At 35.9% G+C, this 72089-nt stretch overlaps 4 protein-coding genes across 4 annotated transcripts; 1 reads left to right on the top strand and 3 right to left on the bottom strand.

Moving 5' to 3' along the window:
• Positions 1 to 31493: 31493 nt before the first annotated feature.
• Positions 31494 to 32659, bottom strand: LOC140873959 (protein FAR-RED IMPAIRED RESPONSE 1-like). Its single transcript, XM_073277242.1, has 4 exons — positions 32345 to 32659; positions 31967 to 32144; positions 31692 to 31849; positions 31494 to 31616 (listed from the first exon to the last, which is right to left on the bottom strand). The coding sequence occupies exons 1-4, from the start codon at positions 32657 to 32659 to the stop codon at positions 31494 to 31496; spliced, it is 774 nt and encodes a 257-aa protein (XP_073133343.1).
• A 1310-nt stretch (positions 32660 to 33969) lies between these two features.
• Positions 33970 to 38009, bottom strand: LOC140889881 (uncharacterized). Its single transcript, XM_073297622.1, has 8 exons — positions 37571 to 38009; positions 37132 to 37241; positions 36949 to 37005; positions 36549 to 36848; positions 35919 to 36166; positions 35257 to 35563; positions 34896 to 35169; positions 33970 to 34541 (listed from the first exon to the last, which is right to left on the bottom strand). The coding sequence occupies exons 1-8, from the start codon at positions 37964 to 37966 to the stop codon at positions 34287 to 34289; spliced, it is 1947 nt and encodes a 648-aa protein (XP_073153723.1). The 5' UTR covers positions 37967 to 38009; the 3' UTR covers positions 33970 to 34286.
• A 3037-nt stretch (positions 38010 to 41046) lies between these two features.
• Positions 41047 to 43386, bottom strand: LOC140875529 (uncharacterized). Its single transcript, XM_073279236.1, has 2 exons — positions 42916 to 43386; positions 41047 to 41814 (listed from the first exon to the last, which is right to left on the bottom strand). Exons 1-2 carry the CDS (start codon positions 43274 to 43276, stop codon positions 41492 to 41494), a joined length of 684 nt encoding a protein of 227 aa, XP_073135337.1. The 5' UTR covers positions 43277 to 43386; the 3' UTR covers positions 41047 to 41491.
• Positions 43387 to 55518: 12132 nt separating this feature from the next.
• On the top strand, positions 55519 to 59197 carry LOC140881283 (uncharacterized). The gene is made up of 5 exons (XM_073286471.1): positions 55519 to 55577; positions 56493 to 56577; positions 56699 to 56796; positions 57842 to 58158; positions 58554 to 59197. Exons 2-5 carry the CDS (start codon positions 56569 to 56571, stop codon positions 58991 to 58993), a joined length of 864 nt encoding a protein of 287 aa, XP_073142572.1. The 5' UTR covers positions 55519 to 55577; positions 56493 to 56568; the 3' UTR covers positions 58994 to 59197.
• Positions 59198 to 72089: the final 12892 nt, after the last annotated feature.

Here is a 72089-nt window from a genome sequence, read left to right as displayed (position 1 = left end):
ATCATCTTACATGAGTCTTGTGTCAAGTTCGAATTGATGAAATGGGAGCCTATGATGATATTAAGAATGAAAATTAATTGTGCTACATATTTTTGCCCTTACATTGATTTAAAAAACCTCTGATTATACTGTGAACGATTTTTATGCACAACTGTTAAACCGGTGAAGTGTACCAAAAGTGATGAAGTTGTGACTTCTTGACCATTGCACGGCACTAGGTGTCTAGGGAACTTAAAATGTAATCTTGTGAATTTTTTCTATATTATAGTGTTGCATTTATGATCTCGGCATAACCTTTTCTTATTCTATAATTGTTCCACCCCATTAAAAAATATTTTGAGGCCACTTCTTTGCCTTTGCATGATTAGTATTCCTATGAAACCTTAAAAAAAAGATGATTCATATGCGCACCAGAGAAAAATAATTTCTTGCAAAAATAAATCCTGAAAAAAAGAGAAAAATAAGGAGATTGTAAGGTGAGAGGAGGCCTTGGAAATGAGGATTGAAATCTTAATGCAACCAAATCCAAAAGCTAAGTATGGGGGGAATGTATGAAGTTGAAGTAAACCGGGTGCAAAATCCGGCGGTGCGTTAATAATATGAATCATCCTTATTTTTTTTCATGCCAATCTTTATCCTTTATACACAATAAGACATTCTTCTATTGATAAGTCCGAGGGATGTGTGAGTGCTAGGTGTAGCTAGATAGAATGGGTTTATGAGAGAGAAACTTGCACCAATGTTTAATGAGGTCAATGAGCAGTCGTGAAAACTAATTCTACTTGAAATGCATAACACCGGAATAACATCACACACACACATTCACGATAAATATTAGAGATATATTGTGAGATTATCAAAGGTTTTTATAGCTACTGAGTGTTGGATTTGACTGAGGCTCGATTATTATCCATGGAATCGTCCGTAACTTGATGTTGCATCATTTTTTGTCTTTGTGTTTATGTTTTTGTCACTTATCTTGCTCAAGGGTGAGCAAGAGTTAAGTATGAGGGAATTGATAAGTGCCATTTTTTTTTTATTATCTTGTGTTATTTTCAAGTCTATTTTGCATGCATTTGTTATGTCTTTAGGGTCATTTATGTTTTATTTATTTAATATTTATGCATGCGGTCTACTTCTCGTTTTTTCGGGTTTAATTGTAGGTAAAATAAGGAAAACAAGAATTTTGGGCAGAGAGTTATGCGCTCGAGCGGTAGTTTTTACCCGCTCGAGCACGTGATGACATAAAGTGAAGAATGTGGAGAAGTTTATGCGCTCGAGCGAGTGCTTTTGGCCGCTTGAGCGCATCTGCCGAAATTTGAAGGAGCTGTATAGAATTTTATGCGCTCGAGCAGTAACTTTTTAATGCTAGAGCGCAGCCGATGAAAACTGACGCAGCGAAACAGGAACTTATGCGCTCGAGCGGGTACTTTCTACCGCTAGAGCACGATTGTAACGGCGCCCCGAATTTATCTTAATTGACTTTATTTGAGATAATCAGAGATTATAGAAGTTGAGGGCCGATTTGATTTTGATGAGGGACTATTTTGCAATTTTTGGAAATTTCAGGGACTAAAGTGCAAAAATGGGATTTGTCAGATATTTAAGAGAACTTTGACTTCTTCAAATTCATTTCCTTCCCCCTCCAAGCTGTCTCCCTCCATTGAAGATGCCTCCAAAGCTTTTCAAGCTTTGTGATTTCGGTTTCTGCTCGATCCATCCGTTAGAAATTAAATCTGAAGGTGGTTTAGCGATCACAACATTGAGATCTTCGTTCTATCGTAAGTATTTCTCCGATCAATTGTACTTCAATTTTTGGATGTTGTTAGAATCGAATGAATTTTGGTTATGTTGTTCTTGAGCTAGCTCTTATCGTTTATTCTCAGTCAGACCGAAATTTGAGCGTCGTTTGGATTTGTTACGAATTTATAGATGATTTTCAAGAATTTGGGTTTTGAGATTTGTTGGTTTTGAATTGTTATTGATGATTTGATATTGTTTTGAGTATATTCGATATATATACTGTTGTCAGTGATTTCGGATTGATCAGAATATAGCCGTTATGCCGCCGGTTTGAGTTGTGGGCTATAGTTTGGTTTGAGTTGATTTGAGCCATATTCACTCGAGTTTGAATGTCGATATTGATCTTGAGACTTTATTACTTCTTTTACTGATTTGTTTGAAGGTCGTTGAGTTGCGAGGCTGCAAAAGTTGTATCTTTTTGGAGATTGTAGCCGGTATAGTATCGATATCTTGTTTATCGATTGAGGAAGTTTGAATGAGTTTTGAATGAGTAATTTGTTGTTTTATAGAGTTGAAGCTTGTGAAGAATCAAAAGAGGTATAAGACGACTTAGACTGGAATGGAACGAGCGACTCAAATCCGACTTGATTCGAGTGTTTCGAAGAAATCACATACTTGCATGTTAATTGATTTACTTGAATTTATTGAATGAGTTATGATTTCCATTGCATTCATATTGAGCCAAACGATTTATTTCATTTTGATTTATATGTTCTGAGAATTATAGTAGAGGGCATTGGTAGGCGAATTACTACAATGACCGACTTAACTCTCTATAGTTGCTTCAGAGTCTAAAGGATTGAAATATGCACTATACACCTCGAGGGGAGAGTCGGTGTGATTTGTGTGATATTTCATCCTCGGGATCCCAATAGAGGAAGAGAATAATCAGAGTAACTTTTGATTATCCAGACTTGATAATCCCGGATTTTAAAGACATGCATTTCATTTTAGATTCTTCTTTGAATTGTATTGTTGATAATTGTATATCATTAGTTGATGTATTGAATGATATTACATGTTTGTTGCTTATACTGGAAATGTTATTCTCACCGGATTATCCGGCTGTTGTCTTGTTTTTGTATGTGTTCTTGGCGACAGGTGGGGCAGGACCGAGTCAGAGATCGCATGGCTAGATGGTGGAGTGATAAAAGTGAGGACTTGGCGTTTTAGAATTCGATTATGTAACCGAACTTAGATTGTATTCGAACTCGTTATGTATTGTATTGAATAAACTAGACTGAAGCATGTTCTACTAGTTTGGGATTTGTATAACTCTAGAACTACCTTGTATTGGATTATGCATGTCGATTGGAGTGATGTATGCATGTTGTAGGTTGAGATTTGTGGTGTTGTGTTGCATGATGAGGAGAGCATTTCTGTTTTTTTTTCTGCAGAACTGTGCCGCTCGATCGGTTAATTGTTACCGATCGAGCGAGCATACCTGTACTGAAACAGGAGCTGAGCATTTTTTTGGCCGCTCAATCGGTAAGATATTACAGAAAGAGCGAAGGGCCTTTAAATTTTTTTTGGCAGAAACTTGAGTTATTTTTTACCCGCTCGATCGGTAAGATTTTACCGATCGAGCGAGCACTGTTCTTCAAAAAAAAAATTATTTCGTTATCTCTTGGCTAACTGTTTTGTTTATCGATAGGATTAATTCTTAATTAGATGATTAGGATCGAGGCCTCACAGCACTGTTCTACAATTTATCACATCCAATAGAATAATGCCACATCATTGGTGGACATGGTGGTGAGCATGATAGGTGGGCAACATAGTAAAACTATATATATATATATATATATATATATATATATATATATATCAGATTTTCGGGATTCATTCATATTTTCATTGATGACGGCAGCTAAGGCTTGGAGGATTGAAGGCTTTTGAAGAAGGCTTCATCTTTTTCTTCTCTATTCTTCTTCTTGTTTATGATTAAAACTAATTTTTGAATTATGCTTTTGTTTATGGAGTAGTTTTTCCTTTCGATTAAGACCGTGAGATTGGGCCGAGACTGTTTTAAGTTAGACACGTGGATTTATGTTTAGGGTTTTTTACTTATTTCAATTATTAATTATTGGATTTTTCATGTTGTTCTTGTGAATGATTTGGCCAATTATTTGCTTGATTTTTTGATTGATTCTAATTCAAAAGATTAGAATTGATTTTTGCTTCACTTCAATAATTAACACAAGGTTAAATAGAATAAAAATAGTATTCGATTTCATTGGCGGTTTTAGGTGAAAAACTGAATTTTCATAACTATTTAATGTGTTTGAGTTTGATTTGAATTAATTAGAAATAATTAATTCGTCCACCTTGAATATATTTGACAAAGTTTAGAAATAGCTTGTTGAATAAAATAGAAAAATTTACCGTAATTTGGAATAAACTTGAGTCTTAGATTGTGCCACGTGTATGCATGAATTAGCTCGGTACCTTCATGTAACTTGATCGATTTATTTGAATTGAATTTATTCTCCAAATTTTAGTTGCAAGTTGTTTTCCATCTATTTACTGTTAATTTATTTATTAGTTCAAGTTTTAATTGAATAAACTCAATCTCCTATTATTATTTAGTCTAGATGAAGTAGAATAATTATATTTTGGTAATTATCTATTAGTCTCTGTGGGATAGATAATTGGGTTCGTCGTCCATTTACTATTACTTGACCTAGTCCGCTAGCTAGATTTATTCATAACCAAAATTGTCGTTCATCCGAATTTGAACCGGTCCGACCGGTTCGTCTATTTTAAAAAAAATAATTAAAATTTTTTAATTTGATTTTTTCATGAATTTATTCCAAAAAAAATTATTTTCTCTATTTTAAATTTAAAAATTTTATTTTTCGATATATATATATATATATATGATTATTTGGTTTTGAATTTTGTTTAAAATATTATTTTAGTAGTTTGAGCTTATTTTGATCTTTTTAAAACTAGATTTATATTTGATATTTTGATTTTAAAATTTATTAAATATATATATTTATATATACACATATTTTAAAGTTTTTAAAATTTAAATATAACAATTTATATTATATGATTATTTTATATAATGTAATAGTATTTTAGTCCAACTGTTCGGTTGAATTGTGATACCCGTGACCATATTAATGATATAAAACAAAAAAATATAAATATAAACTTATTTTATTTACTTATTGAAACTAAATTTAAGTTTCTAATTTTATATTTTACTAAATTTCGGTTTTTATTTTTAGTGTTACCAAAGTCGGTTAACATGTTTTTTTTAAAAGAAATGTCGGTTAACATATTTTATTAGTTTTATGAATCATATTTTACAAGTTTTATGAATCTATACTATTGCTAAAGGTGAGGTAATAGTAACTAATTTTGGTGATAATTTTTTTTAATATTATAAAGGTATCCTTAATTTTTATTGGTTTTTTATTTTTTTATTTTACTTTGATTTACTTTTTAAATTTTCTTTAAACATTATTTTTTAAGTGAAATTGTTGGGATCGGTTCTGGGGTCAACTGATCAGGTCCAACCCAATTTTTTCGAACTCAAAATCCCCAACCTTAATCCGATATTTTTTTAGTAAAATAGAGCGAGTCAGGTTCGCGAGTTGGGTTCATCTTTACACTCTTATGTTTTCAAGATCTCAATTTGTTTCATTTCTATATTTATCACATTGGTGAAAGTTTTAGAAAACTAAAACATATAAAACAAGTCTGAGAAGCAAAACTGGCAAGCCCCATTGAAATTGATAGCTCCGGCAAAGCTGCACGCTATCATCACTTAGTATAGGGCCTGCCTGATATGAATCCTCTTGAGAATGATAAGCAAACACGATTATAAATTAAATCGCACCCTCAAATCAATAAACAAAAGATTCAAAGTGTTTCTTAATCTTTAAAATAAGTAAAACTGACTGACAAATATCGAAGACAAACAAAAGATAAAATTTGGATTTCCACCTTTAATCAACAAAACGATTAACAACAAAAATCACGAACAATCAAAACCAAAGAAAACCTTCAGATAACTCGTATCTGATAATCTTCAATGAGAAATCAATTGACAAACGTTTCCAAGTAATTAAACTGTAGTGACCCCTACCGAGATCACCTACTAATCAGAACTTAAGCATGAAATTAACTTAATAAAATGATAAATCAGAAATAAACTACGGAAGCAATAAACATTATACAATTCCAAGAAAAAAAATCTGTAAATACCCAAATAGTTTATACAACCAAATCGAATACTGTATTATCCAAATACATCATAAAATATCCAAGGAGAAATCCCAACTAGCCGTCCACTGCCTAGCCCTTCCTGGGTCCACCGCCTCATCCAATCGCAAACCTTCCCCAAGGAATAGGGTATCCAGATACACAAAGTACGAGACGTGAGCATAAACTCTCAGCACGAAAATATGAGTATACCGTATTATATAAATACATGAATGCAAGTGTACCGCCTACTGACTAGAGGCCAAGAATCAGATAACAAAGACAGACCGGGCTCTGGTATGTCGCACGTTGTGCCATCACTTCAGGAGGTGGCTCACATACCGAAAACCAGTGGATACTCCGGACCCAAATCGATGGAAGTCCATCCACTAACCAGATAGGGTAAAACCCTACTACCAAACATCTCAAAAGAGATAGCTCAATATGCAAATGCATGCAGCTTAAAATCATGTCATATAAATCATGCAGTCACATAATACATAATACTCAGTCAAGATATCTCAAACAGTACTTTCGTACCTCAAATACTAGGCAAGCTTTATCGGAGCTAAGTCCACGCCTAAACTCCGCACTACACTATGAAATGATACTAATATCATTATAGTGCTCTAAAAATTAAGCTATTGCATACTCCTAAATATTTTTAGAAAGCAAAAGCTATACCTACATCCGTCATCAGCCCGTTGTTGTCGCTTGCCTCAAAACTAGGCCACAGCTCCGCTACGACGCCTGGATCGCTATGCCACTTTCGGATTCCCAATGGGACGCATAGAATTCCCTAGATCTAAGCTAGAAGACTAAGGAATCGAGAGAAGAGAGGTGATTGGTACGTCTGAAAGTGAATCTCGGCACCCATATTTATAAACAGAGAACGAAACGTACGTTCCTCCATCGTTGCGTCTGTTCTCCATCGTTGCGTCCGTTCGACGAACGTTGCATCCGTTGGTCACTTCATGTGCATAAGCAATGACGTATTCTTGCTGGCACGAACATTGCGTCCGATCCTAGGACGTTGCGTCCGTTTCACCTGACCCTCCGGACTATTTCTGATCATTCTAGGTCTATTTTCGGACTCTTTTAATCCATTAAGAGTTCCCTTAATCACGTTTAACTTAAACTAACATGATTTATTGGATTAATTAACAATTAATCACTAATTTTGGGTAAGGGCTACTACATTCTCCCCCACTTAAGATATTTCGTCCTCGAAATCAGATCTTAAGTACTGAATGTAAAACAACATGAAAAAAAATTCTTTATTCAAATTAAATGTTTACAAAGTTCACAACTGGATACAACAGGGAAATAAAGTCAAAATAACTCAGGATGTTCCGAACGCATCCTGCTCTCGAGTTTCCAAGTGGTTTCTTCAGTGCCTCGACGCTGTCACTAAACTAAAACTAGAGGAATGACTTTATTCCGCAACACCTTATCCTTATGATCCAGAATACAAATAGGACTCTCTACATAGGTCAAATCAGTATCAACTTGGACCTCAAACGGTTGTAGAATGTGAGACTGATCCACCACATACCATCGCAATAGAGATACGTGAAACACGTCATGAATACTAGAAAGAAACGGTGGCAAGGCCAAATGATAAGCCAGATCGCCAATGCTCTCCAAGATCTCAAACGGACCGATAAATCTGGGAGACAACTTGCCCTTGAGGAAAAATCTGAGAATCCTGCGGAAAAGTGAAACTCTCAGAAACACTTTCTCCCCAAAATCGAACTGCAAAGGCCTACGCATGGTATTAGCATAGCTGGCCTGATGATCCTGTGCAGTTTTAATCCGTTTCTTGATCTGATCAACAATATCTGCTTCCTGCTGGACTAATTCTTGTCCCTCAGCCTGTCTCTCCCCCACTTTTTCCCAGAAAAAAAGAGTACGACAACGTCGTCCATACAACGCCTCAAAAGGTGTCATCCCAATGCTACGATGGTAGTTGTTGTTGTACGCGAACTCAATCAATGGAAAATGATCCTGTCAGGCTGAACCAAAATCCATAACGCACGCTCGAAGCATATCCTCCAAAGTACGGATAGTGCGCTCTGTCTGACCATGTGTTTCTGGATGATAGGCAGTACTCAAACTGAGAGTATTGCTCATCGCACGCTGAACACTCCCCCAGAATCTGGAAGTAAACCTGAGGTCTTGATCCCTAACAATGCTCACAGGCACTCCACGAAGTCGAACGATCTCCTGGATGTACAACCGAGCCATACGATCCACAGTGTACTCTCGGCTATAGGAAATGAAATGAGCTGACTTGGTGAGTCGGTCCACTACAACCCAATTAGCGTCACAATTCCTTGAGTACGTAGGTCCTTGTACATCTTGTTGCTTTCCGGATGAATACTCAACTTAGTGCGATGTGCCTGAGACAAGATCTCCTCTCGCAACTCTTCATCCTCCGAAATCACAAACCTACCAGAAAAACACAGAAAACCATCTGAATGATAATGAAATCCAGTCGTGCTACCCTCGTTTGCTAGACGAGCCAAACGCTGGGTCTTCGGATCAGACATCTGAGCTTCCCGAATCCACGAATACAAGGCCGGCTCAAATAATATCGCAAATATCTAGATACCCTGCATACCTTTCTTGTGCTTGAAGGTATACCCTGAAGAACAACAATCCTCGATCGCACGAGATATCGAACAAATCTGAAGTGCGGACAATCGCACCTTGCGACTCAAGGCATCAGCAGTAAGATTAGCAGCTCCCGGATGGTACTTAATCTCGCAATCATAGTCCTTAAGCATGTCCATCCAACGCCTTTGTCTCATGTTGAACTCCGCCTGAGTGAACAAATACTTGAGACTCTTGTGGTCGGTGAAGATCTCAAACCTCTCGTCATACAGATAATGACGCCAGATCTTCAAAGCGAACACAATAGCTTCCAACTCCAAATCATGAAGATCTCAAACCTCTCGTCATACAGATAATGACGCCAGATCTCAAACCTCGTGGAACTTCAACTATCTAGAAGCGTATGCGATCACATGCCCATTCTAAGCCAGAACACAACCTAACCCCTGAAGAGAAGCATATGTGTACACTACATACCCTCCAGATCCTGACGGTAATGCCAACACCGGCGCAGAAATCAACCGCCATCGAAGCTCACAAAAATTCTCCTCAGACTCGGAGGACCACTCGAAATCAACACCCTTGAGGGTAAGCTGCGTCAACGGTCGAGCTAGCTGTGAGAAGTTAAAAATTAAGTGACGATAATATCCTGCTAGACCCAGAAAACTACGGATCTCAGCAACCGTCGTCGGACGCGACCAATTAAGCATAGCCTCGATCTTGCTCGGATCAACAGAAATCCCCTCCATGGATATGATATGGCCAAAAAAGACCACTCGATCCATCCAAAACTCACACTTACTCAGTTTGGCATACAATTGCTCACTCCGAAGAGTCTGCAGTACCAACCGCAAGTGAGAAACGTGCTCGTCCATATCGCACGGATATACCAAAATGTCGTCGATGAAAACCACGACAAATTTATCCAAAAACTCCCTGAAGACACGGTTCTTCAGATCCATAAATATATCTAGCGCATTAGTCAACCCAAATGGCATCACTAGAAACTCGTAATGCCCATAGCGAGTACGGAATGCGGTCTTGGCTATGTCCTGATCTCGGACTCTCATCTGATGATACCCAGATCTCAAGTCAATCTTGGAGTAAACCGAAGTACCCTGCAACTGATCAAACAAGTCATCAATACGAGGAAAAGGATACTTGTTCTTCACAATAACCCGATTCAGCTGCCGATAGTCAATGCATAGCCGCATAGACCCATCCTTCTTCTTCACAAAAAAAACAGGAGCTCTCCAAGGAGATACACTAGGACGAATGTACCCCTTGTCCAAAAGATCCTGTAACTGATTCTTCAAATCTCGCATCTCTGACGGAGCCAGATGATACGGTGCTCAGGAAATAGGTGAAGTGCCTGGCATCAACTCTATGTCAAACTCGACTTTCCTAACAGGAGAAAAACCCGGAATCTCATCTGAAAATACATGTGAAAATTCATTCACAACCGGAATACTTTCTATCCCAACTCTTTCAGCGAACAGATCAAATGCATAGATGAGGTAACCTTCCCCTCCAGACTCTAGAGCTCGACAGACTCTCAAAGCTGATACCAACGGCATCAAGGGTCGCGCTCCCTCACCATAGAAAAACCAACTATCACTCCCATCTGGATGAAAGCGTACTAATCTCTGATAGCAGTCCACTAAAACTCGATAGGTAGTCAGCATGTCTATCCCCAGAATACAATCGAAGTCATCCATCGAAAGAACCATGAGATTCGTTATCGGAATGTTCCCTCCGAACTCTAAAGGGTAACCCATCACTAGACGCTTAGCCAAAGCAGATTGGCCCGTAGGAGTAGAAACAGAAACCACTACATCTACTGCAATGCATGGTAACTTATGCCTCTTAAAAAAACGTGCAGAAATAAAGGAATGAGATTCACCAGTGTCAATGAGTACAATAGCAGGTATGCCATATAACAGAAATATACCTGCGATGACCTTCTCATTCTTCTCCATGAACGAGTGGGTGCCCAGTGAGCCAACTTGTGGCTATGGGCTTTGATGACTCTTTGTACAAACGATCTTTTGTTTAATGTAATTTACACTTTTATTAATGGCAATGACTTTATATTTCTTCATATTGTTATATTATGATATACTATTGTTGTTTTGATAAAGACCTTGAATATACTATAGTGTATGTAAGATGTGGTAGAACATGGGGATGTCTATCATGAAATACATCTTATAGTCACTGTATATTCTAAACTGTTCCTAGTCGATTGAGCCGTCCGATAATAAGGATAAGGATCGCTCGAGTTTGAGACTAGCATTTGCGATGCGGAGTACCACGTTTCATTGGTAGGGAACATGGAGATGTTCGAAGCATGCAAATGGATATTCATAGGATGAATAATCGAACTACCCTATCCGGACTTTCCAAGTGGTTATCACTTATCGAGTGGATAAAGTCCGCGGTTTTGGTTGTACACCATTAGTCCTTACTACTTGAAACATCATGGAGACTCTATATGCTAGTACTGTGCTTTGACTCGTTTACCGACTCTATGGGGGTCATCAGGTGTCGGGATTGGGTACAGTTACAACACATATAGGAGTCGATGCATTTTTGTCAAGGATTCACCACATACTTGCGAGTGTGGATATCCTATGCGATCTGAGGAGACATTAGTGTGACGAATCTCTGGCCAGAGTACTTGATGTGATTTAAGAAATGGTTTCTTAGTAGCACATGCGATGTCACTAATTTGATCTTCAAGATGTATTGCATAGTTATCGAATCTTGAGCGACTCTCGATATACCAATGGTTGTTGATTCGATCGGGATATATGGATGAAGGGACCGTACTGTACGCTAACCAAAATCTACTGGTTCTTGTAGGCACTATCAGTGATACCTAGGGAATCATGGGGCGATGTTGCTAGGCGCTTTACCATGATTCGTTGGGCAAGTCGGAAATCGTTGTTCCGAGTCACAAGGAGTTGTGAGCCCACGGCTAGCTGTATCCCTGAACCATTGAGGGTCACACAGTGTAATGGAGTTTTAATCCCCGTTGAGATAGTTAAATTTAAAGAGTTAAATTTAATGAATAAAGAAGTTGGACTTCTTAAATAAGAGTAAGGGAGTAGGATTTCCTAAAATGACATAGGGATGGACATTTTTGGAAACCACTGAATTCGGATTCAGGAAAATTTATCTTGACTTTATAATGTGCAGAAATGGTTTCTGTGCACATTGGTGAAATCGGTTCATCAATCGGAGTCACGATGAATTTTATATTAATTTCTGAACGTGCGGGCTTTGCTTGTCGGGCCTCAACTTATGACTAATGGGCCCTAAGCTGTTAGTGGCCTGCATTATAAATAAGTTATTGCAGTACAGAAATTAAAAACAACTGGTCATAATTTTGAGAGCAAAATTTCGAAACCCTAGCCTCCTCTCAAGAATATTTCGGCCGACCCCTCCCTCTCTCTGTCAGAGAAATTCCGGTCTGTGATTTTGAATTGCAGTCTGGAATAAGCGAATCAAATTCGTTATTCTCTTCGCAGAAAACTTCTGATAGATTTTCTAGTGCAATCTATCAGAGGGATTAAACCTCCATTCGTGGACCTGATTGAAGGAGTTCATCGGTTCCAGGAGAGACAACAAGAGCAGAGAAATCTGTTGGAGTCCAATAATCTCGATTCGAGATTGAAGGTAAAATTTAATAATTGTTATTTAAATTTTACACACACTTATAATTTAATCGTTGAACGGTTGATACCCACAATATGGAATTGTTCCATAATAAAATTTTTAAACTTCCGCTGCACCGGGTATCAATCGTGATTGATCTGAACGCCAGTTTTCCAACAGTGGTATCAGAGCCAGGTTGCTCAGATCAAACGATTAAATTAATCGATTGTACAAAAATTTTTGAGTCTCGGTTTTTGAAACAAAATAAATATTTTTAAATAAAAAAAAAAAAAAAAATTCGGGGCAAAACCCGGGCAGCGATTGGCCGCTGCCCGGTGGGGCAGCAATTGTTGCTGCCCCGGGCGGCGCACGGCGCCGCCCAAAGGGGGCGCACGGCGTCGCCCAGGGCAGCAACTGTTGCTGCCCTAAAGGGGCAGCCGGGCTGCCCCGGCCCGCGCCCACGGGTGCGGGCCGGCCCGGGAGTGTCCCGGGCGGCCCGCGGGAAAAATTATTTTTATTTAAATTAATTTTAATGTGTTAAAATTTTAGTTTTGGTCCGGTCAAAAATTGTTTTTGATTGGTTCACGAGGCATCGGATCGAATTGTTCGAGTCCGAAAATTTTAAAATTGATTTTTGGATAAATTTGAATTTTTGGAAAATTTTAATATTTTATCCTTAAATTGAATTTTGAAATCAATTATTTTTGGTACAATTGATGATAAGATTTGATCTTATGTATATATTAAGTAAAATATGATTTTATCTATAAAATTAGATTCTGTAGATAAAATATGATTTTATTTAATAAAAGGTAAAATATGATTTTATATGTAAAATATGATTTTATATATAAAATATGATTTTATCCTGTTTAAATTTAAATTGCCATATGCATGATATCCAATAAATTAATTTTGAATTAAATGTTATTGGATAAGGATGATCGATTGCCATGACCAATTTTGTAGGTGTATGTTAGGAATTTACATTTGTTTTATTGTTGTTGGTTTTATTAATGGGCCTGGTTTATGGCCCAATATGAATGTCATATGTAATAAAAGTGGGTTTGGTTTATGGCCCGTTCCCACCCCTAAAATGTATCCCCTACTTGTCATTGCTATTTATTGTAAATACATTAGATTTAGTGGGAGATCAAGATTTGAAGATGGTGGGCCCAGCAGACAATAAAGACGAAGAAATGTAAATTGGAAGCTAATGTAATAGGATTGCATTGCATACTGCATATTACCTAGGATTGGACTAAGACTCGTGATTGGCAACCACGAGTCAATTAGAAATGGAATCGATCATCCTATATATAATATATGATATTATGATTGTATGCATGTTTTAGACATAATTGCGTGAATCCGGCAAGCATGCAATAATTTGAAATTGATGAGACAAATTTTTATAATTAAAAATCCCTCATTTTAAATATGATTTAAAATTGATATCAAGATAAATAAAAGAAATTTAAATTTGTTTAAATGTTCCTACCTTCCATCAACGGTCAATGTATGTGATGCTACCCGCGGATACGGTCCGGCTCATATTATTGGGGGGGCCCGTCCGTCGGAAAGCTGTACATTGGATCGACACATGTTGTAAGTTGGGTGGAACTCCCATGGGATCGGCTCATATTATTGGGGGATCCACATGGCGACCGTCCATCACAACTTAATATTGATGGGTCATCTTGACATGTCACTATAAACGGCGTCATATTATTGGGCCCTTATTGGACATGAGGTAAAAACATGGGGGTTGCTTTGGAAGCAATTGGGCTCTACCTTTTGAGAATTATGGTTGGCTGATATTATTCGGGACCATAAGTTTGTCAATTGGACTCCATGTTCTCACTAAGGAAAAAGTTTCCCGTTTTCACTAGAGGGTAGTGAAATCGTTAAAATAGTGGGAGTGAGATTCATAAAATTAAATTCGCCTATTTTATGTCTTAGTAAATTGCTTAAGCAATCATTGATATATGTCTGTTTTTCTTTTCAGTATTTCATACAATGAATTCGCGTAATCCATTATTCTCGATCCTCGAACAAAACAAGTTAACTGGCGCAAACTATACGGAATGGTTCCGGAAGTTGAAGATTGTCTTGACTTCGGAGAAGATGCTCTACGTGTTAGAGAAATCACCTCCGAAGAAAGCACCAGCTGACGTAAGTCCGGAGGAATTGGCCAAACTTGATGCATGGTGGGACCATGACATCAAGACCAAATGCTATATGCAAGCCTCGATGTCTGATGAACTCCAGAGGCGATTTGAGGACACCGTGAATGCTGCTGACATTCACGCTCAACTCAAGGAACTTTTTGGGGCTCAATCGAGGGCTGAAAGGTTCGCTACTGTTAAGGAGCTGATGACGTGTCGCATGCGTGAAGGGACTTCGGTCCGTGATCATGGGGTACGAGTGATTTGGCTCATACAAAAGTTAGCGACCCTTGATTTGGTGTTGGAGCATGAACTCAACGTGGATTTACTGCTTCTGTCTCTTCCTTCTTCGTTTGACGGATTTGTGGTAAATTTTAATATGAACAAGATAGAGGCCACCCTTGAAGAGATGGTCAATATGCTTGTGACATATGAATCCACACTTAAGAAGGATAAGCCAGCTTTCTTGGTGGGCTCCTCATCTTCTGCTAAGAAGGGGCCAAGTACGAAGGGTAAGAAACGTTCTGCCCCACCCAAGAAAGTCGAACCCGAGAAGAAGCACAAGACAAAGGCTTCAAACAATGGAAAATCCAAGGATGTTTGCCATTACTGCAAGAAGCCCGGTCATTGGAAGCGCAACTGCAAGGAATATCTAGAGCAGTTGGGAACTGCAAAGGGTATGTTCTATATTGAAATAAACATTTCACTTAATACTACTTCTTGGGTATTGGATATCGGATGTGGATCTCACATTTGCAATGATTTGCAGGTGATGACAAGAAGTCGCAGGCTTAGAATGGGTGAGACCCAGCTGAGGCTCGGGAATGGTTCCAGAGTTGAAGCTATAGCCATTGGAGATGTTTGTTTAATTTTGCAGAACGGTTTTAAGTTATTTTTAAGAGATGTTTTATTTGTTCCGGATTTAATTAAAAACATTATTTCTGTTTCTATGCTAGATAGAGATGGTTATTCTTGCAATTTTGTGAATGGGATTTGCAATATTTACAAGAATGAATGTTTGATTGGAAATGGACAACTTGAAAACGATCTATACAACTTAAAACTAAAAGACGTTCCAATAAATTATATTGATAAACCGGCGACAACAAACAAAAGGAAAATCGATAGTCAAAACCCGGCAAACCTTTGGCACGCTAGACTAGGTCATATTTCCTCAAGGAGGATGAACAAGCTAGTGGGAGAGGGCATGTTTGATATGTCTGATATTAACTCTCTACCTACTTGTGAATCCTGCCTAAAAGGGAAAATGACTAAATCTCCTTTTAAGGGGAAACCTGAGCGTAGTCAAAATCTGTTGGATTTGATCCATACAGATGTTTGTGGTCCATTTAGAGTTGGGACTCAACATGGCCACACCTACTTCATTACCTTTACTGATGATTATTCAAGGTATGGGTATTTATATTTAATGAAATATAAGTTTGAAGCATTTGAAAAGTTCAAAGAATTCAAGGCTGAAGTAGAAAACAAGCTAGGTAAAAGTATTAAAGCACTTCGATCGGATCGAGGTGGAGAATACTTGAGTACCGAGTTTTTGGACTATCTGAAAGAGAATGGGATTCTCTCTCCGTGGACTCCTCCTATGACACCACAGCTGAATGGTGTATCGGAGCGTCGTAATCGAACTTTGTTGGACATGGTTCGATCCATGATGAGCTTCACTGAGCTTCCACCTTCGTTTTGGGGCTATGCGCTTGAAACGGCGGTATTGTTGTTGAACAACGTCCACACTAAAGCAGTGGACAAAACACCATACGAGTTATGGAATGGCAAAGCTCCTAAGTATTCGTACTTGAGGATTTGGGGATGTCCTGCTTACGTGAAGCGGAAAATGGGAGATAAGTTGGATAGTCGATCCAGCTTATGTTATTTTGTAGGGTATCCGAAGAATTCAATCGGATATTATTTCTATTATCCTGCTGAAACAAAGGTGTTTGTTTCTAGGAATGCCACCTTCTTGGAGAAGGAGTTCTTATTGGATAAGAAAGGCGAGATGATGGAACTCGAAGAAGTTCGAGAAGAACCCGAAATACAAAATAACGATCCTACGCCTCAGAAACCATTACTGAACACGCCTGAACCTAGAAGATCCGAGAGGACTTCTAGAACTCCTGTTCGATATGGTCTTCTTCTTGAAGGGGATCAAGATGAACCCGACATTGGATGTGATCCAAGAAACTTCAAGGAAGCAATTTCTGATGCGGATTCAAATTTATGGCTTGAAGCTATGCAGTCTGAATTGGATTCAATGCATACAAACCAAGTTTGGTCTTTAGTAGATCCTCCTGATGGAATTGTTCCAATAGGGTGTAAATGGATCTACAAGAGAAAGCTTGGGCCTGATGGTAAGGTATTGACCTACAAGGCGCGATTGGTGGCGAAAGGTTACACTCAAAGACAAGGAGTTGACTATGATGAAACTTTTTCACCAGTTGCAATGTTCAAGTCCATAAGAATCCTTATTGCCATAGCTGCATGGTATGACTATGAGATATGGCAAATGGATGTGAAGACTGCTTTTCTTAATGGAGACATTAAGGAAGAAATCTATATGAAGCAGCCAGAGGGGTTCACATCCATGGGAAGCGAGCATAAGGTATGCAAGCTTCAGAGATCAATTTATGGTCTAAAACAAGCATCAAGAAGTTGGAACCAGAAATTTGATGAAACAATAAAAGATTTTGGTTTCATCAAGAACCCGGAGGAACCGTGCGTGTACAAGAAAGTAGTTAAGGATGCTGTGACATTCTTAGTACTTTATGTTGATGACATCCTACTCATTGGGAATGATGTAGGGATGTTGCAGTCAACAAAGATATGGTTATCAGGTAGATTCTCGATGAAGGATTTGGGTGAGGCATCCTACATTCTTGGGATACAGATCTATAGAGATAGATCTAAGAGAATGATAGGACTCACTCAATCAACCTACATCGACACCATATTGAAACGGTTTTCAATGGATGGGTCCAAGAGAGGACATCTACCCATGTGTCATGGAGTTTCTTTATCCAAGTCTATGTGTCCCAAGACTGATGCAGAGATAGAGAATATGACACATGTACCATATGCGTCAGCTATAGGTAGTATCATGTATGGGATGATATCTACCAGACCGGATGTAGCATTTGCTCTGAGTGTCACGAGCAGATATCAGGCTAATCCTGGTCAAATGCATTGGAAAGCCGTGAAGGACATTCTTAAGTACTTACGAAGGACTAAGAATATGTTCATGGTATATGGAGGGCGAGATCTGAAATTGGAAGGCTATACCGACTCTAGCTTCCAAAGTGACGTGGATGACTCGAAGTCAACCTCTGGATTTGTGTTCATGCTCAATGGCGGTGCTGTCTCTTGGAAGAGTTCCAAGCAGGACACCACAACGGATTCCACCACTGAGGCTGAATACATTGCAGCATCAGCTGCTGCTAAAGAGGCCGTTTGGATGAGGAAGTTCGTCCAAGAGTTGGGCGTCATTCCTGAATTTGTTGGTCCAGTCCCGGTGTACTGTGACAACACGGGTGCCGTTGCTCAAGCAAAGGAACCAAGGTCTCATCAAAGATCCAAACACGTACTGAGGAAATACCACATCATCCGGGAGATTGTGGAAAGAGGAGACATCACTGTCGAACGAGTGGCCTCTGCAGACAATATCGCTGATCCGCTTACTAAGCCCTTGCCAGGACCATTGTTTGACAAACATCGCGAAGCAATGGGTCTACGTAGTATGACTAGTTGGCTATAGGGCAAGTGGGAGATTGAAAGAGTGGGTGCCCAGTGAGCCAACTTGTGGCTATGGGCTTTGATGACTCTTTGTACAAACGATCTTTTGTTTAATGTAATTTACACTTTTATTAATGGCAATGACTTTATCTTTCTTCATATTGTTATATTATGATATACTATTGTTGTTTTGATAAAGACCTTGAATATACTATAGTGTATGTAAGATGTGGTAGAACATGGGGATGTCTATCATGAAATACATCTTATAGTCACTGTATATTCTAAACTGTTCCTAGTCGATTGAGCCGTCCGATAATAAGGATAAGGATCGCTCGAGTTTGAGACTAGCATTTGCGATGCGGAGTACCACGTTTCATTGGTAGGGAACATGGAGATGTTCGAAGCATGCAAATGGATATTCATAGGATGAATAATCGAACTACCCTATCCGGACTTTCCAAGTGGTTATCACTTATCGAGTGGATAAAGTCCGCGGTTTTGGTTGTACACCATTAGTCCTTACTACTTGAAACATCATGGAGACTCTATATGCTAGTACTGTGCTTTGACTCGTTTACCGACTCTATGGGGGTCATCAGGTGTCGGGATTGGGTACAGTTACAACACATATAGGAGTCGATGCATTGTTGTCAAGGATTCACCACATACTTGCGAGTGTGGATATCCTATGCGATCTGAGGAGATATTAGTGTGACGAATCTCTGGCCAGAGTACTTGATGTGATTTAAGAAATGGTTTCTTAGTAGCACATGCGATGTCACTAATTTGATCTTCAAGATGTATTGCATAGTTATCGAATCTTGAGCGACTCTCGATATACCAATGGTTGTTGATTCGATCGGGATATATGGATGAAGGGACCGTACTGTACGCTAACCAAAATCTACTGGTTCTTGTAGGCACTATCAGTGATACCTAGGGAATCATGGGGCGATGTTGCTAGGCGCTTTACCATGATTCGTTGGGCAAGTCGGAAATCGTTGTTCCGAGTCACAAGGAGTTGTGAGCCCACGGCTAGCTGTATCCCTGAACCATTGAGGGTCACACAGTGTAATGGAGTTTTAATCCCCGTTGAGATAGTTAAATTTAAAGAGTTAAATTTAATGAATAAAGAAGTTGGACTTCTTAAATAAGAGTAAGGGAGTAGGATTTCCTAAAATGACATAGGGATGGACATTTTTGGAAACCACTGAATTCGGATTCAGGAAAATTTATCTTTACTTTATAATGTGCAGAAATGGTTTCTGTGCACATTGAAATCGTTTCATCAATCGGAGTCACGATGAATTTTATATTAATTTCTGAACGTGCGGGCTTTGCTTGTCGGGCCTCAACTTATGACTAATGGGCCCTAAGCTGTTAGTGGCCTGCATTATAAATAAGTTATTGCAGTACAGAAATTAAAAACAACTGGTCATAATTTTGAGAGCAAAATTTCGAAACCCTAGCCTCCTCTCAAGAATATTTCGGCCGACCCCTCCCTCTCTCTGTCAGAGAAATTCCGGTCTGTGATTTTGAATTGCAGTCTGGAATAAGCGAATCAAATTCGTTATTCTCTTCGCAGAAAACTTCTGATAGATTTTCTAGTGCAATCTATCAGAGGGATTAAACCTCCATTCGTGGACCTGATTGAAGGAGTTCATCGGTTCCAGGGAGAGACAACAAGAGCAGAGAAATCTGTTGGAGTCCAATAATCTCGATTCGAGATTGAAGGTAAAATTTAATAATTGTTATTTAAATTTTACACACACTTATAATTTAATCGTTGAACGGTTGATACCCACAATATGGAATTGTTCCATAATAAAATTTTTAAACTTCCGCTGCACCGGGTATCAATCGTGATTGATCTGAACGCCAGTTTTCCAACACTCCACTGCCTGATCGTGCCTCAAGGCAAACACCTGGCCAGAAGTCCACGGCTTCAAATGAGAACTCCTAGCAGACTATCCCTGCGATCTCTACTGAACGGTAGCCTGAGAACCCGATCCTGAACCAGAACCAAAACCGCCTCCCCCAGCTAATGGAAAATCCCTTCGGAGATGACCAACCTCTCCACATCAAAAACATGGCCCAGAAGCTTTACGGCATCTGTCTGTCGGATGGTTCTTCCCGCAATGGTCGCACTTTTCCTTTTTCCCAAAACGAACAACACCACCAGAACCAGAGGAAGGAGAAGTAGATCCGGAATTCTTAAAAGACTGAGCACGGGAACCCAAAGAACTCACAGGCCTAGACTGATAGAAAGACCTGTTACGCCGAATGCTATCCTCTGCCTGGTGACAACGGCTCACAAAACCCTCATAGGTCATATCATCACCGACCGCAACCCGGTCATGAATCTTTGGGTTAAGACCCTGAAGGAACATATTGTACTTCATCTCAGAGCTATCAGCAATCTCGGGGCAATATGATAACAGATCGAAGAACTTTTGCTGATACTCGTCAATCATCATAGATCCCTAACGCAAACCCAATAACTCCCCCGCCTTTGCCAGACGAAGTGCAAGAGAAAAGTACAGCTTCTGAAAAGCTGTGGGGAACTCGGCCCCAGTGGCAACTCCTCTCGCCGCAACGAATGGTGCAGAAGTGAGCCTCCACCACTTACGGGCTCGCCCATCCAGAAGATAACCAAGAGTCTCCATCTTCTGCTCCTCAGTACAGTGAAATGTCTGAAAACAAGTTTCCATGCAATCTAGCCAATTCTCCGCATCCTTTGGAGTCTCGCCTCCGACCAAGGGCTTAGGACCCATCTGTAAGAACCGACGCACACTGAAACGGTTCTCATCATGACGACGATGATAGTGTTCTCGACAATGCTCCCGATCACCATCGCCCCAACGTCCACCTCCACTACCATGGCTACTCTGATCATTGCGATCCGCCATCTACAAAATTACCTCACGGTTATCTTATGCAGAATCTAAATCCCAAGAATACTATGCATGCTCTGATACCATAAATGTAGTGACTCTTACCGAGATCACCTACTAATCAGAACTTAAGCATGCAATTAACTTAATAAAATGATAAATCAGAAATAAACTGCGAAAACAATAAACATTATACAATTTCAAGAAAAAGAATCTGTAAATACCCAAATAGTTTATACAACCAAATCGAATACTGTATTATCCAAATACATCACAAAATATCCAAGGAGAAATCCCAACTAGTCGTCCACTGCCTAGCCCTTTCTGGATCCACCCGCCTCATCCAATCGCAAGCCTGTCCCAAGGAATAGGGTATTCAGATACACAAAGTACGAGACATAAGCATACACGCTCAGCACGAGAGTATGAGTATACCGTATTATATAAATACATGAATGCAAGTGTACCGCCTACTTACTAGAGGCCAAGAATCAGATAACAAAGACAGACCGGGCCCTGGTATGTAGCACGTTGTGCCGTCGCTTCAGGAGGTGGCTCACATACCGAAAACCAGCGGATACTCCGGACCCAAATCGATGGAAGTCCATCCACTAACAAGAAAGGGTAAAACCCTACTACCAGACATCTCAAAAGAGATAACTCAATATGCAAATTCATGCAGCATAAAATCATGTCATATAAATCATGCAGTCACATAATACATAATACTCAGTCAGGATATTTCGAACAGTACTTTCATACCTCAAATACTAGGCAATCTCTACTAGCTCTAAGTCCATGCCTAAACTCCGCACTACACTGCGAAATGATACTAATATCATTATAGTGCTCTAAAAGCCTTAACTAAGCAATTGAATACTCCTAAATATTTTTAGGAAGCAAAAGCTATACCTGCGTTCGTCGTCAGCCCGTTGTTGTCGTTTGCCTCAAAACTAGACCACAGCTCTGCTACGACGCCTGAATCGCTATGCCACTTACGGATTCCCAATGGGACACCTAGAATTCCTAGATCTAAGCTAGAAGACTAAGGAATCTAGATAAGAGAGGTGATTGATTTGTCTGAAAGTGAATCTCGGCACCCATATTTATAGACAGAGAACGGAACATCTGTTCCTCCATCGTTGCGTCTGTTCGCCATCGTTGCGTCCGTTCGACAAACGTTGCATCTGTTGGTCACTTCATGTGCGTAAGCAATGACGTATTCTTGTTGGCACGAACGTTGTGTCCGACCTTAGGACGTTGCATCCGTTCCACCTGACCATCTGGACCATTTCTGATCATTCTGGGTATATTTTTGTACTCTGTTAATCCATTAAGAGTTTTCTTAATCACGTTTAACTTAAACTAACATGATTTATTGGATTAATTAACACTTAATCACTAATTTTGGGTACGGGCTACTACATAAACTGTGAAAAGTTTGATTTGAATAACCAAAGCAAAGCTTTGAAGAAAATTCTTGAGAGAATTTCAATATTGTGTATAAACTGAATCTGAATTATTATTAATGAAAAATGAACATCGTATTTATAGTTTACAATCAAAAATAAAAGATATAGCAAAATATTTCTTAAAGATATCAAAGATATCATCTAGAAAGTTTTTTAGTAGGTCTAAAATACTTAAATTAAGCAAAACTCATCAAAAACCACGCACGCACACACCAAAGTGTGTGTTTTTCTCAGTAAATCCAGCTCGCTCGAGCGGTAAGAGCCCACGCTTGAGCGAGACATACTCTGTCTATGTGGCTCGCTCGAGCGAAAGAATGTAGAGCTCGGGCGAGACGCCTTCTGTCCAAAAATTAATTTCTTCTCTCTTTTCAACTTCTAACACTTCAATGGCGCATAGGCAACTCCCAAACTGATCTTCAAGTGTTCCTACTCCATTTTGATAATTTAACATCAATATTTGAAGTGTCTTCTTGAATTTGTTAGCTCGGTTCCTCGTGATTGGTCCATATGGCAACTCCAATGGATCTCGAACTCTCCTTGCCACTTGATCCATATGCGAGCTATCCATGATTGCATCACTGCCTAAACATAAAATCCTGAATCCAGCTTTTGTCTTCTATTAGTGAATGATGAGATGTACATATATGGGCTAAGTAGAAGAACGTAAGAGAGATTTGAATTTTGACAAATGATTTTGTGGCTCATATCAAGATAATAAGAAACATAATTGAGTAAACATCTGTGATGGTCGTAATCTGAATTTTGGTCGAAAGATGAATGTGTTGCTTCAACTCTAGACTTTTGAAACGCACATTCACATATCTTTTTTGACTTGCGCGCTCCAGTTTTACTCATTGATGGTATGAAAACACTTTTAACAGTAGAATTTAAGTTTCCTAAGCGCACATCCCTCAAGAACAATTCCAACCCATCTGTAGAGGGTTAAGTGCTTTAAAGACTTAAAATCAGTAGGAAAGTAGGATACCTACAAATCACCCAACTATTGGAAGAAGTGCTCGGTCTTCTTTTACATATTTATTTATCATGTTTATTCAAGTGTAAAAACATGATTTTCGAGAACACTTTGATATAAACCGCCCTCGAAACCATGAAGAGTTGCGAGAGGAGATCTTGTCTCAGGCACATCGCACTAAGTTGAATATTCATCCGGGAAGCAACAAGATGGACAAGGACCTACGTACTCGGTTTTCAGAAAATTATACACATATACAGAAACATAACAGAACTGAACATTCATATACTTAACAGAATATAGAATCAAGTTATGCACCAATTTACTTATGAGTTTCATAATTAACTGATATCAGTCCCTTATATTTTTATCCTCTAAAGGGTGATGAATCATAATAGAATAGAAACAGAACAGAGTATTCAGAATATAGATTCCTACCACTAGTTCATAAGTTTTAGTGCATCAAAAACCAGTTTTCAAAATTCATACTTTTAACGCAAAACAGACATGTTGGAATCATTTAAAACATAATATCATACTTTAAAATAGTAAGCCCACTTACCGTAGATTGCTAAACTGAATTTCGATTGGTCTTGCAACTCTACCCTTTCCCGATTGAATACTTTTCCTTGCTCGACTGAACTCTCAACTGAACGCTCATACTCACTTGTGCGTGTGATTTGCTCAGAATATTGTGTAACTTTTACTCAAAAATCTGAGTTTTATTTATAGGAAGAAATTTGGCTGTTAGGCTCCCCATTAAATGCCATTATTTTCCATAATTATGAGTTAATGCATCACTTACAAATCTGGAGCAGCTAGGCTTTCAGTATAGCTACTAGACAGGTCTTGGTCAAATGGTCAATTCAGTTCACCTCGGTTCAGTTTACCTCAATCCAATTTACCTCGATTCTGACTACCTAATTCAGTCTACCTCAGTTCAATTTACTGAAATCAGCTCTACTGAAAATTTTGGGTTCTCACATATATACATAAAAAGGTTAGATTTTTTTTATATAAAAAGAGAGACCAAAGGTATGGGATCCGCGAACAGTCGGAGCGGGCTAGGACAACAATATGCCCAGGTGGTGAGCACCCAAGCTCCACAGTAGAGTGTCTATGATCGTGACCAAGTTCAGCTAGAACATCTGCAAACGCATTTTCCTCTCGAAAGATGTGGAGATATGGACTGGCAGGCCCCTTATAACTGCAATAATTCACATCCCAAGGTAATCGAGATCCCATCAGCACTTCCGAGGGGGAATATTTGAATGGAAATTTTGGAATCTGATTCAATCAAGGGGGAAATTATGGTCAAAACAAAGAATTCATTCTGTCAGATTTTCTAGAGTTCTGAACGGACATTAGACCCCAAACCAATGAAATCGCTAAAATACAGAACTGTACCGCCCGCTGAGTGACGAACAATACCCCCTACCGAGGACTCACTTGGATTTCCTCTAGAGCTACCATCGACATTCAGTAAACACCCTCTCGAAGGTTTGAGCTGGTGAATGATGGATGTCTTGTGAACCCACCAGATCTCCACCTCAAATCCCCAAATACGGGCTGCTTGATACATCCCCTCCATTGGATTGGCTTGATAGAATCCGCCCATAGCCAAAGGTTAAGGAATTCCATAATTTGAAATATCACTTTATCCCCTAAGATGTGCATTTCCCTATGATTGGCATAATTTTGCGTAGTCCACGTAAAGCATAGAATGATGAACGGAAGATTCTCACGTATACTACTCCTGACCGAACACTCCACATTGAGCTTCCAAGAGCCAAATAAGAGATGAAAGTCCTGAGTCTCGGGCACGATGACCCCAAAAATCACCCCAAAGTAGTTCCAGACACGATGGACCACCGAGATCTAAGTAAAAACATGTGATAAAGCCTCCAAAGAGTCACAACACTACCATTTCAATACCATGGAGAAGAATCATTCCTGAAATACATCGTCCACGGCCAACCATCTGTTCTAGAATGTCCAGATGAAGAATTTGTGGGTCTCATCCAGCACCCCCAGCAAGGGTTAAGAATATCCACAATTTGCCCCTTTAGTCTAATGAGGCACAAGTAGTGAATGAACCATCTATACTGTGCGACCATCTAGCTAAGTTTGGTTGGCCCTCCAATCTTAGAATTTGCATGATGTCCTCGACCACTTTTGGATTAATCATGTCGCACAAGCAGTCGAAGTCCCAAACTCCATCATTCATGAAAACAGACACTCTAGCCCCTCTATTACCTACTACTACATAGGTGACTGTTAACGAGTTGTTCCTAATTTAGGTGTCATCCCAAAAAGAAATATCCCCAAAGATATTAGTTTTCACTACATATATGGATTGTTTCGACCGTCTTACTGTAAACCTATCCAAAAACTAATTAGATTTTTATTATCATGTTGATAGGATCAGTTGGTGTTTAGAAGGGGGCAGGCGGGCTGAATAAACACCTCAACAAATTTTTCTTCTTAAAGCTGATTTCAGTCTGGTTAGTGACTAAATTGAAATTTTCTCGAGAGTCAATGTCAATTGACTAACGAATAAGTGCGGAAATAATTCAATCTAACAGATTAAAACAATATCAAATAAATGACTAACTGAATGACTTGGTAAACTGAAATTAAATAGACACAAATTATTTCTGGATGTTCGGAGAACTGAGAAGCTCCTATGTCACCCCTTCTTCCATACAGGAAGGATATTTACTAGTAGGCTTTGAATCTTACAACACTTTCAAAACCCCAGTTTAATTTTGGACTTAACACTGCCAAAATTGAAACTCATAGTATCTCAAATGAATAAATACAGTGCACAACTAATTCGAATTACATTGATTTACACTTGGATAATTAGCACAATATGATCCTTAAATGATCTCAATAATTTGTAGAGTGTGTTTTTTTGTGTATGAAATGTGGAAAGCCAAAGTCTCAAATTAATTCAAGAATGTAAAGAGTCAAAAGACACTCTCACATTCATGATCCATAATTTTTCATTCAAAAATTTTAATTTAAATAAATTTCCAACAAAATAAACTAACCCTAAAAAAAGGAAAATCTTCTTTTTCCTCAAATTAGTATAACCTCAAAACCATTATATAAGTTTAAAAAAAACGTTTTCTAAAAAACAAAAATTACATAACACACGGCATGTGTGTCAGTCAATCATGCACATTGCACACTAGTAATATATGGAAAGCACTGAAGAAACGTGGAAGTAGGAGGTCAACGGTTTAGTACATGACATCCGTAGGGTATTACCCTGCGAGTGACGTAACGGATCATGATTGGATAAAATTAGTGAATTCCATGTGAAACTCACTGATTTTACCCAATCATGATTCGCCACGTCACCAGCAGGGTAGTATCCTGCGGGTGGCATCCACCTTACCGAGGTCAACATATACGGAAAATTTCAACCTAGCCCATGGGTATTACCTCATGGGACAGGTGTATGCATCTTATTTGTTCAAATCATGTGGGCCCCATATAATTCAATGAGACCCATATGATTTAAATCAACCAGTGATTGACATCTATCCATGGGGTAATACCCATGGGGTAGGATCTAACCTACCAACATATACGAAGCTTCTATTGAAAATTGTGACTTCATATACATTGCAAATATTATTATAAAAGTTAATGTAATTTAGACTGAATTTTTTTCTTAAAAAACAGCTCGATTGTATCAAGTTAATTTAGGAGAAGTTTTTTCTTTTTCTCATGTTTCGACTTAACTATTTTCGTACGTTCCATCTATTGGTTTTTTTTAATAAAAATTATTTCATTTTTTTATAAATTTAGTAAGTTCAATAAAATTAATTACTCAAAAATAATAATAACTTCCAGATATTGATAGTTGGATGAGCTATATTATATGTATAGTGAAATATTACATACAATTAAGGTTGTACATTAATTACCTTTGAAATTACAAAAAATATCAAACGCACTTTAACATAAAGAAATTTTTAAAAAAAACATTTGAAGTAGTTTGTAATTTAAAGGTAATATGTAACATTTACGGTACATATAACATTTTTATAGTTGTATTCTATTGTGAAAAGTTTTTTTATTTTTTAATTTCTTCAATGATGTCGGATTCAGACAAAAAAAATAGTGCTTTGTATGCACGCCACTTCATCCGGTGTTCACATGGGTCTCCATAATTTGTATCTATCATAACAAAACTTTACATATATATATATATATATATATATATATATATATTACTTAATTATCATGGTTTGCAAGAAGCGTTAGCCCAAAGGTTTCCTAGTACACAACGAAAGATAGTGAACGCGGATTTTATCGTCATAAAAGAATTACTAAAAATCAATATATATATATATATATATATATATATATATATATAGTTTTGTTATGCTGCCCACTTTCTGTGCCCACCACCATGCCCACCTATGAAGTGGCACTCATCCATTGTTATGTTGCCCACCTCCATGCCCACCTATGAGGTGGCAATCATCCAATGGATGAGATGAATCATATTCAAATGGTTTATCCAATTGATGAGTGTCACCTCATAGGTGGGCATGGTGGTGGGCACAGAAAGTGGGCAGCATAAAAAACTATATATATATATTGATTTTTAGTAATTCTTTTATGACGATGAAATCCGCGTTCACTATCTTTCGTTGTGTACTAGGAAACCTTTGGGCTAACGCTTCTTGCAAACCATGATAATTAAGTAAATCATGCCGGACAAACTTAGTGTTATATATATATTAGCTTGAGGAAGTGTTGGTAATTGTTTTATTTTACTCCATCAATTATGAAATTTTTAGTTTTATAAAAAAAATTTAAAAATTACCCATTAAATTGGGAGGATTCCCTTATTTGATGATTTACAAGGAGCCGCCCCAAAATAATTATAAAAATTAATTTTAATTTAGCTAAACTGTTTATTATATTTTCTTTCTACATGCATTTGAGTCCCAATTATCAGCATACATGTTGACAAAAACTTACGCGTGCATGGTATAGCGAGGGAAAATCTTCGACACGCAAACACGAAACTACTTCGAATTTTATTACAATGATCAAGACTTGGAAATTTTGAACTATTAGGGACGAGTTAGATTCACACAACTAAAAATCATCTTGCCTTCTTCGTTCAACTTCCATTGAAATATATATGCTAGCTGGTGGGAAATTTATAATTTTAGATTGACAAGTTAGTCTGCAATTCGGGTTTTAGTTTTATAATTTGTTAATGTTTAGTTTTCATCTAATAACTTAGAATTTTGTTGTTCCAATTTTGTCTGAATCTACGAAATATTTCTTATTTAGTATCAATGCTCTTCCGTATGGCTCACGTGACGATAATAAACTTACATTATACACAGTAAAATATATCTAAACCAAAATAAAGGGAAATGAAAAACGTATTTCCTCCCATTTGAAATTTTAGGTGTCCTCGATCTTGCCTTAATTTTCCTTTTATTTTTGTTTAGATTTATTTTAATGTGTGCAATATATGATTATTCTCAATACAGGAGCTACGTACGAGAATATCAATGTCAAATAAGCAATATTCAATATATTATTGATTTTGAAGCGAAAAAAAACAAGGACCAAAACAAATATTCAATTTACCGGATGAAACCGAAAATTGACAAATTACAAGACCAAAATCCTGAACAGGTCAACATATAATATACTGAAATTGAAATTTTTGTTGTTTTGGTCAGCATGTTTGCACATCTATGTTGTATATATTATTAAAAGAAATTACCTCAAAGTTATTCATCACCACTCTACGATACTCTTGCATAATATTTCGAATACTGTAAACATCGAGATCCTGAAAATCCTGGGTCGATGGGCAACATATGACTGTCTGTGGTGCAATGACGACGCCGGGTTTCTACCCGAAAAACGGTGAAGTCTCGGCGTCTCTCATTGCACCACGAACAATCATGTTGCTATTAGAAAATGTGTTCTTTTAACTACATTCTTGAAATTGAAGGGAGCTCTAGTAGGGTTTAAATAGGGCAATGATGTTAACTTTTTTAAAAAAAAAAAAAAAAAAGTTGATGTAGATTCGTTTTCTTTTTTCTTCTTTTTCAAGTACTGAAACAATAAGAGGTTCCGTTTGATATTTTAAAAATTTCATAAAAATATCTTATGATATTATGGATAATTCAGCAAATCATCAGCTAATACATGAAATGTCATATAATAATTTATAATTATAAATACACTAAATATAACAATAAAATTCTATCTAAAAAATATATTTATTTAATAAATTTTAATCGAAATACATTTGAATATTATATATATATATATATATATATATATATATATATATATATTTTTGAAAGAGAATGTGATTCCTAGCTAACTTGTACATGAAATAGCTGTAAAACAACATAAAGGGCTATCGTTGTATTGATTGTCACTTTCATGTTTAAAGTTGATGAACTAGGTTCCGTAGTAACCCTACGCAGCTTTTTGTGCGTCAAATTTGAGTCTTTCACGTCGTTGGCTCAACTAAAAGTCTAAAAGACACTGAGTTTGAACTCGCAATTGAATGTATTAAAACTTAATTGTATTAAATGAAATATTAAAACTTTAGATTTTCAGTTTTTATTAAGTAATTTTAAATTCTTTATTTTGAAAAAATTTTGGGATCGTTCATTTTCCCCAACAATAAATATATTCTTAAATTTATTTTATGCATTTATAAATTATTTTACATATCATTTGGCTCAAAATTATTCAATAATTAATTTTTTTTACAATTTGATTTTTTTTAAGCGTGTTTGAGCTCGACTCGTAGCTCATAAGTCACCCTTCACTTTCTAAAAAAACATTGCACAAATTTGACTTATCATCATATTAATTTACTCTTCTTTTCTTACCAGACCAGATCAAACTAGTAGGACAAATCTAACCAATTTTTAGTTATATTAGGTAGAACATGTAGTAATCCGAACGCCATTTTAAGCCAATAAAATGATAATTATAATTAAGAGATCATTAATCAAGTAAATCAAGTGTTAAATCTAGTTCAGAACTAAAAATCAAGGTTTTGGAACCACCAAAGAGTTCGGAAGGCTCAAAGTATAGTTCGGAAGCACCGAATTGTTCAGTGTCGAGTTCAGATGCATAGGAAGAGTTTGAAGGGTCCGATCAGAGGTGAGGCCATGTAGATAGTGAAGTGTCAACAGTACACAGACATGTTCACGTTCAAGATCGGAAGCACCGATCGAGGGTTCGGACGGTCTGAAATCATCTGTTCACTTAGGTGTCAAGATGCATTAGACACGTCACTACATACAAGAGATCGAAAGATCCGAAGTGATAGTTTGGAGCTTCCGAAGTTAGAAGTTTGGATCATGGCAACCGCAGGATTTGGAACGTCCGAACTAAAATAGGTCATCCGAGGCTCACTTTTGAACTGCAAATTCAAGTGTTCTCTTCTTTTTAGTCTATATTGAGGATCCAACATAGGTGTACCTCCAACTGATTGTTTCTCTGGCATGCTTTATACTGACCGTGCTGATCTAGCAAATTGAGATGTCACTATTGGATTCCAAATTAGTAGCTCCTTCTGCAAATCAATTAAATTTTGTTTAACATACTCTATCTTCTCAACATTGTCAGTGGATAAATCGCTACAGTCCTGAAACTATCGTTCAACTTCTTGGAATTTTTTGTACTCGTCTGTCATATGTGGATAACCTCCGGCAAAAAATATACTTGAATGTCGTCTGGGGACATCTTTCCTCCATCTCCTTAACATATATCTTTCATTCATAGTATGAATGTCTTTCAAAGACATTACCTTAAAAATATGACAACAAAGAATTCTCTTGAATTCAAACTTTCAGCAGTTGCAATTTATATCCTACTCATTCAGTCTGTACTCTATAGTGTATGTAAACTCTTTATGATATCAGTTGCTGACTATGCTTCTCTCTAGAACTTTGTATATTTCAATGCCAACGTGGTTGGCTGCTTCAATTGATTCATCTTCAGTTGGTGGAATAATATAATACCCTAATGATCTCCTTTTGAACTAAATTGAAAATCGAATTTGTGTATGACCTTAGAAATTGATTCTCCCACTCAAACTATGATATGTACTTATTACTTTGCTCTTTGATTCAAAGTCTGCACGAAACTCTTTTCGAATCTTATTACTTGTTGTGATCTCATATTGTTCAACAAATTGTTTCAGAGTACTCATAGAGTGAACATAGCCATCATAATAAGCATGCATTCCCTCACTTCTTTGTGTAAAAATCATACCTGCCCAAAAAGTGTAATTCAAGTAAACAGGAATTCACTTTTCCCTCTCGTCGTATAATGTTCTTAGCCATTCACTTCCTTTCATTCCATGGCTCCATATAAATTCAGATCATTTACTCTCAAAAGCATCAATCGTAATGTTGTCATAAACCATTGTTTTGAACTCAACAACTGTCTTGTCGAAATCAACCACATTCTTGAACTCCTTGGGTATTTTCGACAAAATATGCCACAAGCAAAATCTATGAATAGTGTTGGGCATCACTTCCCTTAGGGCAATCTTAATACTCTCACACTAGTCCGTTAATATAGCAATAGGATGAATTTTTCTAATTGCCTCAAGCCAATTCATGAAGAGCAACTTGAATGACATTGCATCTTCATGTGTAACTAACTCCACCCTAACAAAATGAACTGGCCATGATGATTGATGCCGACAAAATTGGCAAAAGGCATTTTATATTTATTGACCAGGTAAGTTGTGTTGAAGCTTACAACATCATGAAATTTTTCATATGCAACTTTGCTTCGGGGATGAATCCACAACACATTATTTAGTTTGCATTCATCATCAACATCCATCAAATGAAAAAAGTTTATATCTCTTTGTTGCATTGTTATAAAGAGCTTGTGAATGGCCTCAGCATCTCCATCACCAAGTCTCAACCTTCTTCTGTTCTCGATAAAATTCCTGCAATCTTTAGGAAGACATCCTAAATTCTCTGGTCCACCGGCTTGAACTTCTAGTAGCCTGATATTCTTGCATGGCATGAGACTTGCAATGTTGTTAGCTTCTAACTGTCTCTTCATGTTCACTGACAAAGACCTATGTCTTGGCATTAAAATTGACATTTGAGGATCGAGATCATGGTTGTGGTTTATGCATTTCGAAACCATCCAACACCCATTTCCTTGCTTGATTGCGTTAATTCTAGCTGGGCAATTTATTATTTTGAGGAAATTTCGAAGCGTCATTTTCTACCCCTATCACAAATAATCACTGAATACTTATCTTCTCCATTAACTTTTGTGAGTTGCTCTCTTTGAAACGCTAAATCCTTTGTGTCGTGCCCCGCCTCAACCCGTTGCCCATTTGGGTTGGCCCATTTAGGCCCACTTCTAAACGGACTAGTAAAACTTTAACTCAACCCGCCAATTTTTCATGGTGGAATGGGCTGGCCCGACGGACCTAACCCGTTTTGATGGCTCTAATAATTATTAAAATTTTATTTAACCTTACATATATAAGTTGACAATATTGATACAAGATACATAAAATGATATCCCAATGATATCGATGTTTGAAGAAGTTGACATTCATCGGTAATGTTGAAGACTTGTCGAGAATATTATTGGTTATACATACTTTTAATCATTAATAATAATAATGGACATTCATGATGACCAAAATCACTTTTTCTTAGCGATCATAGTAGACGGTTGTTGAAAAAAAAAAAAAAAAAAAAAAAAAACCAACCATCGACAATAAAAACATATAGCTAAAAAAGAAAGATCGCCAAGTAGTAATAATGCATAAAAACAAAAAAAAAAAAAAATAATGGTGATAGTGAACCAAACTACGAGCATGTCAGATAAACAGTCTCTCAGAGGAGTAGCAACTAGCAAGTAGTACATAAGACAATGAAATACTTGAAGACAATGAGACACTCGGTGATTGTACCAAAAGGGTCAAGATGGGAATTACAACAAACCACAAGAGTTGTCAAGTTGTCAGAATCAAGCAAAAAGCGAATTGCAAAATGTCATGTTTTTATTTTTTTATGGTTTGGTTTGTTTCAATTGATAAATACTTCTAGACATGCCATTATTCAAATTTCAGACGCCTCCCGATTACTGATTTTAATACGCACAAGTTACACATGTTTTTAGTAAATTTTATATGCATCATCCTCCCGATTACTGATTTTAATACGCACAAGTTACACATGTTTTTAGTAAATTTTATATGCATAACACATGCGCTCGTACACTTTTCTAGTATAAATAAATATGTGCAAATCAAATTCAGACGATGAAATTTTGTCCTCTCAATTTCCACACCTCCAATTCAATCGGAAAGGTGATTTATAAACATGGACAGTAAAATGTTTCAGCAGGTGTATAAAAATTTCAGTCAAATATCAATAGATAAATATCAAAACAATTTTCACATGCAACGAGCAGCTCGTGCACCACTGAATGCTGTTTGTAATCTAAAACCAGCAGCAAACTCAAGCAAACATCTTGCCAAGTATCTTGGGCAGGACAAAAATGTGTCTTGGCCTGTATAACTCTATGCCCAAAGTAAATTCACGAGAGAAATTACAACACATGGACAGCTACAGCATCTATATGTTATTGCAAATGAAAAGCAGCATTTATCATTTATATACACATCATATCTATTTCGCGAGGGTTTATGATGTATTGTGACAGCTTAAGAAGAACAAGAGAGCATGCACACACCTGGACGATAAGCCCAAGCGGGGGGTAAGCGTGCATATTTTTCCATTCCTGGTTGTTCATCGTACGGTCGTTCCATGACCTTCAGCAGCCTGCGAACTTCATCAAAATCACCTTGTTCTGCGGCATCAATGGCACTTTGACATAAATAGTTTCTAAGGATGTATTTGGGATTTACTGCGTCCATCAAAATTTTCCTCTTCCCATCGGGGATGGTGCTGGCAGAAAGCTGTGGTAGGTGGAATGAGAAGTGAAGACCAATAACCCAAGAAATTTTTTTTCAAACTGCATACATAACACTTCTCAGGATATATTCCGCCCACCCCACTTGTCACTCTTAAAATCATGGATTCGCACATGGTTTATATACTTGAACGACCATGACCGTTATTCGCTGTGATACTATGAGCTTTGTTCAAACATTTTATTTAAAAAAAATGCAACAAAGTGAAAGAAAACATTGTTAGTCATTAGATTTCCTTACTGGTCTTTCTTGATCATTCTTTTACCAAATACCTAATAAAGTGTTGGACCACTCACTTGTGCATGTTGTAAAAGCAATTTACAAATATGTTTTGTGTACCTCCAGTATATAAAACTTCAGCCAGTTGGTCCATGCATCTTTGCGCTCCTTGCCAATATCCAACAATACAGCTTTAAGAGGAATTAGTAGTTCTTCCTCCGGAATGGTAGGATCAGCTTTGATATTTGAAAGTAACCGAAAGAAATTGGTGTAGTCAACTTTATCAACAGCCATGTTTTTAAGAAGTTCACTGATCAACTGCTTATTATACCTTGGCAGACCGAGTTTTCTAGTCATTACACTTTGATAATCATCCATGAACTTTGTTCCGTATCTGACAAGTTAAAAATTAAAAAAAAAAGTCCAAAGAAAGTCAAGCTACCATCACATTTCACAAACAAAATAAGCCCATTCAAAATACCTCTCCATTGCGTAGTTTGCCTCATTGTCATTTATCAGTTCGGCCGCAGAGAGAGTTGTCACAAACTGCGCGATATTCCATAGGCCAATATCAGGTTGATTTGCAAAACAATACCTTCTTCCAGGAAGATCAGTAGTGTTTGGAGTGTAACTAGGGTCAAAAGCATCCAAGAAACCGAAAGGACCATAATCAATGGTGAGTCCTAAAACACTCATGTTATCGGTGTTGAGAACTCCGTGGGTGAAGCCAACCCCCTGCCATTGAGAAACCAAGGAAGCCGTACGTTCAGCAACTTCCACTGCCCAAGCTGATAGATTGCCATTGCAAACACAAACAAATAAATTAGTGTATAAACTAACCTTCAAAATGAAGAACAAAATAATCTCATAGTTCCATTTTTTTTCTCTTTCATCGTATATGTATAACTTGTTTCACATGCATACACAAGGCAAGAAACTGGCACTATGGTGCGCAAGAGGCATGTGACTCGATCACATTTCACTTCATTTTCATTTAGGCCGGCAATCAGAGGATCTGTGATACTGTTAAACTTAATTTCATTTGCATTAGGCTGCTTGTGTAAGTCTGTTCAATGGATGAAATCAAGTCTTGAATAGCTCTAGGTTAGGAACATATTAAATCAATTTCAAATTAACTATTACCTGCGTATTTGTTTGAAGTTAAATCAACAACTGAATCATCTCCTTCACCAGTACTAAAGGATAAACTGTCACTTTTGCTGAGGTTCTCTAAATGCGGAAAGTGATACCTAATGGCAAAGTCAGCCAAAGTGCGAACAAGGCCAATATCTTCCTTCCCTCTTGACGCATGTATTTGATATGAACCAAAGCGAAGAAAGGACTGAGCAACTCTGCAGACAATTGCGCCAGGTTCGTCCTTTGCATTTCCACTGCATGCAATGGAAACAAATAACTACTTTTAGACAAAATGACAAGAGACTTCAATATATGTTTGAAGATCAAATCCATGCAATTTATTCAACCACGTTCAAGATAAATCGCTGTGATATCAGCAACGCGGCAAGATTGCAAATTTTGAATTTTAAGTAAAACTTATATCAATTTAGCTAATATAAAAGAAAATTCATAAAGGTACTGAACAAATATATGCATGGCACAAGCACAAGTTAAGAAACATAATAAGCAGAAAAATGCAGGATAGGTTAGAAGCCTGAGAGCTTTTTATTTTAACAGAAGACGTCAATTTGTTACTGAAACCTTAAGCCAGAGGATAAACTAAATGGCTATATAAAATAGGTATGGAACACATACTCGTAAAACATGTCCCGACTAACATATGTTCCAGTTGTCACAATGCAAAGAGCACGTGTTGTTGGGATTCCTAGACTATGCATTGCTTCACTACAGAGGAATTCCCGGATACTACTACGCAAGACAGCAAGGCCATCTGCAAACCGACTGTATGGAGTCCTTCCAGCACCCTTAAGCTGCAATTCCCATCTCTGAGACTTCGAATTGAGAACTTCCCCTAAAGTAATTGCTCGACCATCGCCCAACTGGCCAGCCCATGTTCCAAATTGATGTCCCCCATAGCATTGAGAATAAGGCATCCTATATAATTCATGTCACAAAAACTGTATAAACATAGACCAGACATAGAACGATGAACAAAAATAGAAAAATTGAAATGAACCGAAGAAACAACACTCACGCTCCAACTAAAGCTGATGCCCCAGAAAATTTCTGTGCAAAATCAGGCCTTTCAAATCTGAGAGTGAGAATCAGACAAATTGACAAATATCACGTCTATATCATTAAAGAAATAAATCTCAAATAACCTGAAAAGTGTACCAATAAACTCAGTGAGAGTTAGAAAATAAACAAAACAACTTACTCTCTAGGATCCAAATCAAGAAGCTCCGCCACTGAATCTGACCATGCAACAAGCTGAGGATTCTCCACCTTAGCAGATGGAGATACTTTGGAATAGCAAGCATGAAAAACCTGTGATAATGTCATTCAGAAACTTTAGCTACCGAAATGTAATGATTGTGAAATAAGTGGAGACTTCCATTAATATATACACACAACCGAATTCTGCAATATCCCAACCCAAAAATGCAGTTGAAAATTCTCAAGACATCAACAGGTCAAACTTTCTCCACGTAAATTGTAAATTCTTCAACATGATCTATGCATACTTTCGTGTACTACAATCACTATAAGTCACTGCAATTGCATGCTCCAATTACCAAGAAATTAAACTGATGGAAATCAATGAAACAGCGGTAAAAGTCGCAACGAAATCAAATTAAGCCGCACAAAAACCAAACCTGTCGAGGAATCAAATCGGTTCTAGGATCACCAGGTAGCTCACGAACGAACGAGTGGTCCCACCTCAGTTCTTCCAGCTTCAGCTTAACCCTATTTTGAACAGCACCATCATTATCTACAGAATTACTAGCAGCGTAACTATCATCTTTATCACTTTCCAGGCTCTGATTCCTCAAACCGTCCGAAATCGAATCGACGGCGACCGTGGCGGAGGGAGAAGCGTTGCCGTCCATTGAGAATACGGTGAATGGTTGGCGCTTCTGGGACTTAAAAGGGTTGAAGGTGGAGAATCGGAATACTGCCGCAGGGAAAGCAGGACGGCGGAGGGAGAGGGCGGTGATGGCGGTGAGAGAAGAGGAGGTGTGAGATACTGATGCGGTAATGTGGGAAAACATTTTTCTGGATTAATTTACTAAGGACTTGTTTGGCTGACGCCCCTTTTTTTGAAAAATATTTTTGGCTAGAAAGTGTATTTGCGTCGAGATACATATATATTTTATTTTTCTTGCAATTTGAGGAGAGGTGCTATTTCTATATTCCCATAAATCCTTTTTTTTTCTTTCTACATTACAATAAAAAAAATTTTGAATAATCTACATTCTAATTTTCCAAAATTATACTTGGCACAAACTTATCCAAAATTGAATTCAGTTAATTAGAATTATTTTCCGAACATTCTCTCCTAAAATAATAACAATAATGATATTTTTTTTATAAAAACTTGTAAATTTTATTGAAGTTTCGTAATATCCCAAATTATAAATCCATTCAACCAAGCAAAAAAGTTCTCAAACACCCACAAAAAAGGCGTAGGAGAAGAAATTAAAAGCAAATCTTAGCATGTGAAAAGGAAATGCTACAAAAATTAGAACACAGAAACTATATCTCTAAAGAACATAAACCAGCATAACTTAAATCACTTAAAGGCTTCTTGACTGCTTGCACCGTCAAAAGTGAATCTGAAAAAACTTGAATTCTATGGAATCTCCTTGAGCGAGCAACTTTAAGTCCCTCTCGGATAGCAAATAATTCTCCAAGAATTATTGAATCCGGCATTGGAAGTGTGTTGCCGAATGATGGCAGCACCGCACCATCATTGGTTCGAAGCAGTCCCCTACACCACACTTATTTGTACTTTTCAGAAAGCTCGAATCAACATCCAGTCGATAGTAACCCTCATGAGGGGGTTGGCACAGTTGGAGAATCGTTCGTGGCATGGGTTTGAACTATAGAACATTCTCGTATGGTTTGAACCCCATTCCTCCCTTTCATTTGGGCTGGCATAGAAAGTCCCATGTAGTCCAGTTCATTCTTCGATTTTCACCATCCAAGCCCCACCAGAAATTGGCGCACTCCTTTTCAATAAAGGGACATGTTGCCTTAGGAATTCTAAAGAATGACATGGCATAGGTAGACATCACCTGGAGCACATATTTTATGAGGGTCTCCTTTCCACCAACTAAGAAAAATTTACTGTCCCATCCTTTCAGCTTTTTCGAAACCCTCTCCAGAAAGTAATTAAACTGAACTTTTTTACTCCGAAAATAATAGGTTGTTAGTCCAAAATCAAGATAAATTCCTCCTACAAGATCATACATTTTTTTAAAAAAATACAAACAAACAAACAAACCAACAATCTACTCAGCATCAAAATTGCATGTCAGGATTCCTTCGGTTTGCTCCATTTTGGCAGTGTATTTTGCAAAGGAGGGACGTGGTTGCCTGTGGGATTTTTGGTGGCTAAATTGCACTGGCGCTCAGCTGATCGAAGAAGTAACTCAAAATTTTCACTATTGGAACTAAATTCAAACGAAGTAATCCTCTCGAGGTGTCTTGATGGATTAATTGAAAATTGGTTATATGGTCACGAGTTCAATTTCTCCTATCAATATTTTTCTCGAACGAGCATGTTGTATAAAACTTGCAAAGTGCAATTTATCTAGCTGATATGTTTTAGTTCACCAATAAACACACAAACTCCTTCAATATCTTTTTTTTTTTTGAACTTAACATAATTGTCTAAAAATCTATCGTAGGTGGGTTCGGGGCGGGTTTTGCCAAACCCGGGACCCGCCCCGCCAAGAAAAAATAGACCCGAACCCGGACCCGCCCCACCTTAAAACCCGGCCCGATGGGTTCGGGTCCGGGTTAGACCCGCGAATATCGAGTTCGGCTCGATAAGAGTATATTCGGGTTCGAGCTCGGCTCGAAGCTTGAAAATTTCAAATATTCGGACTCGAGCTCGGCTCGAAATATTTGAAATATTCATAAACTCAGCCGGATAAACTGCACTGTGCAAGTTTTATACAGCATGCTCGTTCGAGAAAAGTGATAGATTTGTAGACAATTATGTTAAGTTCAAAGTTTTACTCAAGACATCATGTCACAAATAAATATATAAATTTTGTATCAATCTGTATATATAGAATCATATATATGTCTCCCATTGAATTAATACGAGAATTCATGTTTTCAAAATTGGATCGAATCGGCCAGTTCGACCGATTCGACTGGAAACCGATCATTGGTCCGGCCAGGATCAGTCCTAAAAACCGCTTTAGTGGTCGGAACCGGCCAAAACCGGTCTTGAACCGATCGAACCGGTTCAAAATCGGTCAAGAACCGGTTCAACTAGTTTTTCAAATTTTTTTATTTTTTTTATTAAAATTTTCTTTTTTAATTTTAAAAACTTAATTTAATATTTTATTATATTATTTTAGTAAGATTAGAGGCTTTTTTTAAAAAAAATAATTAATTAATTAATTTTAAAAATTATATAACTATAATTAATATTTTGAATAAATTTATATGGTTATTTAGTTTTCAAACTATGATAAATACATATTTTTTTCTATGTATATACATTTTTTAGGTTTTTAAAAATTTAAAAGATATTATTAATTATATTATATTATATAAACGGTTTTTCGGTCCGACCGTCCGGTTAAAACGGTCCGACCGGTTGGACCGTTTTTTTAAGGTCAATCGGTTCGATCATCGGTTTGGTTATAAAAACATTGACGAGAATGTTATATTTATATAAATTTCTTCTAATATAATTCCAACTATTCCATAAAAAATATTTTCTTAGTAAATATTTATTTTTTTAAATAATATGTGAAACTTTAAAAATTGAATTAGTCGCGTGATATAATAAAGTCAAATAATTATTTTTATCAATTGGAGCAAATGGATTTAACTTTTTGGGTTGATTTATTTTTAGTCACACTTGAAACAAAATACGCAAACCATTCACCATGTTAGGATAATCTTTAAGTTACCATAAAGTCGATGAGTAGAAATGAAAAGCGTAGTTTCCATACTTTCTTTTACACCTCTCTTCAAACCATTGTCGTATCTTTTCTTTCGGCTGAGGATATTCCGAAAGATGTACTCCAGCGGGTCAAAAGCCACACCAAAACACGAGGGAAAACGGATTTTTCTACACTATATGGGATGAAATTCAACTATGTAGTGTAGCAAAACTCCCATCATCGGCAAAAGCCACGACAAAACAAGGCTAATAAAATCCTATTTGATCGTTTAAGCCGCAATGTCGATGCACCCATGTGGGGCCCACAAAATTGGATAAATAAAAAAATGACACATCACTCATGGGTACTATCCCATGGGTGGCATCGACATTTCCCGTTTAAGCTACGCCGAAACATCTACTCCTTTCTTTCAAACTTTTCTAGGCGTAGCATAGCTAATTCCCTTGCTTCCATGGCACCGGAGTTGATCCAAGAGTTGCAAGAAGGTGAATTTCACATGAAATTCCTATTCTCGCCGCCGCAGGCTATCATATTTACGTCTGACTTTCAGTTCACACAATCAATTCATTATTGATTCAAGAACCAAGAAATTTGGGGGAGTTGCACACAATATTCATACAACGATGAGAGTCGATTCTTTAGTAACTACAATGATCCTATAAATTTGAGAATCACATTCACCATTTCATCATCATAAGCAGGTCCTTCCATCTCAAAATGGCTCACACCTTCAAGTAGATGCATCTCATTCCGTCCTGCTGCTGATGCCAACTTCTTCTTCAGCTGATTGACACTCGTGAATCCATCTCGTGTTCCCATCACGAAAAGTTTCGGTTTTGGTGATTTAAGAATAGTGTTATGATGTCGTCCAAAGAGGATCGAGGCCATCAAACCAAATGGGTATCCCAAGCTCACATACCCAACAACTTGGTCGACTGTGTCAACTGCAGAACCTGAAATGGGTGCACCTGTCAAGAAAGTGAGAGAAGAAAATGTAAGCGCCAATTTGCTATGAATTCCAATCCAAGTGAATTCGTGAGGGAAATCATGTATATAAACAAACAAACAAACAAACAAACAAACAAAAACAAGTTTTGAAATAGGGACATTAACTTCAGTAGTAATGCCAGCAATCCGCACGAGTATAGCCAGTTTTCCCTGTGCAACAAGAACGTGGAAATGTGATATTCCTATCACTAGAGAATATCTTATCAGATGCTAAAGCACGAGGAAATAACCGAACTTGAACATATGTTAAGTTTTTAACTGATAGCATGTCAGTAGAACTGTAGAAGATGGGAGTACCAGCCCACATGACCATTACACTGGACTGTGTCAAACATAAATCAAGTAAAAGCATTAACCGAGCTGAAGTATAACTTAGCTCAGGAAGCAATAGCTGATTTCAGATCAGTAAAGCGGGTGATAATAGTAAAACCACAGCACAACAAGATGCACTGCAACAAGCATGTGAGTATCATAATTGATTTAAGGGATTCCCAAACTACCTGGACCAACTACATGAATCAGGATATCGAAAATGCCAGACATGGGTAATTTCAGCAACCAAGAAAACTTGAAACAAGGAAAATGCTTATCTCTGGGTGATTGAAGTGGATATTCTTTCTTTAAAAAGTAGTTCTAGCGTTTGCTCCCACAAATAATTTGCCAATTCGCTCAAGAAAAAACTCGAACTCTCCCCTTAGACTAAATTTCTGGATCTACTACTTCGAATGTGCCTAGATTTGGTTACGCACCACAGCTTGCCCACCCATAGAAATTAACATAAATGGTAACTAAAGCATATATCACTTCCATAGATTCAGAATTCACCAACCACGAGCCCCTGAATCTTTTGCAGCAAAATTCATAGCACAAAATAAGAAGAGACATGCCTACCAAAATCAACTTCTAGATTCTGACAACATCAATAGAAAAGCAAAATCATAATAATTTCTCCCACCACAAGCTCAATTTCCCCACCATGACCATCATCAAACCCCATTGAAAAATACCCTAACCACCATTGATGCTAATCACAATTCAACAGGGGAAAAAAAAAACAGTACCCGCGGAAGATCCCACCAGCAAAATCCTGTCGGCGGAAAGATGATCAGAAACCCATCTACAAACAGCAACGACATCTTCAATTTCTTTAAACCCAGTAAGAGAAGCCCTCCCTGTAGACTTTCCCGCACCTCTCATGTCAAAAGTGACAGATTTATAGCCTCTGCTTGCTAACCCACCAGCGATCCCCTTCAAAAGAGCTTGACACCCACCCAGTACAGAATACGGGTGAACCAAAACAATGACCAAACTATCTTTATCGCCCTCGTTTTCTTCTTCTTGCTTGAAGATTCTTGTGTGCAGTTTGACACCGTCGCTGGTTTCAACTTTGCAGGATTCGACCGTATAAGCCGCTGAAGGCATTGCGAGATCCGTTCTGGCAATGCACCTGTGAAATGGAATCCAGAGGAAAAGGCCCGATTTGTTGTTCTTCCCTATCGGTCGCTCACCTCTTCACTATCATCATCACTATATATATATAAAATAAAATGTAGGGAATTAAATGCATTCAACAAATACAGGTAAATCTTTGGGGAAACATGTTTCTGAAAAAAAAAAAAAAATTTAAAATTATTAAACGCATATGATTTACTTTTAAGTCAGAATTATTGTTAGAGGACTTTATTATCAATGTTATTATACGAATCTTCTATTTAAGTCATTAATGAAAAGAAATAATATTTTTTAAAAATATGTACGATAAAATAAAATAATAAATCAACTTGTTTTGTATCTAAAAATACAACAAATTTTTTTTCCATGCAAGTAAATCAAAATTGTGTTGCTTGAAGCATATGTACAAATTACGTGGCAATACAATAGTAAAACAACAATACATAAGTCAAGCTCGAGCAACAATATAGTCTATGGTTGAGAACAAATCGAACAAGCTCAACTTTTACTGGCACATGATAAATACAGACGAGGTTAAGATCCATGTGAGAAATAATGTAAAATATCATTTTTAAATGAGGCGTTTGAGTTGATGGAATAAGTAAGTCTTTGATGGTGTAGGTAAGTCTTTGACAAATGGTTAGGAGTTTGATTTTTTTACCAACATCTTCTCGAACAAGTCGCACATAGTTTTGCTCATTGTGGTTTACTTGGTTATAGCGAAGTTTGCAGGTCATTGCATTAATCCAAAAATTTACCAAGTTCGTACCAAAAAATAGCGATTATTAGCTCCTACGTCGTTAAAAATTATTCGAAATACTCATATTCTCAACTATTCTTGTTTTGATTACTATGATAAAAAAAAAATACTTTAAAATGTAAAGAGACATTTTTTTTTTTAGAAAACATTACACCCAAGAGAAAAATTCATATATTGTCTAAACATCACCGATTGGGAAGACACTGTTCATATTGAACTAACATAAAATGCTTACGTAGTTTGCTTGCAAAAGATAGTATGACTTGGAACAATATTTATTTTGGGGAGAGTCTATGCTACCCTATCCGGAAAATGCTTGGATGGAGATCGGACAGTCCAATTTTATCTGATTTGATATGCAGATTAAATTGGACCGTTGATCTGGGCAGACGGGTACAAGCATAGACTATCTCTTTATTTTGGCCATGATACGCAAATAGTGTCTGGGGTCTCACGAACTCTGACTCAGGCCTAGGTGAAAGAGGGCAGAGTCCAAGTGGCCAGCTTAGAGGCTGGGCTCGATATATCAAGATGATAACATGGAGAAGGCCAACCCATCTAGGGAGAGACCTAATACCCGAGATGTTGGAGAAGTGGCGAGGAGATGGCCAACCCCTCGAAGGAAATGGCTGAAGGCCCCAGGGCCAGGCCAGGGGACCTGAGGCCTCGGACCAGGAAAGAGTATTGGACGACATAGTCGAGATTAGAGTTTAAGTATTCAAGGGCAAGCGACCGAGGAAGAGTGACTGATAATTAGTGAATGTGATAGGTGGGTCGAAGAGCTAGTATGTTTGGTAGGTGCTAAGGATGAGGATCGAGAACCATGTTTTTGAAATCGGACCGGACCGGCCGAGTCCGAAACACTCTCAAAAATCATTTTTTTAACGGTTGAATCGCTCAGGATCGATCAAGAACCAAAAAACCGTTCATTTTTTTTTTGAAAAATTAGTTTTTTTTTATTTTAAAACCTTAATTTAATATTTTGTTACATATACATGGTTGTTTGGAATTGTTACTTAGTTAAAAATATTATTTTAGTAATACTAGAGTTTTTTAATCTATTTATTTATTTTTTAAAAATATATAATTATAATTAATATTTTGAATATATTTATATAGGTATTTAGTTTTCAAACTATGATAAATATATTTTTTGTCCATTTATATACATCTTTTAGGTTTTTAAATTTTAAAATATATTATTAATTATATTTATATCATATAAATGGTTTTTTAGTCCGACCATCTAATTGAAACGGTCTGATCGGTCGGACCATTTTTTTAAGATAAACCGATTCGATCACGGGTCCGATTATAAAAACATTGATCATAAATATCAAATCAAATCTACTAAAACTTTTTTAACATATTTGCATATATTTCGTCTTTCGATAAGGAAAAAATCCTAGATTCAAATAGCTTGAATTCAAATAGCTAGGAAGTAAATATTCTCACGGTCCTCGATCATCGGATAAGGTTTGCCTATAACTACTAATTAGTTTGCCTCTCATTGTATTTTTGAGGTTTCTTTTTATATTTCATGAGCTCGATTGTGACTTGAACATCAAAGTGAACATACAAAAAACGTTTTTTGTGTTTGATGGATGATGTTCATTTTTTTTTATAATTAATACTAGATTTCGTATAAAATCATTTTGAATGAATTTGAGGTCTATCACAATTGTCGATACATTAAGCTAAGTGAATATCTTACTATCTTATTAAAGATAATTATATTAAAATTAACTACAAAAATCATAAATAGTATAATGGGAATAAAAGTGAGCCCACAAGGTACTTAAATGACATTAAACCCACAAATACATTCCATCTTGAGAGTTCTATAAATAAAGTACTCCACTTTATTTTTAAGGTAAATTTTCTCAATTTATGCTCTAAAACCTTTTAATTTTTGTGATTAGATATTTTTGAGGTAATAGCTGACTTGAGCGTTAGAGGGTCTAACCTCACTTTATGACGTATGTGACAACCCAAAAATTTGCTTACGTGGACGCAAAAAGAGCAGCTGGTCTCCCGAAGCTACACATTCACTGAGATTGATTGGTCACTTGGAGCTCCATACTTAGTCATTTTCATGGTTTCAAGTTATTCACGAGCTCATATTGTAATATCTAAAAAATTCATAAATCTATTTATGATTTATTAAAAGAATTTTAAATGAATTTTAAGTTATTGTATTTTATTATTCATGATTTAAAATTTATTATCAATTAAATATATTTTATGTGTTGTGTAAATAATTTTAAAGTTGATATTTTATGTGTTTAAATATATGTTTATTTATTATGTTAAATGATTTTAATTGTTTTATGCACTTTAATTATGAAGTGTAGAGTTATGATTTAAATTATTTGATGTTAGGTATATACTTAATACATATTTATGCCTTACAAGATATTTAAATGCTTTCACGTTTGAATTAATTTTGGACAGAAGGAACGAGACTAACCTATGCACGAGATCATAAGAAATATTCTTACGAGTATTTTGAGTATAATATTGCCATAATTTTATTTTTAACCTCGAGTAGAGAATATCTCAATAATCCGATTTTAGGCGTGTTGAACTGACTACGTTTTATGTATCCAACACCACACATGTCGTATTAATTCCTATCATTTCCATCTATCTACCCTCTACCCCACCCCATTACTCTCTTGTCTCACACACACTCTTTACCTCACGTAATTCCCCCCTTCCTCTATCATTTTCCTCTTCTTCTTCTTTGGAGTCTTTTTCTCCTGCGGTTCTTCATCTTCCAAGGTAATCCAAGCTTCCAAGTCTACTCGTGCCAAGGCTAGCTCGTTGCCAAGAATCCGGATAAACTCCATATACGGTTAAGGCAAGTTTTTCAACAAGTATTTTAAGGTTTTGAAACCCATTCAAGATTATAATTATTTTAATATGAAAATGTATGTTTATGTGCATGTTTTAATGGTTTATGATTTTGAAGAAGCATGAAATTACGAGTATCAAGTTATGAAGTTTTGAAATTGTGAAGCGTGGTCGTTCTTGACAAGTTTTTGATATATATGTAGAAAATAATGATTCTTTTGAAGATTATGATGTTATTGGAAGTTTTAAAGGTGAGAAAATGATGTTTAATTGAAAGAAAGTGAATTTTTGAGATTTTGAAGAAGTTAAGCAATATTTTTTATGGTAGTTACGGTTTAAAAGTTTTGAAGCAAAATCATTTAATATTTTATTGTTTTGAAGTTAATTAATCCATTTTCAATTACAAGAAAATGAGTTTTGATGATTTATGAAGTTAGGATTTTGGGTAAAAGAAGTATATGTTTGAAGTTAAAGTGTTGAAGTTGTGTCCGGTGACACCGGAATACCGATACTTGTTATGATTTTGAGAATAAAAATTAGTGTAGTGATCCAAATGATATGAAGCCAATTCTATTTGGAAAATAACTATGTTATCTACAACTTTTGTGTTTTGAGTTTTATCAAAATTAGTATGGAAGATTGGCCAAAATCGCTCCGAAGTGTGTCAAATGTTTTGAATTTTTGACAGTGACACATCTCGGGAGAATCAGCATAACTTTTTACTGAAAAATCTATTATAGGTGAGGTTTTCGGCATTCGAAAGCCAAGATCCAGATCTACAACTTTAATGTTGACCACTGTTTCAGATTCTGAATTAAGAATAGAGTTTTGGAGCGAGCAATATGAACCAGTTGCGCAGGTCAGGCGCGCCTGCGCCTAAAAGTTGAGCGAGCGCCCCTTTCATTCGAAATTTATGATTTTTATATTTTATTTTAGGGTTTTAAATTCATGGTTATGATCTTTTAAGGCTTCTAAAATATATTTAAGAGTTTCTATGCAAAAATTTTCAAGTTTTAAGTCAAGAACGACAAGAACGACTTACGTGGACCGATTACGTTATGTGATGCATGTACATATCTAAGTTTCTTTCATGAAACCTATGTTCAATATGAAAGTATGATTTTTATCATTTATTACATGCACGAAGTTATCGAGTAAAGTTTTATGTTCATGAAACAAAAGTTAAGATGGAAATTATGATGTTTCAATGATGCTTCAGGATGGATGAAATGATATGTTGATGAAATGAAAATGATGAAGCATGAATGAATAATGCTATGTTGAATTATGAAGATATAATATGTTGATGCATGAAAATATTTTGATGTCTTATGTGTCTTTGTGGTGGCAATACGGGAACGGTGCTCCAGTTTGGGCTCCGAAGTAGCCCTCCCAAATACGGCTCAATGTACGGGTTAGGTCCTCCGAGATGAGCTCCGGAGGAGCCTCCGAAAAGGAATGAGCGAATGTTATGAGGCTTAGTGCCATATGCTTGTTGATCAACAGGAAAGAAAGATGAATGTGCCCATTATGACGGTTGCCACAATTTCACATAATTCATCACCCCAAAATGATACGTTTTTATGTTATGTTCATGGTTAATGTTCACGGTTTGATGTTGTCCAAGTTGCATGATTTTATTTATTAGATGTTAAGTGCAAATGTTTATTTAAGAAGGAAATGGTAAAGTTTTGAGAATATGCATGAAGCCTATTTTCAAGATTTAAAGTTAAGTATGTTAATGTATATGTTCAAGTTCCTTGGATCTTTTAAGAGTTTTGAAGTTCATGTTCAAGATTTTAAGTTTAAAGTTCTATGATGTTTACGTTAAAATTCTTCAAGTTCAAGGTATCATGTTATGTATGCTCAAGTCATTTTAAGTTTAAATTATTTTGAAGCTATAATGAAATCGATATGTATATTTTAATCTTGCTGAGTCCTTTAGACTCACTATACTTGAATGGTGCAGATGGTTTAGCATTTTTGATTTAAAAAGCTTTGGCAGCATGGCTGAAGAGTCCAAGAGGCGAAGACATTGCATGACACAATAGTTCAAAAGCTCTGATGTATTTAAAAAGAAAATATTTACCTATGTTTATTTATGTTATGTTGTTACAATATTTTATTTACGATGTTCAAAAGTAATGGTTTAATTATTTTCATTGTCAGTCTTCTAAAGATGAGTTTTGAGGATCTCAAATGTTTCGTCTTTCAAATGTATTTTATATACATAGTTAATTAATTGAACTCACTTTCCCCTATCCTCTTAAAATATTAGTAGCAGGTTTTGACGTGACGTAATTTAGATGGACTTAAGTGTAAGATTGCATCCGTGTTTCATATAATGAATTTGTTGATTTACTAGAGCGATGCACTCCCATCATAGTTTAAAAAGTTTAGAAAAATTTCCTCACTCTTTTTCCGCAACTCTTTTAAATAAATGTTTTAAAATACGGGACGTCACACATATGAAAATAATTCTCTGACAAAAAACCAGATCAGGTTATTCTGATCGCACTTGATAATTCTTGTAGTGACCCGCACCATGATCACCTACTAATCAAGAGCTTAACCATGTATTATAACTTAAATAAACAGAGATCAGAATTAAACAGCGGAAAACATAACCAAATACAATCCCAAGGAAAGGAATCTGTAAATACTTAAGTTATATACAACCATATCGAAATAACTGTATCAAAACATAATACTTAAAACCCCACTGGAACCTAACTCCATCACTGCTGCCATCCTGCAACTACGGTCTCCCAGAGCCTCCTACTCCATCAAGTCTGAGACCTGCCCCGTGGAATAGGGTGTCCAAAAATAGCACGAGGACGTAAGCATAAAACGCTCAGCACGAGAGTATGAGTATACAAATATTATATGTGCATGTATGCAAGTGTACGGGTACCAAGACTCAAGGTCAAGAAATTCAGCTCACAGATCGGGTCCAGGGTATATAGCACGCTGCTCCGTCGCATCAGAAGGTGGCTCCTATACCCAGTGGATAATGGTGACCTGATCACGAGTCCACGTGTCCAACCATTCATTTCATGTAGGGTGAGCACCCTATTACTGACTATCTCAAGAATACAGTTTCGATCCTAACATTCGTTTTGATTATTTGTGAACAAATTTACTCTTTTTCTGTCTGAGACTATAATTAATTTATAGATATGTATTATGTTGTATGCTCGAGCTCAATTCTATCTCTACTGAGTTTGAATAAAATTCAAACACGAGCTCAGTTATATTCTTGACGAACCCGCTTAACGAGTCTGAAAACGAGTGTTGGGATTGAAATGTGTGTAGAATGAATACACACTTAAAAATAATTTTCAAAACTCATTTTACAATTAAGCTGAGTTACTAGCTCGATTGATAAAATTTTGCTTAATAAAATTTGCTAGTGAGAACTGATCTGGTCAGGCGGAAATAATCTAACTAACTAATTTGAACTGGATAGCCACATGCAAAGTAAATATAAAATGTGTAGTAAATAAGAGTAATGAACAAGATATTTTGTTTATGAAAGTTCGAAGTTCAAACTATGTATCCCCTTCTTATGTTTCCAGAATGATTTCTACTAGAAGAATTAGATTTATACAACGATTTGCACAAATCCAATCCAATTAACTCTTGAAAGAAAGTCCTAGTAACACACTCTCAATTCATATCACTTTCTGATTGAGTTACAATGAATAAAAATTTCAGCAATGCTTCTCGTAAGCTTGTCTGCTTTGTAAAAACTGATGGAATAATATTATTTGATATATTTCCAATAATGAATACAAAAAGAGTTTATATAGACCTAGAAACCTAAGAAAAATAAAATAAAATATACAAAATATACAAAAAATAATATAGAATATATTCTAAGATATAGAATATATTCCAATAGGCCCCTTCAAGATGGTGCACTCGTAGAGACACCAATCTTGGAACAAAGTAAACACAAACGAGCACTAGGGAGTGGCTTTGTCAAAGCATCAGTCAGCTGGTCGGAAGACGAAACATGAGATACTCGAATTTGATGACTCTGAACCAGCTCACGAACAAAGTGATAATCCAGGGAAATATGTTTCATGCGAGAATGAAAAACAGGATTAACACATAGATATGTGGCCCCAATATTATCACAGTAGATAGAGACTGGGGAAGAGCCAACAGCAACTCCAAGTTCAGTAAGTAGGGATTGAACCCATTACAGTTCAGCAACCGTAGAGGAAATGACACGATATTCTGCCTGAGTAGAAGATCAAGCAATAGAGCCCTGCTTTTTGGAGCTCTAAGAGATAGGATTGGGACCCAAGAACACAATATAGGCACCAGTGGAAGTGCGATCATCAAGAGCACCGGCCCAATCCGCATCACAATAGGCATGCAGGGATGGAGAACTGTGCCACTGAAGAAGAATACCATAGGAGCGTGTACCATTTAAATAACGCAGGAGACGTTTGACAGCGCCCCAATGTATAGAAGAAGGAGAGTGAATGAACTGAGACAACTTGTTAACAGCAAAGGAAATATCAGGCCGAGTAAATGACAAGTACTGCAGACTCCTCATTGTTTGGAGATACAGGGTGGCATCGGCAGGAGGCGAGCCATCCAGCAGGTGCCGATCCGAAGAAGTGGCGAGAGGAGATTGAACAGGCTTGGAGTCAGCCATTTTCGTCCTGGTGAGAACATCAAGAAGATACTTTTTTTGCAACAGACAAAGGCCCCCTGCATAAGAATCAACCTCAATACCTAGAAAATAAGACAAGGAACCCATATCCTTGATAGGAAAACAAATTCTTAAGCGATCTATGAAACTCTGGAGAGCACCAGAATCATTCCCTATGAGAATCAGATCATCAACATATACAAGTAGATACATGTAATTCTGCCAGAACAATAAATAAATAGAGATGTGTCAGCAAGAGAGCAAGTGAAGCAAATACTGAGTATAAACTCGCGAAGCACTAAGTACCAAGTACGTGGTGCCTGTTTGAGACCATAGATCACCTTGTTCAGCTTGCAGACATAGGAGGAAAGAGAACATCAACAAAACCAAGCGGTTGAGCCATATCTAACTGACCATGCGGAAAAACATTATTCACATCCATTTGTCTAATATACCACCCATTGGAAACTGCCAGAGATAACAAAATGCGAACAATAGTGTGTTTCGCCATACGACTAAAAGTGTCAAAGTAATCAAGACCCGGACGTTGATGAAAGCCCTTTGCAATAGGACGAGCCTTGTAGCGATCAACTGAGCCATCTAGCTTCCGTTTAATCCGAAATAATTTTTTGAAGCCCACCACATCCTGAGAGACATCAGAGGGAACAAAATCTCAGGTGTGATTACGAAGAAGAGCATCAAACTCCTCCGACATGGTTGCACGCCAACGGGGGTCTTTGAGAGACAAAGTATGTGTGGTTGGTTCAGATGGTGTGGAGTCAGTGACAGCGGTGAGGCCAAAGCGAGGGTTGGGTTTGAAAATATTATTTTTGGAACGGGTAACGATAGGATGGGTGCTGGAATTGGAGTCGGATACTGGATTGAGGGGTTAGGCCGTGGGGTGAGGCGAAGGTGGTGGATCAGGTTCGACGGGTGGAGGGTTCGAGGTTGGTGGATCAGGAGTGCAGGTGTTGGGCACAAGGCACGGCTCATGTGAACAGAGGGGTGAAGGATTAACAGCCAGGGAATCCTCCATCGGCACATCAGACAACACTCCTGGAGAGGAACCAGCACCAGAACCAGCACTGGAAAAGGGAAATTCAGACTCAACAAATACGACATGACGCGAGACGAATATTTTGCCAGACAAAGACTCATAACACATGTAGGACTCTGTGTAAGGGAGTACAAGAAAGACACAAGGCGAGGAGTGTTGGGTAAGCTTGTGAGAGGAATATGGACGAAGCCAGGGATAGCAGAGTCAACCAAATATACGAAGTTTAGAGAGATTAGGGGGACACCGAACAGGCGTTCGAATGAGGATTTGTAGGACAAATTGCGTTTAGGAAGTCTATTGATAAGATAAATTGCTGTGGCAAAGGAAAATGGTCATAACTTGGTGGGGACAGACGCATGATGTAAAAGAGCCAGAACAGACTCGAAAACATGACGATGACGGTGTTCAGAGAAGCCATTATGTTCAGGAGTATGAGGAGGGGTGGCCAGATGAGAAATCCCATGCACACTAAGAAAGTCTTTGAGAGCAAGGAATTCACCACCATTATCAGTGTACAAAGTAAGAATGGAACGACCAAACCATTTTTCCACAAGTGACTTGAAAAATAAAAAAACAGTGAGAACTTCTAACTTATGTTTTAAAAGATAAATCCAAATATATTTGTTGTAGTGATCAACAAAGATAACATAATATTTATAACCATCACAAGAGAGAACGGGGGAGGTCCAAAAATCAGAGAAAATAAGTTCAAGAGGAAATTGCGATAAAAGTGAAGAATCGTGAAAATGTAATTTATGACTTTTATTGCACTGGAAAGAGTTACAATTAAAATGACGCAACGAAGAATTAAAGGACGACAATGACTTAGACACAACTGACTTACGAAGGACTCGATCAGATGGATGACCTAAACGGTGATGCCGATATAAAATATATTCCAATATGCTCGAACACTACGATTGATCTTTTGTAGCAACTGTGAGAGCATTTATATTCGATCTGGTTCTCAACTTAAAGACTTGAAAGCTTGATGATCTTAGATTTTTTGAATGCGTGTGTCTGCGTATATCGCAATGATGTGCATCAGCGAGTATTTATAAAAGATTTGTCCAACGTTCAAAAATATATTCGGTGAGGATTTGTTCTAGATATAGCCGAAACTTAAGCACAACATGCCACGTGTCCTCGTCCTTTTTCCGAAAATAGTACAAAGGTAGTGGAACAATTTGAGTATTGTCGAGTACGATTCTCAACGTCTTTATTTCCACCAACTTATTTTGACTCTTTACCTCCAACAACTTAGACTGATTTAAAATGATATTCAGACAACTTGATTGATCTGGTGTGGCTTGTGTTTGATCTGGTCTGATTGTCTCTGAACTGTTCTGATATGTTCATTTGGTCTGGTTATTGAAGTATTTATTTTTTTAAGGATCTTCAATCATCAATGCATGTTTATCTCAGATCAAATATTCTACTAGGTTTCATTTAACTGATCTGATTGTTGCCTAAATATCATCACCAAAATTTCGATACTTCTTTATCAACAAGATTACTTGATGAGCCGAACTCGAACTAGACTCGTTAAATATGATAAACGAGATATTAAATCGAACTCAAATATTTATATATATATATATATATATATATATATATATATATAATAAATGAGTCGAACTTGAGCCTAATACTGATTCGCTCAGATCGACTCATTTACTTTCCTATGCAAATGGGACAAAATAACTTGCTTTTTAAAACACAGAGTTAAAAAAAATCTTCCTTTTTTAAAAATTAGAAGGCATTTAATTTTTACATAAGAATTTATATGTTTTTTCATATTTTAAATTTAAATAGTTGATAATGAAATTTTCTCGTAATAAGCATAAGGATTAAAAAAAATTGATCATTATTAATTTTATGATATTTCATATATGGATTGAGTTTACCGTGATTTTAATAATCGATAATCTACTTATCAACCATATTTGAAGATGATAAAAATGAGATATATAGACAACAAACAGATACCCAACTCCATTTATTATAGAACTCAAACCAAATGATTCATGAAATAAAGATATGCAAACAATTATTGCACAAAACGATTCCTTGATATATATGTTTTTTTGTACGCTATGCTATTTAATTAAGTGCGTTTGGGAACAATAGATTGGTTAGGAAAATCATTTATTTATTTTTTTAAAAGTGCTTTTCTTAAAAAGTTATGTGTTTGGTTACAATAGCCGTTTTTAGAAAAGAACTTATTTAAGCCCAAATAAGTGCTTTTTTAAAAGTCAAAAATTTTGGTTTTTTGGCTTCTGATTATGTTTTAATTTAAAAAATCATCTTTTTAGCATTTATCCATATACTAAAATTGCTTATGTTTTTTTTTTAATAAAAGCACTTTAAAAAGCTTGGCGTATTTAAGTGCTTTTTTAAGCCAATAAATTTTGTTAAATCTGTTCATATTTAGAATAAAAAATAATATTTTATATATACAAAGTAATATTTTTTTATGAGTAACACAAATAAGAGATTCGTCTCACAAAATTGACCCGTTAGACCGTTACATAAATTTTTGTGTTTAATTATTTCATTATTATACATGAACTTATGGTTGAAAAGAAGTTTTGAAATTAAAACTTAGTTCTCTACAATTTTTTAAATAATCATAATTTTATTTAAAGATTTTGTGATTTGTGATTTGTGATTTGTGATAACATATTCTCACACATTCTACATGGCTCTTTGAAAAAAATTTAAACCCGGTCGTTTCAAAAACGGACGGTGGGAAAAAATGATTACGAACACGTGTCGCATAATGATTGGCCGGTATGTTCTAGAACGTGGTACAATGAGGCGAATCTTCCCCGTAGCCTCGACCTCGCAACACAATATAAATTCACTTGATCCGTCAGTTTGAATACAAGAATACTATCGCAAATTCCCGAGGTGCGCCGACATTGTGGTACGTGCTCACATTTTCATTCATTTTTGCATTTTTTTTTTGTTTGCGATGAGCTGAGAAATTAGGTTTTTTTGTGGAATTTGATTACGTGGTCGAGAAGTTTCGGTCGATTTTTGTGCCTTTTCTGGGTATTGATTAGCGAGTCCTTTTGATTCTGCTATTTTTTTGCGGGACTTTTGGTTTCGGATTTGATGCAAGGTATTTGTGCGGCGGAATTGCTGATTATGGTGTGGTTTATTTCCAATTTGGTGATTTTTAGATAAATTATTGCTTTTTAAGGCGGATCGAAAATTTTAATATGCATTATGAATGGTGGTATTGGAGCTGGTGTATTTGGAGTCTGGAGAAAGCTTGATCTTAATCAATTTTTGATTTGGTTATTTGACTTGCAGAAAAATATTATGCATAATTATCACCATATTGTAGTTTTGGTATGCATCTCCTGAGTTGGGGCTGGAATGCAATGGTGGTTTAAGCTCTTCTAAATTTGTTTTTCACTGGGTATTTCAGTAATGTACCGTGTACTTTGTTTGTCACTATAGATACGGGGTTGAGAGATGTATGTGTTATTTGAGTTGGTTTGTTTAAATTATACTTCACGTAATCTTCGTGACCCACTGTTTAATTGCTTGTATAGTAGTGCATTTGGAAAATCCTGCTTACCAGTGTCGGTTGAATAGACGAATAGTTGGCTTTATTTTGCTCTATTGGATTTATAGTAAGCTTTTATTGACAAACATCTGTTTTTGGGTATGGTATATAGCATTTAAATTTTTTGTCAACAACTTGTGTTAAACTGTGCGACTGGTGGGGAAAAGTTTGCCATCAGACCTTTTAACTGCTGGGGAACATACTGTTTTGCAATATTTTTCTTGGCATATGACAGAGATATGTAATTTTTTTGTTTTTCCTTAGGTCATCGAATCATTACTGTAAAATACAAATTTCTGCTACACTGTCTAGCATATTTCACACTTGGTGGACAATTGAAATGGCAGAGGTACACTTTCCTTGTCTTTATTTATGTTTCATTAAACGAAAGTTGATGTTACATGAGAAGCAGGAATAAAAATTAGTTGAATTGTGTTTTGTACATCAATTGACCAGACCTTGTGTTGCAGGAGAGTTACAAGGTTTCCTTGCATGTCTATGACTTAAGTCAAGGTCTTGCCAGGCAATTATCGACAACCTTTTTGGGAAAAGCAATTGAAGGCATATGGTAAGATTTACGTTTGAATAGAAGTTTTGTTTTCAAATGCAAACCTAAGATTATGTAGGTTCGACTGTTGCTTCCCTGGGCCCTCAATTGTATACGATATGATTTTTATGTTCTTCATTCCCAATAGTAATTTATGTAAGTCGGGTATAAATACTGGTTCCTTAAGATGTCATTGCTGATGTTTCACTAATCACCTGGAATGGATAACATTTTGATTCAATTCCAAACGAACCCTCATTTTTCTTCTGTGAAATACTCGTAATCTACAAGTAAATATAATGGCGGAAAGAATTGCAGCATTTCAATGTATCTTGGAACTATATTTCTCATATAAATCACCATTTGACATCATCTTATTGCTAATTGCTAATTTTTTAAATGTGTAGAAAGTTGATGAATGTTGTTTCTTTTATATTATAATAATCAATTAAATATTGATGTTTCCTCTTGTCTTATGTTTAGATTTCCTTAATCATTGTATAGTGTACAAATTGTTAAACTTTAACGAAGTCATCTCTGTTTCTGTTTTTGTTCTTTAGTGTCCTTCATGATTAAGGTATCTAATTCGAGTTGTGTTGAGGAATACTCAATTTATGAACAGGCTTGTGAAATAAATTTCAGTAGATACCAAACAAGGAGGGGAAGTATTTGTTTTTGACTGAAGCATAATACCCACTTGAACATATTCATTTTATGAACATGACTGTGAAATAAATTTCAATAGATACTAAACAAGGAGGGCAAGGATTTGTTTTGACTGAAGCACACTAACCCAATTTTTTCGCTAGAAGGTTCTCCGACTATCAAATTTAGGCTGGTGGTTTTAAGGTTATAATTGTTACATAGGTTATTTCAAAAGAATAAGATTTGTCTCCCTTTTTTAATGTAAGGTCAGGTAGGGAGAAAGGAGTGGGATATTTGTATGTTGAATTACGTATCTGTTGCTTTGATTGCTTTGATGCACATTGATTTTCTGGTTTCTTTTTTCATTATCAGCATTTTAGGCAGGTGTTACATTAAAGTCTTGTTCCTTTTGCTTGTGTAGGCATACTGGAATTGTGGTCTATGGCAATGAATACTATTTTGGTGGAGGCATACAAAATGCTCCAGTGGGAACAACACCTTATGGGACTCCTCTTAAAGTAGTTGATCTTGGTGTTACTCATGTGCCCAAGGATGTATTTGAAGCGTATTTACAAGAAATTGATAATCGGTACACAGCTGAAACTTACAGATTGCTTACTCATAATTGCAATAATTTCAGTAACGAGGTTGCCCAGTTTCTGGTTGGTGCTTCGATACCAGACTACATTTTGAATCTCCCAAATGAAGTCATGGGCAGCCCCATGGGCGCTCTCATGTGTAAGTTTGATGCATTTTATGATAATAATCTCTTTTATTCAGTTAATATATTGAATTTCATCTTCAGCTTATTGACAGCAATAGAAATAAAGTACTCAACATTTTGGATGAGAGTATATGGTGGCTGGATGCAAAAAGAAAATTTGGCATTGATAGTAACACTTGATAAATTTGCTGATAGCCTTCATTCGCCTATTTATTGCCTGCTATGAGACAAGTTTCTGGTAGCTGTATGGTTGTAGGGAAAGTTCATTGGATTACTGAAGTGGTTCGAAAAGCTCAAAAGAGTATTTAATAAGTTCATAACTTCCTGCAATTGCTACTAAACCAGGAAGAAAGGTGTAAAAAATCCACTTTTATCCACGTTTTCACTGAATGGTGCCTTTTCCGTGCAGTGCCAATGATACAGCAATTGGAGACTACATTAAGAGCCGGAGCAGTTCCTCAGGCACCCCAGTTTGGTCCAGCAGCTGTGTCGAATTCAATTAAGACAGCAAGTTCCGTCAACAAATCAGCTAGTGGCAGTAATGCCCAACCTGCAAGTAAGAATGAACAAATTGAAAAATCAAAAGCAGTAGATATACCGAAGAACACTGCATCTGAGCCAACACCAAAGAATTCTTCCCCAGTTGCTGGTGTTGCAAAGCAGAAGCCATCTAATAACCTCGTATCCAGCGACCCTCTTGGTTCTGTTCGAAATAAAGTTCAAGAGGAGATCACCAAAGAGTTCGCTGCAATCATGGCTACCGGGACAATCCAGGCGAGTGAGGCTGCTGCTCTTGCCACTAGGAGAGTGATGCAGAAATATGGGCACCTGAATGCAGCACAGAGCTAGCTAACCTGCTAGAATCGGGGAATTATTTGTTGTACCAAGTAAAACATATACTAGCGTAACTGTTGCGGCAGCACAATTAAACATTTTTTTCGTGGCTCAAACATCTGCCATGCTTGTGGCTTCCTGAGCTGTAGATTGAATCACGCATCGTGTTGACATTTTTCCAAAGTTGGGTATTCATCAAATGCTATTCGATTTGATTCATCTTGTTCGAAATGTTGTATTACACCAGCGGTATCATGGAAAAATAACTAAATCGTTTTGAAAAAAATATACGGGATTAAAAGTATAATTCAGTATTATGGAAAATGCAATCGTACAGAAAAAAAAAACACAATATTGGAATTGCATTGGGCTTCGAGCTCAGTTTATTCACAAATTGCGACACAATTAAAAGTGTAAAGCATAAAAAGGTACCACTTATGTTAAAAAAAAGGTACGTAAATAAATAAATAATTCAAGTCGCTTGATTTGGAGTTGCTTTTAATTAAAGAAGGTTATTTTATTAAAGTCTCCATTGCCAATGTGTGTATGGTTCTTGAAAAGAAGCAAATCGTACGTAAGTTTTCATTTCAAATGATAAGAAGCTCTTTTTCTTTAGTGACCCAAATTCCGACTTTAATTTAATTTTGGCAGAGCTTGTGAGTGAAGCGTATTGATTATTACCACGCTTTTTCAGAAAGCTGCACAAACGATTTTATCGAACCATATGGGATGGTCGAATGTACATTTAATTTCTATAAAAAATAATCTAAGTATCTAATCATGTGGCTAACAGCTAACTTATATGTATTCAATTTTGATGATAATTGATATCGTCTTTCCCACCTAGGGAGTGTTTGCAAACTGCAATCATTAAATAAAATGATTGTTAGATTTTGGTTTGAAAAATAAGTTTTATGTGTTTTTTAAATTCAAATTATATGTTAGCTTAAGTTTAATTTAATTGAAATCCAAATACTAGATATATGGTAATTATGATTCTCAAAAAGTGATTCTAATAAAAATGTCAATGTTAAAATCACTCTAATCGACTTATTTATCAAACGCTACTCAACTTTGATTTTTAGATTTTCACATTTATTTTTAAACACTACCAAATTTTAATTTTTCTTAATTTTTTATAATCTATAAATTTAATCACCTCTACAAAAGCATAATCTTTTGCAAACACTTTCTTAATAGACATTCTAAGTTCTAATCCCCGACCCATCGTGTATATTTAACTCCATTTGTTTAAATAACATATGTAGTTTGAAAACAACACATCATTTGTGCATAAAAAACATCTACGAGACTGTCTAATGAAATAATTTTTAAGATAGATCTCCATTCCGACCCACACACATAAAAAATTTGTACTTTTTATGTCAAAAATATTAATTTTCATTGTAATAAATATGAATTGAGTCGACCACATTATTTTTCCTGAAAGTATAAATCAGATTGACATTTCTTGTACATAAATTCGTGAGATCGTCTTATGTGACTATTCATTATACATAGAATGATATTGACTACCTACTCTAATAAATTAAAGATAACAATATTGTAGATTTTTAAAATTATTAACGAAAAATAACTTAAAAATAAATTTTAATATTCTTTTATGTTCTACATACAGATAGATAATTGGGTGGATAAACTTTTGGGCTAATATTTGAATTTTTTTTATATTATTATTGTTGTTGTTGTTGTTGTTTTTTATTATTATTATTATTATTATTATTATTATTATTATTATTATTATTATTATTATTATTATTTTTTTTTTTTTTTCTGCAAAAGGATATTTTGAATTTCGATATACATTAAGGATATATCATTTTTTATTTTTTGAATTAAGGATATTTTGACCACATGTCGACATGTTCTAAGATACATGACTCACTCTGCAACGATTAATTATACTAGTGTCACATAGTATGCTTCTATTCTCTGAAAGCATACATATCAAATGTTTTTTGAAAAATTATATTAAAATTAGAAATTTTAAAAACGATTTTTTATTTAAAAAATATTTTATTTTATGATTAATATGATTATTTAAAAATTAAAAGTTTAGATAAGATAAAAAAACATTTTATAAAGACATGATCAAATTATATATGAGATACAAATTTATTAAAATTAAAGTTTTTATTGATTTTTTAAGGTAATTGATTTTTTTTTTTCAAAATACATATCATGTGAAAATTAGTTATTTTAAGTATTGCAACCTTAATCTAAACTCTAGATAAAGCATAAAATATAATATTACTACGAAGAAATTAAAGGCCTTTTGCGATAAAATTTCGTGTATTTAATTTGGATATATATAAAAATAATTATTGTAGTGTTCTCATACCAATACTATCGTCAAGATAAGAAAAATTCCAAGTCTTAAATATATCCAAATTCTTTATTGGATTTTACTCATGTAAATAAATAAATTACAAAATACACAGCGAGTATTTTAATTTGAAGAATCAGAATTGAAAATGATGATTATGAAATGATAGGGTGCTATGATGGTTTTGGCATCAACTTTGTTTTCCTTGGATGCTGTGATTTGAAAAGACGTACAAAAGCCTTGTCCCCAAAATTAAACAAAAGCTACGCACCCACCTTCAGTTATATTTTTATTATTAAAGTATCTTTATACTGTATTACGAAATTGTTTCACATATTAATTTTGTGAAATAAATTTTTGATTCGATTCAATCTACGAAAAATATTATTTATGTAAAAACTATTATTTTTAACTGTAAACGTTGATGGGGTTAATTGATTGAATAACAGTGATTGATTGAATGCATCAAAAGTTTAGAAATGTTCCCTACCCTAGATGGCTTTATGTTGAGCACAGAAACCCTAACAAAGAAACCAAAATGAAAAAGGAACAAACTCAAGATCATGAACATATATATCTGTGATCCTACCTCAACAAATAGCTAGAAAAATTGAAAATGGTTGTGTCGAAGCTTTTTTGCAAACATTTAATGATAATGATTGTAATACAAACATGATTAACAAGTATTTTACTGTAAAATTCTACTTGGAAAAGAATTAAAAGGGAAAATAAAGAAATCGTGCTGTTCATGGGATCGGAAGAGGAAGAAGATAATTAACAAAACAATTAACTACAACAAACTTTCTTTCATGACATATTGTATTAGGCTTATAACATGACATATGACAAGCTGAAACAGTTTTAAACCGCGCGGCTTACACAGACAAATTTTTAGCTTCCATGTGATACTTGATCTTTTGCTTTAACTTGGGGACGATCTATCGAACAAAATAATTTACCTATTCGAAATAGGGTTTGGACCACTCGGAACTTCGTGATCACCTGACTCGAACTCATCTTTGCCTTTCGATTTATGATATGCATGGGATTTCCCACTTTTTCTAGGGTGAAAATCCGCTGTTCTTGGGAAATTATTTTCTGCAGAAGAATGTGCGAGAAGGGGTTCGGAATTAGGGAGAGTGGAAGCTATAACCGACGAAGGATGGTCACCGGATGAGCTCACAATAGCAAAAAACATGAAGAGAAGGCTGAAAAATATGAATAGAAAATGATGGGATTTTGTGGGGATTTCAAGAACCGGAGAAGAGTTGATATTCAGAGTTGTTGCCATGCAATTTGTGAACAGAAAGAAAGCTTTCACCCCCCAAAAAAGCCAAGAAAAAATCAATATCCATCAACCAAATACAACCCTAATTTCAGGATACGAAATCAGGGTAGAGAAACAGAAAAAGCTTAATATAAATGGAGAAGAATCTTTGAAAAAGGAGATGGTGTTTTGAACAAATTCCATACACATTTGTTCAGAATCAAGAAAACATTACATATATGCTAGTATATATATGTGTGTGTAATTAAGCGCTTTCTTGCACAAGTTCGCGAACCAAGTGGGGAAACATGGTTGGGCAGCTGAAAATTCCTATACATATATATATATATATACACATCTATATATATGTATATATGTGTGTGTATGTGCGCGCGCCTACATTTTTAGAAAAAAAAAATTGATTAATTTATTGACAGGGGAGTCACCGCCGACGCTCGCAAGCTGGTGTGTATATATATTTATGAGAAAGCAAAGAGAATATATATAATTTGGTGGCCCTCTTTTATTGTGGATTGCTTTTATGTAACTAAATATTTGTTGTTACTTTTCTTGGTCATAATATATATTTATGTGGAATTAATCGCCATTCGAATCAATATATATACATTTTGTTTTTTGAAAGAATAAATAAATGTTAATTTTTACTCAAACAAACAAAAGGAATAAATAATTGTTGACTTCCTTCGTCGTGACTCGTGACTTTTTAATTTCTTTACTTTTATATATATATATATATATATATATATATATATATATATATATATATATATAGTTTCTTTCAAGTGCCCACCTACCATGCCCACCATCATGCCCACCAATGATGTGACACTATTCTATTGGACCTACAGTTTATCACATGTTTATCACATCCAATAGAATAGTGTCACATCATTGGTGGGCATGGTGGTGGGCATAGTAGGTGAGCACTTGAAAAAAACTCTATATATATATATATATGTTTTGATATTCAAATCGAATATTGTTCTTTTTTTTTCCCCAATCTACTAAAATCAGTGAATATTTTTTATGTGACATTGATGTTGTCCGACGTACGTACTTTTGTATCAAGAATACATTTATATTGAACACATTAAAATAAAGCTACGAATAATATTTCAAAAAGAGAGGAAAAAAAGCTCGTTGTCTTACTTTCTTTTTATTAGATAGATTTTGAGGTGATGAGTTATGATCCAATTTGACTTTCTCTCGGGCTAAAAGCCAATGAATCGATCTATTTGGGTCCCATATGTCATGTCCCGAAACCGAGGTTGGTTGACATCGGCGTTATTTTTAAATAACATTAAAAAACAACAAGACTCATAGTACAGACTTTAACCAAAAATCAGTATATTATTTCATGATAAAATTTGTTCTTACATCCCATAAAAAAAGTTATAAATCAAATACATCAGCGAAAGCTAAAACTTTTCATCACAGGAATAAAGAAACTCAAATAATAGCAGCACTTCTAAATTTATCCTTTTTTATCAGTCCAACATTAGCTAGCTCTTCCTCTTCAAGTTCTTCTTCATTTTTATCTGGGGAGGGAAGTAAGGGGGTGAGCGATCTGGGTGTCACTCAACAAGTGAAGGTTGATCGATCATACGAACAAAAATACATATATGAATATATTCATTTGAGAAAACTCATACTTGAATTACAAGCATGACATATTTCAAAACATAATCATATCATAACATGTCTTATCGTAACATAACATAGAAAAATCATCATAACAAAATTTGACATGACTGAACTTAACTTGGCCCGACACTGAAATTTATCTCCTTATTCGTGGCTAATTGATCAGTCCCTAATTGTTATTTTTCTAAGGGGACGAGACCTTAAACAGTTATTATAATCCACCGCATCAGGGCCTTATCATATCATGTATTCGGAAATTTTCTTTTCACTCTTAAATTGAGTCATAACAGTGCCAAAAACATTTTAAAAAAAATCATATCACGAATAGAAATACATAACAAGAATTTCAAAATATATATGAACGATCAAAATTTTAAAGCATACATAAGATTTTAAAACATAAAGGCCCACTTACCGAATTATGAACCATAATTGCTTCCCATATTTTGTCACAACAAGAGAGAATAAAATGCTGGAATAGAAATGTCGAGATAAAGGTTGTGGAAAATGAATACATGGAAAAAAAATGGAGGCTTTTGCTTCTTCCCTTTTTTTTTTTTTTTTGAATATTATAGATTGGAATGTGCAAGTGACTGCATAGAGAGTGTAGTATATTTATAATAAAATTCTAAAAACTCAAAGGTCACATTAATTGTAAGAAATTGAATTTTGTTTAGTGGGTAGTAAATTTGATAGGACGTGGGTTTGTGGGAGAGGCTAGGAATGTGATTGGTCATGATATTTTATTATGAGTAGTAATTAGGCTTTAAAGGTTGATTTAAAGACTAATCATAATTTTTAACATATGAAAAATCAAATTGATAATTTGGACACTGACCGACGATTTCGGTTGAGAAATTCTAGCAAGTGAACTAGGTCAAGTTATAATATAGTTGGATAAAGTCCAAGTCGATCCCACAGATACTATTGTTCAAATACTAAGATATAAATTATTCAATTTAATCTAGGTTAAATAAAATAAAAGATTTTTATGAATTAACTACTAATTAAAATTAAAATAAATTATTCTAAAGCAGAAACTTTAATTAACTTAAATTAAAAGAGCAGATTAAATTTAGGACGGATTCAAATTTCAGAAAAATGACCAGAAACACACAACGGTACCAGATATCGATGATTGCCACGTATTTGATTTAATCAAGAAAGAATCATTCATATTCACAACGAAATTCCCTAGAATAATTATTAATCTATTTCTAGAATTAGTAATCCTATTTTTATTTAACAGTCCAATTATTTCTAATTGAATTTAATTAAACAAAAACACATTCACGAGTTACGGAATTTCAGCTTTCGCCTAAAATTGCACACTGAAACTGAATACTATTTCTAGTCGATGTGTTGATTAATATTTTTGAAGCTAATTTCAATCTTTTCTTTTTCAAGTCCAGATCGAACAACAAACATGCAATTAATTGTCCAGATTAAAAGAAAGAATTATGCACGAATATTAATCAATAAACATAAAACAAATCAAAACATCGATTAATCCATTCCATGAACAAAAATCAATAGTCTGGCCCTATCGTGGCCCCGATCAAAAGAGGACTACTCCATAATATCAAAAGGAGACAAAAATCTCATGTTCGAATACATCATAAATAAATCAGAAAAAGAAGAATAAAAAAAATCTCAACGATGATGCCGAATCTTATTTGCGTTCTTCATTTCTTCTTTCTAAGCTCTCAGCCTTCAGTTTCGAAATCTGGCAAAACGTCAAAAGTCAAAAGTCATCTCTAATTAGGGCTTGATTCTATTTATATTTTCCTCCCAAAAAGCCCTATTTTTCGTCCAAAATAATGTCCAATATTGCTCAAAATAATAAGAGTCTCGAAATTTCCAAATTCTGGCAATAATTTTTTTTTTCCAAATCCGCGAAGTGCACGGACCCTGGACAACCTCCGTGCAGACCTCCGGGTATTTTCTCCATCTTGTGAACAGTAACCACACGGACCCTGGACACGGGTCCGTGCACACCTTCGGGTGTCTTCTGTTTCGGAATTCTTCACAATACTTATGCACGGAGGTGGATCCAAAAGGGGCACGGGGTCTGGACATTAAACTGGGCCAAATTTCCTTTTTAGCAGTATGCACGGACCCCCTTCCAGAAGGTTCATGGGGTCCGTGTATTTTTCTTCTCTTCAATTTTCTTGGCGTCTTATGATATTTCCGTGTTTTCTGGCCAAGTTTCGACATGACATCACATTGTTTGACCTTTTCTTCAATATTTAAAACCTTCTCAAATTTTAGTCAAACCTACAAACACATAAAAGTATGACGATTTAGGCGCAAAACTTGGAATAAAATGCCAGATAAGCACGAATACGACAAAATAATGTTCCAAATAAGCTATAGAATTTGTGCTTATCAGACACGAATATAACACCATATGATTTAGATATTTATTTGGACATTTTTTAAGCCCATAAACTCTTAAAAGCCCATAAGAGGCTCAAGCCCATGAAATTCTCCGACTATCTATCAATTGCTCAAGTCCTCTAATTGTTAAAGTACGCTCTCTATAGTCACAAGCTCTAGTTCTTTAGAATTTTTATTGGGCAAATACTGACTTGAGCGTCAGAGTGTATTCGCCAGGCAACCCCCAACGCCCCTCACTTTGTTTTGTGATGCAGGTAACAACCCACAAAATTCTTTTTCTGGAACTATTCAAATATTAATCCGACCACCCGGATCTCCACAAATTACTCAGATTCTCTCTAATCGGGTAATATCAATTTTTTGCTAAATCATGAGGTATGTAAGATAAGTTTAGTTAATGACGGGACCATGATTTTAAATCCACCTGGCTAGGATTTGTTTATAAACGAAAACCAAAATAATACACATGTTGAGTTAGATTTATCAAATTAAATAAGCAATAGATTTTGCAACTTTTAAACCCTTTCAACTGTACATTCAATTTAGCTAGCTGTATTTAAAACACAATATTAAAAGGAAGAGAAAATAATGTATATCATGAAAGGTCAAAGCTCCGACAAAATGCACCGTTGGGAAGAGGAAGAAAACGCCATTGGTGAGCTCATCAATTTAACAAACAGTGAGAGACTGTAATATGAAATGCATTTTCCTTAAAAGTTTGCACCGATAATTTGTAGTGTCGTTGTCTCTGGTGCAGAGACGAAAGGCTCGTTGACATTTTTTTTTTAAAAAAATAAAAAATTAAGCCACCCAGTTGATCTGAAATTGGCCAAAAATTATTACTACAGCCTGAATGTGGCTCAACTCTTTTATTTATTTTATTGTTGTTATATGAGCCATTTAAAGACAATATCGGTGCAATATTTGATTGATTTAGTGATTTCATACTAATAAAAGATCAAAACCAAATAGCAATTCAAGTTATTAAATGAAACCAGACATTGAAAAGTTATAAATTATAATATGGCTAAAATCCAAAAGTGCATGCCAATTTATGAGCTTAAAATTGTAATTATTCCAAAAAAATCATGATTTTGAAATTGTGTTATTTGCAGTATTGGTGACGTGTTCTTTAATTTATCGTTGTTTATTATGTGTGTGAATAAAAAATAAAGAGCACAATGACATTAGATTTTAACGTGATTCGGTCTAACCGACATACATCTACTTGGCCACACCCAAATATCAAGCAAACCAACTAAAATCAACAGAACATTACAATCGACAAGGACTTAAAAAAAACTACAAGACTCCATCTAATTTTTTAATGACATCATTTAAAACTAAAAGACTCCGCCTTTTCTAATGACGTATTTTTAATGAATACGATTATGTAGATCTCACTTGACGAGCACCACTCTTCTTCAAACTCTGGCTATGATCGAACTTCCTTCGATGTTGATGGTTCTCTTCCAAGAGGTCACCTTTATCTCCCGAGCAATGTACCACTAGTCAATATAGATGTATGTATGCCAGTACCGGCAATGAATTGACTCTAAAAAAAAGAACAATAAGATGACATTGAGTGAAGCATCTTTCAACAGATGTGTAAAGGGGAAAATTTTTATTTACTGTCAGAATTTGTCAACTTTCTCTCGTTTCTACTCAATTTTGAGGCATTTAAGTATGTGAGATATGACACAAATATTCAACAAATCTAAATAAATCACAGATCGATAATAAATTATCACCTTCAAGGTATTTTAAACTTCATTGGAACGAATATAGACAAAAACTCAACATTCATTCAATCATTTATAAATAACATCTAAGCATATCAAACCTAATAAACTGCATTAATATACTATCAATAATTTTTAAACAAAAAATACACTAAAATTCAAAACATCATAACCAATCATATAATAAACATATATTTAAAATTTAAAAACATATGAACACATATCTAAATATATCAAACTAGATATCACAATATTCGATCATAGTTCAAAAATATCAAAACATATAAGAATAACCACATACCAAAAATTTTAAAACAAGCTAACAAATTTTACATTTCATAATCGATTAAATTTATCTAGAATACCTAGAAAAAAAAAGACAAAATAAGGAAAAATAAAGGGGGATTCAGAATCATAGATGTGTAACATTCAAGTCCAAGTTATTTTTCAAAGTCTCGAAAGTCGAATTGTAATTATATAACAAGCCGTTTTCTTGTGAGATAGGTCGAAATCGATGTATACCTTTTTTTTTGAAAATCGATGTATACTCGTTGTGAAAGATATATAATATATTTGACTGTAAAAATTAATATTGTTCAATCAAACGGATTAGATCGGAGATTTGTCTCAACAAAATTGACTCATACTAATGATCTCATATAATTTTTTTTCTTTTGCTAAAACGATAGTGTACGCTTTCTTTCTGCAACTCAAGGTACGTACAAGTATCATTAAAGGGGAAAATTCGATCCTACCCATGGGTAGTGTGGAGTTCTATTGTGAAGATTCAATTTTTTTTTAGTAACATTACAAGGAATTGAAAGACCAACATCAATATAGAAATTGAAGAGTCATGATCAAGGTTTGTAACAGCCCAATTCATGGTTGATAATGAAATTAAATTGGGATTTAATGGCCTTTAAACATGACCATTCAGCTGATCTAAGTTGCCTATAAATACTCCCAAAGGTTGAGTGAAAAATCACAACCAAGAAGCATTTCAAAGTCCATTGTACTGATTTTTTTCGTCACCCCATATGACTTTGAAATCCAATCTTCACCGTTCACAATATACCTTTATATGTTATACATATTCTGTCCAAGTTTCAACTCAATACAACGGTTAGATTTACGTAAAAGGCCTTCGCAATAATAAGTGGCAGATTCTAGGCGAGAAGGAAGCGACTCCAGTTCGTCAACCAGAAACGGTATAAAATGACTATCAAAGCCGATCTTCACCGTTCATAATATTGCTCACATCCTTATGAACGCGCTGACCAAATTTGAGGTCGATCCGACGGTTCAATATTCAAAAGTACTTCTGCAAGTTGACTGAATTTTGTTGCATACAAATCCGAAAATAAGGTAAGTGGGTTTTTGTTTCTTTAAGCCATATTTGTTTCAATTCGATGGAAATCATTGAGTCTTGTTTCTATTGGACTCTTTATGTTCATTTTGATTCTCTAAGCATTTTTCTAAGAAACCATCGAAATCTTTGTTTGGGCTTATTCTTGTTTGAAATCACCAAGTATCCGTTTCAAGTTTTGATCGTAAAATTTTTGTTTTATGTCCTTTGATTCCTTATATTTTTCGTTCCACATGAATCCTTTGTTATGCTTCATTTTGAAATACCTTATGATTCGTTATGCATTCCTTTGTTAAGCCTTTGTTCAGATTCATTATGTCTTTTTCGTTCCAATTGATACCCATGTGATATGTTCGTTTGTGATGATTTTGATTTGAATAATGGCGCATTGGAAAAAGCCTGTGAGGGAAAAAGCCCCAGAGGAAGCCTGTCTACGGGAAAAGGCCCCAGAGGGAGCCCATGCGTGGGAAAAGGCCCCAGAGGGAGCCCGTTTACAGGAAAAGGCCCCAAAGGGAGCCCAAAACCAGTAAAAGCTCATGGTCATTATGATAAGAGATGAATAAATATATTTTTAAAAGACTGATGTTCCTGTTTTGAAAACTCGATCGTACATTCCTCGTTTCATGTCCTTTGATTTCGTTTCATGTTTCGTTCTGTACGATTCCTCTGTTATGCAATGAGATCTTGAAATTCAATGTTAGGATTCAAATTAAGAAATGGTAAGGAAATTCCAAAAACATGATATGATAAGGCCCTGATGCGGTGGGTTATAATAACCGCTTAAGGCCTCATCCCCTTATAGGAGTAACAATTAGGGACTGATCAGTAGCCATGATTAACGAGATGATTAACAGTGCCATGTATAAGTTATGATTCGGTTATGATATGTCTTGATTCTTTGTTTCGTATTCTGTTTGTCTCCTGTCTTGACTCCTATTGAATTCGTACCATCTATATATTTCGATATTTGTGTGTACGATTGGCCCCCACTTGCTGAGTGTTTCCCAAAACACTCACCCCCTTACTTCCCTCCCCAGATACGGGCGAAGATGAGTTGGAAGATGAGGAACAACACGCATTTTGGGGTTGGTGATCAAGTTCAAGATATGAAAATTCAAGAATTTATTTCAGTCTTATTTCTTACTACGTTAATTGCTTCCGCACTTGTGTTTTTCACTGTAAAAAAATAGTTATGGTTTATGAAATAGACTGGTTTTTGAAAATATTTGTACTACGAGGCTTGTTGTTTCAATGTTAAATTGTTAAACAACGCCGATGTCAACTAGGCCCGGTTCCGGGGCGTGACATTTTAGTGGTATCAAAGCCTCCAGGTTCCATAATCCGGATGGGAAGAGCTTCTTGCTGAAAAAAAAAATCAGTTGTGAAGCTGCCCTTGTTTCAGATAGACCAGCTGGGACAATAGACCAGTTGGGAGAGAAAGAATCCGATAAGACAAAATAGTTGGCTGATAGAATAGATTTGTTAAGAGTAATCTGATTCTGAAATGAACTTCAATTTTGTCCTTGAACGAGTTATGGGACGTGAAAGTACTTAAATCAAGTTAGCTACAAATCAACACCAGTTAGCGCAAAGAACGCACATGAAGAAGAGCCAATAGAAGTAGACATGCATGAAATGCGACATACTAAGCTTATCACTGAAATGATGAATTTTAATTCATAGATCTATCACACTATATCTTGTGTGTTTAGCTAAGGGTAAACCAATTAAGGATGATTCTAGTTAAGAGAAACTCAGTTAAAGAAATTTAGGTTTGAACTATTGAAAAATATGGATATATTTAGAGAGGAATTCAACTATTAATAATTCATCTAGTAGGAATTTGGGTATGTAATGCTTATAGACAAGATTAAGAAAAGTCCGGCTAAAAGAAAACATGCCGAGAGGATGAAGATTTTAGTGAACTTGATAGAACAATGTAAGATAATTACGTAATTTGGGTTCAATTAGTAGAGATATGCCAATAAGGAATTTTTTGTATGGACATTAATTGTATCAAAATTATTTTTGGGTTTAAATAAGATCATGGGTGATCATTGATGGACTCATAAAATTCGTGCATCATCGCATGAATTTATTCTAGACAAGTTGGTTACCCTAGACATGGACAATATGGTACGGTTACGAGGAATCATGACAAGCATATTATCTTATAGATATCTAAGTCAAATTCTTGAAGTTGGACCACTCGTGATTAAAGGGATCTTGAATGAATATTTGAAGTATGAAGAAAGTCCAGTCCAAATAGTGGATACCAAGGACCAAGTTTTGAGATGAAGAACCATTCCGTACATAAAAATAAA

This window comes from Henckelia pumila, chromosome 1 (assembly GCF_033568475.1).
Source record: "Henckelia pumila isolate YLH828 chromosome 1, ASM3356847v2, whole genome shotgun sequence".
In the NCBI taxonomy this organism is placed as follows: Eukaryota; Viridiplantae; Streptophyta; class Magnoliopsida; order Lamiales; family Gesneriaceae; genus Henckelia; species Henckelia pumila.
This window is presented reverse-complemented; position numbering and strand designations above follow the sequence as displayed.

Excerpts from the sequence above, each read along its gene's own strand:
- LOC140873959 (XM_073277242.1), bottom strand. The coding sequence starts at position 32,659 with ATGAAGAGACAGTTAGAAGCTAACAACATTGCAAGTCTCATGCCATGC. Across the intron at positions 31,850-31,966 it reads TACGATTGATGCTTTTGAGA|GTATGATTTTTACACAAAGA; the intron begins GTAAATGATCTG and ends CTTTTTGGGCAG. Across the intron at positions 31,617-31,691 it reads ACTTTGAATCAAAGAGCAAA|TTCAAAAGGAGATCATTAGG; the intron begins GTAATAAGTACA and ends TTTTCAATTTAG.
- LOC140881283 (XM_073286471.1), top strand. Across the intron at positions 56,797-57,841 it reads AAAGCAATTGAAGGCATATG|GCATACTGGAATTGTGGTCT; the intron begins GTAAGATTTACG and ends TTGCTTGTGTAG. Across the intron at positions 58,159-58,553 it reads CCCCATGGGCGCTCTCATGT|TGCCAATGATACAGCAATTG; the intron begins GTAAGTTTGATG and ends TTTTCCGTGCAG.
- LOC140889881 (XM_073297622.1), bottom strand. The coding sequence starts at position 37,966 with ATGTTTTCCCACATTACCGCATCAGTATCTCACACCTCCTCTTCTCTC. Across the intron at positions 37,006-37,131 it reads CTTGATTTGGATCCTAGAGA|ATTTGAAAGGCCTGATTTTG; the intron begins GTAAGTTGTTTT and ends TCTCACTCTCAG. Across the intron at positions 36,167-36,548 it reads AGTCGGGACATGTTTTACGA|TGGAAATGCAAAGGACGAAC; the intron begins GTATGTGTTCCA and ends CATTGCATGCAG.
- LOC140875529 (XM_073279236.1), bottom strand. The coding sequence starts at position 43,276 with ATGCCTTCAGCGGCTTATACGGTCGAATCCTGCAAAGTTGAAACCAGC. Across the intron at positions 41,815-42,915 it reads GCTGGTGGGATCTTCCGCGG|GTGCACCCATTTCAGGTTCT; the intron begins GTACTGTTTTTT and ends CTTTCTTGACAG.